We start from the raw sequence: 72,089 nt of genomic DNA, 5'->3' as shown, positions 1-72,089 counted from the left end.
AAGTCTCTCCAAGTCTTCGTACATGCTTGAATGGGAGAGGGACCTCTAGATTGACTGGGACCTCGAGAAGTGGCAGTCCTCATTTTCCAGAGCTTTCAAGGGGGTGAAAAACATCTCCTTGATGGAGTCCAACATCAAAGTCCTCACTAGGTGGCACCTCACCCCCTCGAAGTTGGCCTCCTTTTTCCCCACAGCGAATCCACTCTGCTTTCGGGGATGCCAGCTTCAAGGGTCCATGGTCCACATCTGGTGGGAGTGCCCAAGAATCAGGACGTTCTGGACCACAGTGTTCACCCTGATTCAAAAAGTAATTACACACCAACTCTCGAGGTCTACCTCAGTAGCCCTGCTCAACGCCAGTCTAACTAACATTCCTAAAGCAAGCCATAAATTAATCCACTTCATGTTATTAGGAGCCAAGATGACCATCACTAAAGCGTGGAAACAACCGTCAGTATCCCTCTCAGCAGTCAAACATAAGATCTCCTGTATTAACCGACACAGTTCCGAAGTTCGAAGCCATTTGAGAACCCTGGTCCCTATACGTGGGGGTTCCACTGCGTCCGGGCATCCAGTTTCGACCAGGAGATCAACACTAGGCTCCCTGGGGTCTCCCCCGGTAAGACCAGACTTCCCTGACTCTTTCTGGATCTCTTTCTTCTTTCTTTCCTTTTCTTCTTCTTTAGTAAGTACTAAGTATTCAATTACGATATTTCTGTCTGGGCTGCACTAGACAACTCAGTCTACCAACTAGCTTCTCCTGCCATGCAACCTGGCGACTTGTCCTCAGTGGCTTTTCCTGGCCAGGGAGTTAATCATATTAGTTGGGCTCAGGGGGGATGCCTCCAGGCATGCTCCCAATTGGGGTTCCGGGGGTCCTCTCTCTAGGATCCAGTACATAAGCACAAACAATGGCCAGGGGTTAATGACGTATCGGTACCATTACCATTTTGATTGTTTTACACCTGTAAGCTCACACACAGCTGCGGCCTGATTGAAATGTCTTAATTTTTTTTGCATTGACTGTACCTACTGTCTATGTTTCTTTTGTTTCTGTTCATATTCAATAAAAACTTTGAAAGTAAAAAAAAACATAAAAGTGAACCAGCATAAAAAAAAGATGAGAGGTGCTCCTGTTCAACTTATGCAAATGCATCTACGTGGCTTGACATTTACTAAGATTCTGGTGGCGCAGTGAACCAAAGCCCTCGAACGTGTGCAAATGCCGCTTGCACATACGCAGGGCATAAACTGACCTCGCGCAGTTCCAAGTGTATTTGCAGGCGCAGCAGGCTTGTTCACCGTAAGTATTTGTTACTTGGACAGTTATGACTATACTTCCTCACATCACCCCCATAATATTGGCACTTCCACCTTCTTTTAATTCTGAGTTGAAGAATGCATGCGCCATGTCTATAGCGGCACCAATCGCCGCCTCCCGTGCGCCGGCAACATGATAGTAAATGGAGAATTGCTCTGTGTTACAGGCGCAAATAATTTGTGAATATAAAAATGGCCATTGCGCATGAGGTGCCATGTTGAAATTCTAGTGACCAGTATGAGAGAGTGAGAGTGATTACAGCAAATTTAACACACCTGCTCCCCATTCACACCTGAGACCTTGTAACACTAATGAGTCACATGACACCGGGGAGGGGAAATGGCTAATTGGGCCCAATTTGGACATTTTCCCTTAGGGGTGTACTCACTTTAGTTGCCAGCGATTTAGACATTAATGGATGTGTGTTGAGCTAATTTGAGGGGACAGCAAATTTACATTGTTATACAAGTTGTACACTCACTACTTTACATTGTAGCAAAGTGTCATTTCTTCAGTGTTGTCACATCAAAAGATATAAAAAAAATATTTTCAAAAATGTGAGGGATGTACTTATTTTTGCGAGATACTGTACTTCGGCAGAATTGCACTCCTGCGCAAACTGACGTACCTGCACCTCAGTCTGTAAATGTAGGAAGTGGGTGGGTGCACGTGCATCAGCTGCTGCGTGTGCTCCCCGGTCCTGCGCACTCGATGTTCACCTGTGCCCCACAATCACAGCGAGGAGAGGGAGAATGGGGAAATTTAAAAAAAGGCATTTTCCTGTTATGCCTAGTGACATGACAGGGATATTTTGTTCCCTGTCATCAGGCACAGTGATTTCTGTCATGTCAGTGGTAGCCCATCCCCCCTACAGATAGAACAAGCTGCAACTTTTGCACAAACCAATCAATATACACTTATTGTGTTTTTTCTTTTACCAAAAATATGTAGAAAAATACATATCTGCCTAAACTGAGGAAGAATTTATATATATGTAGGAAGGCCAGTGTGGTGGCCTGAATTTATGGGAGGAGCCCGGAGGGTATTTAACCAGCCCGCTCGCCTGTGGTCTTTGTCGGTTTCCGGTGCGCGGCACTACGTCACTAGGCCGACTGCTCGTGTTTCGTTGCCGCTCGGACAAAACTTCTCTCTACTAGAATCTCGTGGTTTACGTTTCCCGTTCGTTTTTGTACAAACGTCGCCGGCTCGACTGCCGCAGGTAAGGGTCTCGATTGACCTTCCTGTACTATTTTTGAGTGTCGTTAAAACCTGAAATATCGAGTCGTTCGTTATGATACCGGGTTGTTATCACTCAAAACGCACTATTTTCGCAGCGCCCTTCATTTCACGGGCGTCATTTCGGTAGATATTGCTTGTAGGAAAAACTGCACTGTTTTAGTAACTTGTTATAGTCTCGTTGCCGTGTTCCACAGTCAAATCGTTGCCAGTCGTATCTCACGGCACAACAACTCGTACCTCTGCCATAGCTGGCTCACGTAGGTCATTTCATCATTTCACTCATTTCTGTCACGCACTGCGCTACGATTCGAATCCAGTCGCATCCCTAAATGCGGCGATTCGTTCCGGTGTGCCCCTAGTTGCTCGGCCTCATTTCGGTACATGCTCCAGAGCCCGCTCGTTGCTAATCGACCCGGGTCTCTGTCATGGGAGTCATTTCACCTCACCTATTACGTTTGAATCGAAACCAGTCGCTTTTCTCAAAACGCACAGGTTCGATCGACGTGTCCCAGTTGCGTTGGCCTCATTTCGGTACATGCTCTAGAGCCCGTTCGTTGGCGGTCGCAGGTTGCGTCCTCTCCGATTCGTAGCTCTATCATGGGAAACATTTCATTGTCACGTAGTACGTTCAGTTCGAATCCGGTCGCATCCCCATGCATCGATTCGTCCGGACGGCCCCAGGTATTTTCGGCCTCATTTCAGTACATGCTCCAGAGTCCCGTTCGTTGTCAGTCGCAGGTTGCGGCGCACCGATTCGTGCCTCTGTCATGGGAAATCATTTCACTGTCACGTATCACGTTCCGATACGAATCCAGTCGCATCTGCGATGCACCAATTCGTCCCGGCGTGCCCCAGGTATTTTTTCGGCCTCATTTCAGTACATGCTCCAGAGTCCCGTTCGTTGTCACTCGCAATCGCGGCACGACCGGTTCGGGCCTCTGTCATGGCAAACTTTGTCACTCATTTCACTGTCACTTACCGCGCTCCGATTCGAATCTAGTCGCATCCGTGATGCACCGATTCGTTTCGATGTGCCCCAGTTGGTCACGGCCTCATTTCAGTACATGCTCCAGAGTCAGGATTCATTATCGGTCGCAGGTTTCGGTTCTCTGATTCATGTCTCTGTCATGGGAAATCATTTCACTGTCACGTATCACGCTCCGATACGAATCCAGTCGCATCGTGCGCTAATTCGTCTCGGCGCGCCCCAGGTATTTCAGCCACATTTCAGTACATGCTTCAGAGCATGCACGATTAACGGATAGTCGCAACAGCGGCATGATCGATTCGTGCCTCTGTCATGGCAATCAAAATAATTTCACCACCACGTACCGCGCTCCGTTTCGAATCCAATTGCATACATGCACCGATTCGTTACGGCGTGCCCCAGTGCTTTAGCCTCATTTCAGTGCATGCTCCAGAGTCCGGTTCATCTTCAGTCACAGTCACGGCATGACCGGCTTATGCCTCTATCATAACAGGTTTTTTTTTTTTTCCCCATTAAATTGACCGTCATATACCATGCCCCGATTCGAGTCGGTCGCATCTGACATGCACCGATTCATTCCGGCGTGCTCCAGTTGTTTTCATTCGTACGACCGATTCATATCGGATTCATTCCATACACATCCTAGAAACAACGTCTTGCAAAATCGCTGCTAGCGCGCACCTAAGCATACACTCCCTGCAATCATTGCAAACACATTCCCAGGCACAGACTTCTCGCAATCGTTGCAAGCATGCATTCAAGCATAGACTTCTTGCAATCTTTGCAAACACGCATCCAAGCATAGACTTCTTGCAATCGTTGCAAGCATGCATCCAAGCATAGACTTCTTGCAAATCGTTGCAAGCACACATTCAAGCATGGACGTCTTGCAGTCGTTGCAAGTTCGCATTCATGTGTAGACTTCTGGCAACAGTTGCAAGCACGCATTCAAGCATAGACGCCTTGCAGTCGTTACAAGTACGCACACAAGCGTAGACTTCTTGCAATCATTGCAAACACGCATCCAAGCGTAGACTTCTTGCAATCGTTGCAAGCACGCATCCAAACATATACTTCTTGCAATCGTTGCAAGCAAGCAGTCAGGCATGGACATCTTGCAGTTGGTGCAAGTACGCATACAAGCGTACACTTCTTGCAATTGTTGCGAACACGCATCCAAGCGTAGACTTCTTGCAGTCATTGCAAGCACGCATCCAAGCGTAGGCTTCTTGTAATCATTGCAAGCACGCACCCAAACATAGACTTCTTGCAATCGTTGCAAGCACGCATTCAAGCATGGACGTCTTACAGTCGTTGCAAGTACGCATACAAGCGTAGACTTCTTGCAATCGTTGCAAGCACGAATCCAAGCATAGACTTCTTGCAAATCGTTGCAAGCACGCATTAAGCATTAACTTCTTGCAATCGTTGCAAGCACGCATTCAAGCATGGACGTCTTGCAGTCATTGCAAGTACGCATACAAGCATAGACTTCTTGCACTCATTGCAAACACGCATCCAAGTGTAGACTTCTTGCAATCATTGCAAACACGCGTCCAAGTGTAGACTTCTTGCAGTCATTGCAAGCACGCATCCAAGCGTAGACTTCTTGCAATCGTTGCAAGCACACATTCAGGCATAGACCTCTTGCAGTCATTGCAAACACGCATTGGAGCATAAGACCTCTTGCAATCATTGCAAGCAGATGTCCAGGCACAAACTTATTGCAATCATTGCTAGCAGTCAGTTCTGGCTGGCTCAATAGATTGCTTTAGGAAAAGCCTGGATACTTTCCTAAAGGTACATTATAACGGGGTACTTATATTTATAGGTAAAGTTGATCCAGGGTAAATCCGATTGCCTCTCGAGGGATCAGGAAGGAATTTTTCCCCTGTTGTAGCAAATTGGGCTATGCTCTGCTGGGGTTTTTGCCTTCCTCTGGATCAGCTGTGGGTGTAGAATTGGGTGTGTCGGGTTGTGCGGTATTTTATTTCTTTGATTCGTGGTTAGGACTGGATGCACTTCTGTCTTTTCCGACCTGGCTACCCATGTATCTTACCATAACTCCTTGCAATTGTTGCAGGCACGCATCCTGGCATAACTCCTTGCAATCATTGCAGGCACGCATCCTAGCATAACATCTTGCAATCATGGCAAGCACGCATCCTGGTGCGACTCCTTGCAATCGTTGCAGGCACGCATCCTAGCATATCATCTTGCAATCGTTGCAAGCACGTATCTTGGCATAACATCTTGCAATCGTTGCAAGCACGCATCCAAACACATGTTCAAGCACAACTCCTGCAGTCTTTGCAAAGCACATGCGGTAACACGAATTTCTCATAGTCACTACCAACACATCTCCAGTGACAAACTCCCGCGCAATTGTCGCAAGTACACGTTTAAACACTACTTTTGCAATTATGCAAAGGCTCGCGACTTAGCATAACTTCTTGCAATCATTCTTTTGCAAGCACATTCTCAGTGGCACACAAACTGGCTACACGTCGTTTTCAGCAGCACTTAATTGACCACTTGTCTCCTGTGGCTTTTCTTACAAGCCACTCACCGTTTCCTGTCTGTCTGTCTCTCCCTTAGGACAGTTGAGTGCAACTTCCGTCCTGCACCAGGATCATATTGACACACGCAACTGGCTTCTTCCTGTAACACGCTCAGGCTATACCTAGCCAGCGTTCAGCATTTCTTACAGGGCCCGGAGAGCCATCCGTCTTTACGGCCCATACAGCAAGATCCCCACTACGAGGCATCCAGAGGCATCGCCCATAGCCAACGGCAAACGACGCCCATCACAACTGCCATCTTTACGGACATATAAAAATCCTCGCATATTCCCCAGTCTAGTCATCCAAGCGGCCATCTACCTGGCCCTTTGTGGTTTTCCATGGCCTAGCCAATTTATTGTTGGTAGCACTGGCAGCCAGGTTCTACACAGACACTACCTGACGAACGTTCAAATCGGCAATACGGGCCATTCCCCAGGGTCGATCTTTATGTCACGCCTCCTGGTCCTCCTCTCACGGACACAGGACCCTTCTCAGATCCTTAATTTAGATGCCGTGGCAATAGCAGACCTATCTATGTCGGAAGGTTCCTTACTGCATGGATTGGTGTAGCGATGTTTAGACCATCTACGATGCCCCTGTCACCCCTGGTAGTGACGGATGCCACAGCCCCCACAGGCTCGCTGCAATTTTTGGCCACCACTGGTTACAGAACCATGACATCAGGGATACTCCTAAACCCCGGGTTTACCTTGACTTCCTCCCTCTTCAAGCTATACCCGGTCATGACAGCCTCTCGAATCTGGGGTTATGTCAGGACAGGACAGGCTGTGGTTTTCACCACCGACAACTGGGCCGAGGCTCACCTTGTTGATGAAGCCAGGTCTGGACCGCTCTCGGTTGGGTCCTTCCTGCACAGACTGCTGCAGTTATCTTGGGGGCACCAGTTTAAAGTCCATTGTATGGGCATTCTAGGCCTTCAGCAATCCCGCAGGCCAAGTCCGGCATAGTCGTCACTTGGCTCGCTACCAACACCATTTCATCCTCCACCTTGCAGTGTCTAAAACCCAGCAATCGGGCTCCAGGATAGACGTCCATTTCTATAGAATAGGCAGTGCTTGGTGTCAAGTAACCATACTCGACTACCTACTGTCACTCCTACCGGAACGCCTAAACTCCAGTTCCCTATTGCCTTTTCGTGCTAACACTTGTGTACCTGCCAGTTTCCCAAACACATGGGGTTCTTCTACGCAGCCTACACCTCAACCCCGGTCCATACCGTGGTCACTCTTTAGTATTTGAGCACCCTTGGCAGCATGTTGGCATGGGTCCCAAGTCACGTCATTGAGAGACTAAGCAGTTGGAACCCTGCCTACCTCGCCCGGTACATCCCCAATCCTCGGATGGAAATGGCACAAGCATTCACCAAACTTGCTCAACTAATTAAGCTAAAACTAATAAAACTACACCCCTACCTGAATGTTTTTGCCCCCTTATTTTGGTATACCGACCATGAGACCAGGGCACACTTCAGGTCCATTTCATGTTGTTAATCTTATGGTAAAGTCTATTTGTTTATATCCGTATCGGCCATAGGGCTTTGACCATAAGTAGGAAGGCCAGTGTGGTGGCCTGAATTTATGGGAGGAGCCCGGAGGGTATTTAACCAGCCCGCTCGCCTGTGGTCTTTGTCGGTTTCCGGTGCGCGGCACCCACCCTCCCATCCCCTTTTCAGGGCATTTCTCAAATTCATTTCTCTTCACAAATATTAATTTCTAATCTAGGGTATGCCCCCTTATTTTGGTATACCGACCATGAGACCAGGGCACACTTCAGGTCCATTTCATGTTGTTAATCTTATGGTAAAGTCTATTTGTTTATATCCGTATCGGCCATAGGGCTTTGACCATAAATATATATATATATATATATATATATATATATATATATATATATATATATTTTTTTTTTTTTTTTTTTTTGGGGGGGAATATTTATTTTAGCAAAAAGTAAAAAATATTGCTTTTTTTCAAAATTGCCAGGTTTTTTCTTGTTTATTGTGCAAAAAATAAAAACCACAGAGAGGATCAAATATCACCAAAAGAAAGCTCTATTTGTGGGGGAAAAAAGACATACATTTTGTTTGAGTACAGCGTTGCACGAGCGCGTAAATGTCAGGTAAATTTACACAATGGCGTATCACAAAAAATGCTCTGGTCATTAAGATGGTAAAATCTTCCGGGGGTGAAGTGGTTGAAGGGATAAGGTGACAACCCTATAGTGTGGTAGTGTTCAGCACATCAGACAGATTCTATTTTTTTTTTTGTTTTGTACAAACTTTACGTGAAATGTAAAAACGTACACATCATTCATGGCATGGTACAGCAGTGCATTTAACTGCAGTAGGCTGAGTTGCAGTGTGAATGGGACTCAAAGGAAACAATTGTTTTCTCTGCCCTTGAGGTGACAGGCATTTTAAAATGAAGTAAAACAGTTGTCACCGCACACAGTGTGCGTTTAGCCTTACTCTTAATCACACAAAATTATGTGCTGTACGTCTATAGAATATAGAAAGCCCCTTCCAGACAATTGGTTTAGTAGTTTGTGCTGAAATGAAGAAGAACATCCACTGTGCCAGTAAGGCTGTTTATTTACTAAATCACAGAAAGGTACCCGGCAGAAGACACCAAGAAAGGGTTACACATGGCAGCAGAAATCTGATCTTACTAGAGTTGTCTTAAATAATCGTAAATGTTTATTTATATAATGTAAAGGAATTGGCACAAATTCAGGCCAAGGTATCAAAAAGTACAGATTCACTAAGGCTGGCCTATTGGTAATCACAGTGATGAAATAGTCACCACACAAAAAACACACACAAACACAAGACAATAATAAAGACAATTAAAACAGAAACATCCGGACGCCGTGTCACAATACGCAAGCAGGCTGTCAGATGGAAAAGTCATCATTAAAAAAATCACTATAAAAGGAAAAAAAGCCAATCTGGTTATATCAGTAAATAACAGCCCAGCCATGTATGGCCCCAAGGAGGGTTTCAATAGAGGAAAGGAGAAAAGCTAGTAAATGCGGGTATGATATATCAAAATGTCAAAAAATCAAAAGGAGCCAATGCTGCTCAATATATCGTGGTAATTAGCAATTTGTGTCCTGATTAGTCCATCCTGAAACAGTTTATGACCACCTTATAATGAGCTAGAAAAAAGTGGATTGTTTTATCAAGAAGCAATCCATGTTTGTATACAGGCAATAGCTCAAATAAGTCCTGATATTACTAGTAAATAAACCTTTAATTAGATATGAATATTTAAGATAGGTTTTTAATTTGAAGACTGGCACTCACTGGCTCACCGGCCCCCCACCCTATGTGAATGAGTATGGGGTACAATGTAACCCTACCCATTCACCTGGTGAAAAAAATGTAAATAAAACACAACACAAGGTTTTAAAATAATTTATTGCACAGCTCCAGGGTCTTCTTCCATCTTGGGGGGGTCTTCTCGCCGGACTGCTTCGCTATCTTCTGCTAGCTCTTTTACTAGCGGAGGAGCCCGGCTGATAAAAGAAGTAGAAAGCCGGGCTCTTCCACTAATAAAATAGCTAGCAGAAGATAGCGGAGAAGTCCGGAAAGAAGACCCCCCAAGATAGAAGACCACCGGAGCTGTGCAGTAAATTATTTGAAAACCTTGTGTTGTGTTATATTTACACTTTTTTCACCAGGTGAATAGGTATGGGTACATTGTACCCCATACTCATTCACATAGGGTAGGGGGCCGGTATCTGGGGGCCCCCTTATTAAAGGGGCTCACAGATTCCAATAAGCCCCCCACCCACAGACCCCGACAACCAATGGCCAGGGTTGTCTGGAAGAGACCCTTGTCCTCATCAACACGGAGACAAGGCGCTTTGGGATGGGGGGCCGCAGGGCCCCAAAGCACCCCCCCATGTTGAGGGCACGTGGCCTGGTACGGCTGGGGGGGGGCGGTCGCTCGTCCCCATCCCCTTTTCTGCCCGGCCGGGCTGCGTGCTTGGATAAGGGTCTGATATGGACCTTTGGGGGACCCCCATGCCGTTTTTTCGGTGTAGGGCTTCCCCTTTAAGTCCATTCCAGGTGAAGGGGCCAGCAAGGTGTCAATTGACTTCCTGCACTAGTCCCGTCTACCTTCAAAATGAACGGACTTTCCTCCGTGTGTGGGCAAGTCCGTTCATTTGAAAAGTCCGGCCATAGTCCAGCGGTTTGTCCACCACACCTAGTCCGCCAGAAAAGTCAGGTTGTGTGTGGGCAGGTCCGCTCGTTCGGAAGTCTGGCGGAACTCCACTTCAAAGTCCGGAGGTTTGTCTGCCAGACTAAGTCCACCAGATAGTCCGATCATGTGTACACGGCATTAGTGTTAAAATCAATGATGAAGGACTTTCTTACTTTGAATAAATCCAGAGAATAGCCATTTACAACTGGATGTTCACTCAGGTTGGATAGTCCCTCTCTCACAAGGCCTAGCAGCCAACAAGGTGCTTTACTCAGGAACAAGTCTCTGCCACAGACGTTGTTGTAGAACATACAGGAATATGTCTCTGCCACAGACGGTGTTGTAGAACATTCAGGAAACTAAAACTTGTGGAATACTCATGTGATACCTGGATCTTTCAGCCAGCTTGGCGATACCCACGAGACTGGATTCACTTAGGTACTTCAGCCCCTCCAGGCTCTTGCTAAGAATCCAACCCGTATGTGGCCTTCTTCTGAAGAGTCCTCCCCTGCATAGCTACGAAGTTAATGGGCCTTTCCAACTACCGGAGATGGCACCGGACCACCTTGGAATCCTTCTTTAGTTTCCTTGCATCGGGCTAGCCAGCCCCGAGACCAAGTTTGGTAGATCCGCACCCCAGGCCATAGCTTTCCTTGGGGCTGGTCAGGAGGACCAGGTCCATGGAGTCAGAACGCACTTCTGGACCAGAACCCCGAACCATGTGACATCTGCATCTTAAGTACCCTCTCCCAGAAAGCACAGCAAAAGTGACACTCCCACTGGACGGGCTTCCGAGAGAAGGTAACCTTAAAGCGCCCAACCAGACTGTGGTGTCATGCCTGCCAGATGAGACAGTGCCCCTTGTGGCCAGGCTGAACATCCTGTAGTCCAGTCAGACTGATGCTGAGGTCCCAATTTAGAACAATTGTACCCAAACCAAACTGCAGTTCAGGTGTAACCTTAACTTTCAAAAACCTTGTGATCTTGTGTTAATAAATATGTAACTAGTATTATACCAGACAAACCAGTCTCTTCAGATCAATATACAGCCAAAAAAGCAAGGACAGCAAGACCACATTATTTATAGCTATGATTACAAAAAATATAAAACAATTTATCTAGCTATCCTAATATATAGTGATTTCATATTTATTATTGTTTTCCTTTGTTTTACTATTCATGCTTTTTGATGGTTGTACTGAAATGTTTTAACATATACTTTCTCATGGTATAGTAATAAAACAGAAAGCAATACACTTCCTCTTCCTCTGTGTGGGTTACCACATGGAAATGAAATGGGATATTGAGCGGCCTGTCAGTTACTTTCTGTTGCCGTTTATCTTGCACAGTAATATGTTCCAGAATCTTTAGTTTCTGCTGCATTCATTTGCAGGTAGACCTCTTTCTTTGCATTGTCTTTGGTGATTGAGATTCAGTTTTTTAGTGAATCAGCATAGACAGTGCTACCATCACCCCTTATAACTCCAATCCACTCCAATTTTGATTCAGACATTTGTCTAACCCAGCACATATGATAGCTTGATAACTCAAACCCGGACACTGTACAGGTGATTTTTATTTGTTGTGAAGGTTTTACAATTCCTGGGCCTGATTCTCGTAAGGTCTGGGAGAGGACACCTGAAAAACAAAATTACAATAGTCAATCATCCAAGGACAATTATTTATAGTAATATTATAATATAGAAAGATAATAATGATTATTTCTCATACTTAAGCGGAAAATTGCAATAAAGAGCACAACTGTATCCATTGTTTCTAAATTGATAGCTGTTGATATAAAATGTTACTTGCTTCCCTGCTCTCCTTATGTACCTGAGGACACACAATCAATTTGCATAACAGATATAGCTGGGATTTATAATAGGACATGTCTGTTGTCAGTGCTGACAGTACACTTACACTGTGGTCTGAAAAGTAAAGCCATCCCCTATACAAATACAGATCATCCTCTGGTAATACCTGACATATGATACAATGACATTGTCCATGATCCCAGCTAAAATATCTTCTCCCAGTCCTTGGTGATCAGTCAGTGTGTAGTTCTGCAGTCTTGTATTGTAAAAATCCCAGTTTGTGTTGAGTTACAAAAAGTAACCCTCACAAAAATCTCAGACAGTTTGCAACTAACTTTAAACTGTGAAGTGAGATGTTCTTTTATTACTGTACAATGCTGCCCTCCACTGTCTTCATCCACTGTTTAGAGTCAAGTTAAATATGTATAATAGTTTTTTAAATATAAACCCATGTATTATACTTGGGTATATATTTCCCACGTGAAATGGATTTCTTTAGTTCAGTTTTTTATTCTGAAAGTAAAGCGTTTGAAATGTATGCCACTGATAATGATTGGTAACCAGTCACACCCCATGTTTCCCAATGATCACCATTCATATGTGTGACTTCAAGTTGCAGCAACTTTGAAGTACTTCCTGCACTACTTTGGTCCAACTTTCATGCACCTTGAGGTTCATAGACCTCAATGTAAACCCTCAGAAGTTGCTGGAAAGTCACACCTGCTTCATACAGATGTGATTTGCGTTTGACTTGTGAATGCCGGGTGACCAGGCGTTCCTAAAGGAGACTTTGGGAGTAACAGCGGTAGCGTCGTATGCCGGATATGATGCACCAGAAGTGGGGAAATGGCGCTGCACCCCATTGGATTCTATTGGGAGACATAATGATACAGTTCCTGTATTAGATGGAAATGAGGCCTGGCTAACCAGGAAGTGCACACAGGTCAGACAATTGGATTGGATGGAGGAGTGAATGGGGGAATCTCCCAGGGGAATGAATGACCTATGCCTGTGTTTATTAATGAAAACGAGGCTTGGTTTTGGCGGGAAAAATAGCACACCCAGAGTGAGGCTTGGAGGGGTAGTGGCATTATAAAAGGAGGTATTTTGGCGTGCCGCTTGTGCCCCTGGATGATGCAGTTTTGTTGCGAAACGCGTAGGGATGAACGTCACACTAAACATCACCTCGTGTTCAGTGTCCAGGCAGGACGGGTTTGTCCGTGTGCATCCGGCCGGCGCGACGGACTTAAGGCTTTGAAACTTCAATGACATTGTAAGTGTTATTTTATATTCTTACATTTTTTAATAAAGGGTTTTTACACTATTGGAGCCCTATTCTCTTTTCCATGGTGTACGTTTTGAGCCTTCCAAATTTGTGAGAATTATCCCATGAAAAACACATATGCAAACCCAGCCATTCGTACATGGAAAGGGTGGTGTAAAGGCGAACAGGAAGGATTCCTTTGAAGTGGGGGACAACCTTATATTTATATGCTCACCGTGATCCTCTGTAGTGGGGGATCATGAAGTTCCGGTAAGAAGTAACTTCAGATACTTGGTGGTGGATTGAACACTTTTCGTATATGGAGGATTCTATTTGTATCTAATCCATTACAGCTGGACTTTTTTCTTCATTTATTCATTTGCTCATCATTTTGTGTGTATCTAGAGACTTTCAGTTCACTGGTGTTTTTAGATGTGATCACCTGATTCATATAATTTTTGTACACTAAGTTGTGACCTGCCCACTTAAGGGTGTGGCTGGGAATAACATTTATATTGTTTGTTCTCCCACTGGTTTGGGGCAGAACAATATTGTCTCCACATTGTCACTTTAATCTGTTATAGTGCACTTAGCGCGGCTTAATATTTTACCTACATTTTTTTTTCATTCAGCACATGTCTAGCGACTTTGTGGAGCACAAACAAAATGATCACATTAGTCAAAGCAAATGTTGTAACAAATTCACACTCATCCAAAGTGTACCAGTCGCATCAAGTTGTAGGGTAACAATTGAAATCGCACATTTTTTAGGTCACACAAGTGAGAATGGATTCTATATCCTCATCACTTTTTACCTTTTTACCTTTTACCTTCCTTTTTAAAATGTGGAAGCTGGGTATACAACCACTTTAAGAACCTTATGAAATCACAGTGAATGCAGGTGGGCCTACATTCCACTCTCCATAGCCATGCAAACTGTAATTGACTGTAAAGTATTGCTGGCAATATACAACATTGAATATAGTTCTGTAATAGCACTGTGTAGCACTATCACACTACACTGCAAACTCTCACTGGGGAATTCATAGAGGGTGGCATAGACCCTACAGTACAGGAATTTGTTGGTCCCAGGCCTCTCCAGTGTCATATTCCTCTCTCCCTGAGGCTTGATTCACACTAATGTGTTTGTTGATGCATTTTACATTTTGCATTTTGCAGAAACGCGGGGGACATTTTTTAACATGGGTTTCTATAGAACATGTTCACATGAATGCATTTTTGTGTCTCTGTGTTTTTGGAAAGGGTCGAGGACTTTTTTTTCCCCACAAAATGCAGCATTTTGCATGTAAAAGAATTCAATGGACCCACATCCACAGCAGAAGTACTGCACTTTTACCACGTTTTGTCGTTTTTGTCGTGTATTTTTTGCACTGTATATAACTGGTTGCTAAGGAGAGGGCCGGGATGCCGGCCGCTGCGTCCTTAGCAACCGATGAGTCAACAGATGTCAGCTGAATGTAAAAGAAAAAATGCTGGCTAAAAAAAAAAAATCGAGAAAAAAAACAGCATGGGGTCGCCCCCAGGTCCATACCAGGCCCTGGGTCTAGTATGGATTCGGAGGGGACCCCCAGGCTAAAATGTAAAAAGAAATTGGTGTGGGGGTACCCCCAAAATCCATACCAGACCCTTATCCGAGCATGCAGCCTGGCAGGTCAGGAAAGGGAGGGGACGAGAGAGCGCCCCCCGAACCATACCAGGCCGCATGCCCTTAACATGGGGGATGGGTGCTTTGGGGCAGGGGGCTCTGCGCCCCCCACCCCAAAGTACCTTGTCCCCATGTTGATGAGGATAAGGGCCTCTTCCCGACAACCCTGGCCGTAGGTTGTCGGGGTTCTGCGGGCAGGGGGCTTACCAAAATCCGGGAGCACCCTTTAATAAGGGGGCCCCCAGATCCTGGCCCCCCACCCTTTGTCAATGAGTATGGAGTATATCGTACCCCTACCCATTCACCTGGAAAAAAAGTAGTGTAGTGTAGTGTTAAAAAATACAGTAGATAGTTTTTGACAAGTCTTTTATTAAAAATCTTCTTTGCCACGTCTTCCTCCATCTTGTCCTGCATCTTCATCCTCCGTTTTTCTCCTCCTTCCACTCTTCTGTCTCCGGTGTTTTTCTTCCTTCTTCCTGCCGCTGCCGCCGTCACTGCTGCTCCCACCGTCGATCCTCTTCCGATGCTGCGTCCCGCTGATCTGTCAGCGCCGATGACCTGCATTCCATAAATAATGAGGGTGCGTGGCAATTGGATTACGTCACCTGGCGGCCATCCCCCTTGTGACGTCACTGGGTCTGTGACATCACAATAGGCATGGCCTCCGGGTGATGAAATTCAATTGCCGCGCCCCCTCATTATTTAAGGAATGCAGGACAGCGCCGACAGATCAGCGGGACGCATCATCTGAGGAGGAACGTCGGTGGGAGCTGCAGCGGCAGCAGAGGAAGAAGAACACTGGAGACAGAAGAGCAGAAGAAGGAGAAGACCGGAGAATGAAGATGCGGGAGAAGATGGAGGAAGACGTAGCGAAGAAGATTTTTAATAAAAGACTTGTCAAAAATTGTCTACTGTATTTTTTAACACTACACTACATTACTTTTTTCCAGGTGAATGAGTAGTGTTATAATTTACCCCATACTCATTCACATAGGGTGGGGGGCCGGGATCTTGGGGCCCCCTAATTAAAGGGGGCCCCCGGATTCCGATAAGCCCCCCCCGCCCGCAGACCCCGACAACCAACGGCCAGGGTTGTCGGAAAGAGGCCCTTGTCCTCATCAACATGGCTTGTCCCCTCCCTTTCCTGACCTGCAGGGCTGCATGCTCGGATAAGGTTGTGGTATGGATTTTGGGGGACCTCCTCACCATTTTTTTTTCATTTGGGCGTGGGGGTCCCCTCTGAATCCATACTAGACCCAAGGGCCTGGTATCGACCTGGGGGGATCCCAGGCCATTTTTTCTTCTCAATTTTTTCGGTTGCTAAAGACACATTGGCTGGCTTCCCGACCCTCTTATAAGCAACCAGCTAGATACAGTGTAAAAAAAACGCAAATCGCGGTAAAACCGCATTTCCAAAAATGTGGCAAGCACTGCAAAAAGCACTGCAGAAATGCTCAAAAGCAACATGCATAGATGTGAATCGAGCCTTAGGCCTGGTTCACGCTTAAGCATTTTTTAGAGCATTTTCAGTTTTGCAGAAATACACTACAGTCCATTTAACATGGTTTCCTATGGGTCATGTTCAAATGTGTGCATTTTATGGAAAGGGCCAGGGATTTTCTTCTGGTTTTTATTCCATAGACTTCAATGGATCAAAAACATGTATTGACAAATGCAAAATGCACCTGGAATATGCAAACTGCAACCTGCATAGATGTGAACTAAGCATTACACGGTCCATGGCCGAGGTGTTTTTTAGTAGGATGGGTAAGGCTGGATTCACACCTATGCAGTTTTAGTGCTTTTTGCATTTTGAATACTTGCACTACAGACCATATTCCATGGGAAACCATGGTGAATGCACTGTAGTGCAAATCTGCAAAATGCAAAAAGCACTAAAACTGCATTTTGCATTTTGCAGATTTGCACTACAGTGCATTCACCATGGTTTCCCATGGAATATGGTCTGTAGTGCAAGTCTGCAAAATGCAAAAAGCACTAAAAATGCATCGGTGTGAATCCAGCCTAAGCCCTTGTACACATGGTCGGACATTCTGATCACAAAATCCGTCAGATTTTTTCCGACGGATTTTGTCTGAAACTGGTGTTGCCTAAGCACGGTTGGACAAAGTTGTCAGAATTTCCGATCGTCAAGAATGCGGTGACATAAACCGCGTACGACGAGACTATAAAAGGGAAGTTCAGCACCATGTGTGGCACCCTTTGGGCTCCTTCTGCTCATCTCGTGTTTATCGCATGTTAGCAGAAGTTTGGTTAGAGATGATTCACGCGTTTCAGACTTTTGCTTCAGATCGTTACTGCTCTACAGTTTATTTTTTGTATTATGACACTTCTTACCTGTCCAGTGGGCTGCCAATAGTGTAAGTAAGGAGAGTCTGGCCAAAGTATCACACATTATTTATGCATTCATCTCTCAATGAAGTGGAGAGGGTTACCTGTCCAAAACAACCCCTCCCCTCTAATTTTTTGCAATGGGCCATCAGATGGGGTGAGGAATCTGATAAGTAGACCTTATAGTTTTGTATTTAAATACTAATTTTCAAAAATGTTATACTGATGTTGGCCAAAAATGTTTGTGTCTAATGTGCTTGCAATGTTGATGTGCAAACTGACAAAAAAAAAAAATGTCTTGTTTGACTCCACAGTTTCCTTGAATGGCAGACTGTGGCCTCCCACTTTGCCACTTGTTGGGACTTTCCCAATTGTGGAGGTGCAATTGATGGGAAACACGTCCGCATCATCTCACCCCCCAACTCAGGGTCCTACTATTATAATTACAAGGGGTATAATAATATTGTGATGTTGATGTCAGCGACATATGACTTCCTGTATGTGGACGTGGGGAAAAATGGCCGAATGTTGGATGGTGGAGTGATCGCGCAGACTGAGTTCTGCTGGCGTCTCCAGAGTGGCAGTCTGGGCTTGCCACCTCTAGAGGAGAATGTGGAAGGACTCCCCTTCGTCTTTGTCGTGGATGAAGCATTTGCTCTGCAAAACCATCTGATGTGGCCATTCCCGATGAAGACCCTCACCCCGGACCAGAGGGTTTTTAATTCCCATCTGGCCAGAGCCAGAAGAGTAATGGAGAACACTTTCGGGATAATGGCCAGCCAGTTCCGCCTATTTTTGACTCCAATCCACATGACGGAATATAAACTCAATCATATTGTGCTTTCCTGCTGCATTCTGCACAATTTTTTGAAAAAGTACTCACTGGACTATGTGGCCTCCGTTAGGCCTGACGCAGACTTACCTGAACATGCCAACCTGACGGCCCCTGAAGCTGGCCATCCTGGCTTGCCCAAAATGCCAATATATGGAGTACTTTGTGGGTAGGGGGGCCATTGATATGCCAGACGATGTCTGAGAGGCATTTTTTTAAATAAATTTCACTTTCAAACTGCAATAATATTTGTTTTCATTTACTGTTTGGGTTTGTCTTAGGTGTCTCCTAGATTTCTTTTTTTTGGGCCTTTTTCTTCCACAGTGCAAACCCAATTTCTGTGAGCGATGAGGTGACAGTCTCTTTTTCAGATAATATTATTATGTTGTGGGTCTGCTACACACACACCTTGTTTTTGTTGTTAATGTATGTAGTGCATTACTGACAAAAATATTCCTCATTTTCAGCACCATGACAGAAATGTGTGGAATCATGAAAATTGTGTGATTGGGGCAAATTACAAAGCACTGTGGGTGTTATTTACTAAAGGCAAATCCACTATGCACTGCAAGTACACTGCAAAAGTGCACCTGAAACTGCACTTGGAGTGCAAAGTGGATTTTCCTTTAGTAAATAACACCCATTGCCACAGAAAACAACAACTTTACTACAAATACTGCTTTTGCACATTCAAAAAGGAAGCCACACATTGTTCATAATTACACTTTTTACTCAAAGAACATTCACATGTGCGTTTATAAAAGGGTTTTATAACAAACCAACATATTTGGTGCATATAACATTATTTTTGGTAACATTAATATAACTTGTCGTTTTTGTGCAAACAGGCATGTATCAAAGCATAACATAAAGAACTCAGGAACTTACAAAGTTCAGCTTTGAAAAGTGAAGACAATATAAGACATTAGTATGTCCCAACTGTGTTGATATTGCCTTCATCACATGGGGTGTCACCCCTGTAAGGCTGGGTTCACACTGCTGCGGGGGGAGATCCGGATGTGATTCGCAACGCAAATCACATCCGATCTCCGTAGCGATGCGAGTTCAGCCATACAGATAGTATGGCTGAATTCGCATCGCTCCCGCAGCAAACTCGCACGGGACCCTTTTTTTGGTCCGCAACAGAATCGGATCGCATGGGGGTTCACACCATGCGATCCGATTCCTGTGCGATATGCGGACGGATCTGGGGGTGTCATTAACATATCATTGACACTCCCAGCCGTTCGCATAGGGCAGTGTGAACTGCCGGCGGGAGTAATGCGATGCAGGAAAACGCAGCGGATTTGCGGCGTTCCCGCATCGCAGCGGTGTGAACCCGGCCTAAAAGCCAAATTTGGAAGATGCACACAAATTGTGAATAAAACTGGGCATTTTCCTCCTGATCCCATTCCTAATGTCAACATGTGCTGTCTCCCATCATGGGGGATCAATGTACCTGTTTTGGGGGTGCAACCCCTTCATCTTAGCAACTTTAGTAGCAAGAAAGGGGTTGCACCCACAAAACACGTACATTGATCCCCCATGATTGGATATAGCACATGTTGACACACTGTGTACATCTTCCAAATTTGTCTTTTCCAAAAATATAAAACTTGTTTTTAAAAATGAAAATGGATGCTTGCTAGTTTTGGGTGTTTCAGATTCTCCCTAAAACATCAATGATGCTCTTCATTTTTTGTTGAACATCATTGATGTTTTTCTTGAGATTATCTAAATTGCGATTGCACCCCATTATTTCTCCGATGATGATCTGGGCACTTTCACTGGTAAGATGTGATTCTTCGACCACAATATCCACATCACCTAAAAATAAACCAAAAAAACCCTGTGTATTATAAATATGCAGGCATACATTGATTACTTTACCTGAAGCTGTGGTCTCAGACACTCACTTGTTGTGGTGCCAATTTTGCCAATTGCAACAATCTCTCCTTCTGTCATGTACCTTAAGGCAGAGGCCGCAGTGCAGGGAGCGGCCTCTCATAAACCTCTGACTCGGGAGGCCCTGGTAGAGATGACAGGGGCTCGGGAGCACAAAGGAGCACAAGCGCCTGACTGGGTGGCCGGTGTAGAAGGCAGGAAACCATTGGTGGTAGGGAGCTGTCCTGTAGTCGAGCAGCAGGATGCAGATGACAGCAAGATGCAGCAGGCAGCACTAGCCAGAAACAATGGACAGAAAGGAGGTGACTTGTGGTCGAGTGCAGACTGCAGGCAGAATACAGCAGACAGCGAGGAGGTGTCCTGTAGTCCAGCAGCAGGATGCGGATGGCAGCAGGATACAGCAGAAGGCACCGGCCGGATACAGCGGACAGCAGAGAGGTGTCTGGTCACCCAGTAGCAGGATGCTGACAGCAAGCAGGGTACAGCGGGCAACAAGGAGGTGTCCTGTAGTCCAGCAGCGGAAAGCAGGTAACTGGCAGGTTACAGAGTAGATTAGCAGTCCGGGTCAAACACAGGCGGGCAGATCAGGTACCAAAACGAAATCCAAGAGAATAGTCAGGTTCAGAAGCCAAGGTCGTAGCAGGCAACGAGCAGAGAAGTCAGGAACAGGCCAAGTCAAACATGGATCAAGTAAATGCAGATACAGGGTAGCAGAGTACATAGGAATGCTGCTGATTGGGCAGCAAGACAGCAAGGCATGGACACTCTTTAAATAGCACACATTGGCGCCAATTGCCGTCAAGACAGACATGCGCACGAGCGCGCGCACGGGCGCACCACTAATTGCGTGTGTGCATACGCAGAATGGTTTTCTTGCACACAGGTATTCTTCTGACCCTCACACTACTCTGACGTTTGCGGGAAAGGTTTTCATGACATTGCCCCCTCCAATGGGCAGCCTCAGGATGCCCAACTGGGTCATTTTGCTCGGGTGATATCTTTTGAAGGCCAGAATTAGGGATGAGCCGAACACCCCTCGGTTCGGTTCGCACCAGAACTTTCGAACGGACCCCAAATTCGTACGAGCGTTAGAACCCCATTGAAGTCTATGGGACTCGAATGTTCGAAATGAAAAGTGCTAATTTTAACGGCTAATATGCAAGATACTGTCCTAAAAAGGGTTTGGGGACCTGGCTCCTGCCCCAGGGGACATGGGTCAATGCCTAAAATGTTTTTAAAAATGGCCGTTTTGGCGGGAGCACTGATTTTAATGACGATTAAAGTGAAAAAAAAAAGTGAAATATTCCTTTAAATATGGTGCCTGGGGGGTGTCTGTAGTATGCCTGTGAAGTGCCACGTGTTTCCCGTGTTTAGAACAGTCCCTGCACAAAATGACATTAAACGGAAATAACACCATTTAAAACTGCTTGCGGTTTTAATGTTATATCTGGTTCCTGCAATATGGTTGAAAATCATTGAGAAAAATGGCATGGGTAGCCCTCCCTGCCCATTACCAGCCTATTTGGGTCTTGTACGCATATTAAGGGGAACCCTGTACCCATATTAAAAAAAGGAAATGCGTGTGGCCCCCAGGCCCTATATACTCAGAACAGCAGTATACAGGCGGTGCAAACAAGACAGGGACTGTGTAGGTTTGTTGTGTTAAGTTGAATCTGTTTGTAATTTTCAACTGGTACATTTTTAAAGTGTAGCTCCAGTCCAAAAAACTATTTTTAAGCTTTTTGGAAAACATAGGGAAGGGTTATCACCCCTGTATAATTTGTTTTGTCGTCCATCTTTTTTCATCTTACTTGCTGTTGTCTCCTTCCGTTTGCAAGTAGGAGATGTTTGTAAGTTGGATGTTTGAAAGTAGGGGCCTGCCCTATATGCTCTGCAGAAATGGCGGAACAAGGTGTTGGTTTTGCCACAACATTGTAAGCCCTCAAAGTGACTCTTGGTGGGTGCTGGAGCGCCCTGCTGTGAACGATTATATCAAGAATTGTAATTACATGCCATTGTTGAACAGTGGTAGAAAAATTGACCTTTGGTGGTTGTGGTGCTGGTGCCACAACACTATAAGTCCTCACCGTTACTCTGGGTGGGCACAGGAAGGGGCCCTCCTGTGAAATATTATATCAAGAATTGTAATTACATGTCCCTGTTAAACAGGGGCAGAAAAATTTGGCCTTAGGCACTGCTGCTGGTGCCACCACACTGCAACCTCTCCCATATACTCTAGTTTTAATGCAGGAATTAGCCCTGCTGCAAAACATTGCATCAAAAATTGTAATTAAATGCCCCTGTTAAACAGGGGCAGAAAAATTGGGCCTTAGGCACTGGTGCTGGTGCCACCACACTGCAACCTCTGCCATATACTCTAGTTTTAATGCAGGAATTAGCCCTGCTGCAAAACATTGCATCAAAAATTGTAATTAAACGCCCCTGTTAAACAGGGGCAGAAAAATTGGGCCTTAGGCACTGGTGCTGGTGCCACCACACTGCAACTTCTCCCATATACTCTTGTTTGATTGCAGGAATTAGCCCTGCTGCAAAGCATTGCATCAAAAATTGTACTTAAACGCCCCTGTTAAACAGGGGAAGAAAAATTGGGCTGATGGCATCAACCAGAACCAGAAATGTTCTTCCAACATATCAGCGGAGGAGGAAGAGGATAGACAATCAACATAACAGGACAGTCACTCAGCATCAGCAAAGGCAGTCTTGAAGGGATGTGATATTTCAAAAAAAATTATTCTGTTACATCAGCTTCAGGTGCTTGGTAGCTGTGGGTGATCCAAGACTGATTCATCTTGATGAAGGTCAGTCGATCAACTGATTCGGTGGACAGGCGCACCCTGTGATCGGTAACAAAGCCACCAGCAGCACTGAAGGTGCGTTCCGAAAGAACGCTGGATGCAGGACAGGCCAATAGCTCAATTGCATACTGTGCAAGCTCTGGCCAGTGATCCATCCTCAAGACCCAGTAAGCCAGAGGATTTTCGGTGGGAAAGGTGTCCAAGTCTGACCTTGCCCCTAGGTATTCCTGCACCATGTAAATAAGACGCTGGCGATGGGTGCTGGAACCGATCATACCTTGGGGCTGCAGACTAAAAAATTGTCTGAAAGCATCAGTCAGACGGCCACCTTCTCCACCGCTCCTTCTGACCGATGCCTCAGCAACACGTTGTCCAGGACCAGGAGTTTGTAACCTCCCAGTCTCTGGGAACACGTTGCACAGACCTTTCTGCAAGGCCTCCCGGAGATGTCTCATCCTCTGCTCCCTCTGCGATGGCAAGATAAGGTCGGCAACCTTACCCTTGTACCGTGGATCAAGGAGAGTGGCCAGCCAGTAATGGTCCCTCTCCTTGATCCGAAGAATACGAGGATCCTTCCGCAGGCTTTGCAGGATCAGGGAGGCCATGCAGTGTAGGTTAGCTGAGGCATTCAGTCCGGAGTCCTCTGGGTCACTAAGGACAACATGATCCGCAGCTACCTCCTCCCAGCCACGTACAAGTCCACGTGTTTCTTGGGACTGTATATCATCCCTACAAGACTGCTGCTGCTGCTGCTGATGCTGATGCTGAGTGCCAGCCTCCACCTCCATGCTGACACAATCATCCTCCTCCTCCTCTTCCTCCTCCTCATCCTCTTCCTGTGTGATGGGTGGCACAGCAGGAACACTGTCTGGATAAAGGGGGCCTTGAGAGGCAAGGAAGTCCTCCTCTTCCTGCCTCTGTTCTGCCTCAAGTGCCCTGTCCATTATTCCACGCAGCGTATGCTCCAAGAGGTGGACAAGAGGTACAGTGTCACTGATGCATGCACTGTCACAGCTCACCATCCTTGTGGCCTCCTCAAACGGTGACAGGACAGTGCATGCATCCCTGATCATGCCCCACTGGCGTGGTGAGAAAAAACCAAGCTCCCCTGACCCTGTCCTGGTGCCGTAGTCGCACAGGTACTCATTGATGGCCCTCTGCTGCATGTGCAGCCGCTGCAGCATGGCCAATGTTGAGTTCCATCTGGTGGGCATGTCACATATAAGGCGGTTCTTGGGCAGGTTCAATTCCTTTTGGAGCTCAGCCAGCCGAGCACAGGCATTAAATGATCGGCGGAAATGCACACAGACTTTCCTGGCCTGCTTCAGGACATCCTGTAAGCCGGGGTACCTGCCAAAGAACCGCTGCACCACCAGGTTAAGGACGTGAGCTACACAGGGCATATGGGTCAGTTGTCCCTGTCGGAGGGCGGAGAGGAGGTTGGTGCCATTGTCACCAACCACCATTCCTGGCTTAAGCTGGCGTGGCGTCAACCACCTCTCGGCCTGCCCCTGCAGAGCTGACAAAACATCCGCCCCAGTGTGGCTCCTGTCCCCCAAACAAACCAGCGCAAGCACGGCATGGCATCGTTTTGCCTGCGTAATTGCGTAGCCCCTGGAACGCCTACGAAGCACCGCTGGTTCTGAGGACAGAGCACTGGAAGAGGCCATGGAGGAAGAAGAAGAGGAGGGGGTGGAGGAGAGAGGTGTGTCACAACCAATAGTAGCATTTTGGAGGCGTGGCGGAACAACCTCCAACACTACTGCACCTTGTCCTGCATCCTTCCCAGCTGCCAGAAGAGTGACCCAATGGGCCGTGAAAGACAGGTAACGTCCCTGTCCATGCCTGCTGGACCATGAGTCAGCGGTAATATGCACCTTACCGCTGACCGCCCTGTCCAGCGAGGCAAGGACATTGCCTTCCACATGCCGGTAGAGAGCCGGAATCGCCTCCATGGCGTTTGGGGACCTGCCACTGAGGAACCGCACATTGTACAAACTCACGGAAGGGGGCCGAGTCTACCAACTGAAAAGGCAGCAGTTGAAGTGCTAGCAATTTAGCCAAGCTAGCATTCAACCGCTGGGCATGTGGATGGCTGGGAGTGAACTTCTTTCGCCGGTCCAGCAGCTGGGGCAGGGACATTTGCCTGCTATAATCGGACGTGGGTGTACCGCTAGCAGAGTTCCCGGAAGCACTTGGCTGTGACACACCTAATTCTACACCTTCATTCCTCTCAGAGCAGGTTTCAGAGAGGACTGAAGGTCTAGTGGGGTTGGAGATGCCAGCTGATGAGGAGCAAGGAGAGGTCCGCTTTGTTCTTTGGTGTGGGTCTTTGAGGTACGCTTGCCAACGAGCTGCATGGCAGGTCAACATATGTCTGGTCAAGCATGTGGTGCCCAAGGGGCTGATGTTTTGGCCACGTGAGATACGCTTGAGACATATGTTGCAAATAGCAGCGGTGCGATCTGATGCACTCGTCTCAAAAAAGGCCCACACCAAAGAACTTTTAGAATAACGTGCAGAGGCAGCGCTCTGCACAGGCGGAGCTCTGTGGTGTGATTCAGTCGGTGTGCTGCCCCTAAGCTGGCCCCCGGAGGGCATCCTGCCTCGTTGGACATGTGCCTCCTCCTCCTCCTCCTCCTCCTCCTCCCTCCTTCCAGGCACCCACGTGGAGTCAGTGCCCTCATCATCCCCTCCCTCTTCATCGCTGTAGCAAACCTGGCAGTATGCTGCAGCTTGTGGAACATGACTGCCAGATTGCTGTCCTTCTTGAGCATCCCCTCTCTCTGCGCTCACGCTACTGCCTTCCTCTAGCTGAGTGTCATCATCAGAGCCCACAAAACACTGGGCATCCTCCTGGAGCATGTACCCAACACTGTGCTCAAAGAGTTCAGGAGACTCCTCAGGAGGACGTGGTGGGTCTAGGGAAGGAGTCACTGATTATGACATTGAGAGGAGGGAAGACGATGCGTTGGCAGCTGCTTTGCTAGTACCCTGAGACTGGGTGAGAGAGGATGAGGAGGATGAAGAGGGCTTGGTCATCCACTCTACCAAGTCGTTGGCATGTTGCGGCTCAACATGTCCAGCTGCCGAAAAGAAGGACAAGCGTGTCCCATGGCCACGTGCTGATGACAATACACCGCGTCCACGACCAGCACTGTTGTCTCTAGACACAGAGCCTGCTTGCCCTCTTTTATCGGCTCACGCCTGTCTGCCTCTCCTTGCTGGCCTTCCAGACATGGTAATGGCCTGAAGGGAGTTGGGTAAAAAAGCAGTTGGGTAGTGTATATTGTGCTAGAGGCACACAACACCCACTAACTCCTGCAGATGCCTTTATTATAGAACACCAGAGATAAAGGGGTATATACAGATGTATACTGTGCTGTGCTGGAGGCACACACAACTTCCAATAACTCCTGCAGATGGCAAGTGGGCTCAAATAGAGAACAGCTATGTAGGTGGATATAGCGGTATGTACTGGGTACAGAGCACGCAGACAGCACGCACTATCTCCTAACACTACTGACTGCAAGCTCTATTATAAAAGATAGATCACTAGCTATATAGGTGAGGTGAATATAGTGGTGTATACTGCGGTCAGGGCACGCAGACAATAACCAGAGATAAAGGGGTATATACAGATGTATACTGTGCTGTGCTGGAGGCACACACAACTTCCAATAACTCCTGCAGATGGCAAGTGGGCTCAAATAGAGAACAGCTATGTAGGTGGATATAGCGGTATGTACTGGGTACAGAGCACGCACTATCTCCTAACACTACTGACTGCAAGCTCTATTATAACAGATAGATCACTAGCTATATAGGTGAGGTGAATATAGCGGTGTATACTGCGGTCAGGGCACGCAGACAATAACCACTACACAACAGCAAGATCGAAAATCGGCCGAAAACGATCGGTGTGTACTGTGTTGAAGGTACACAGAACACCCACTGCTTCAGACGTCAACACACTACACAAGGCCGCCGCGCTGGCGGCCTTATATAGTGTGGGGCGTGCACTACACAGCCTGAGCTATGATTGGCCACAGGCATCCTGCCTGTGGCCAATCATGGCTCTCCTCGCTGCTGGCGCTGCGATTGGCCAAGCATGCGGGGTCACAGTGCATTGTGGGCCGTGAGCGCCACACAAATTTGGCGCGAACGGACCAAAATGTTTGGACTTCGCCGAACGGACGAACAGCCAATGTTCGAGTCGAACGTACGTTCGACTCGAACACGAAGCTCATCCCTAGCCAGAATCAGTCTCTTGGCGTAGATATTAGTCTCTGGTTCCCAAGAGTTCTCTTCTGGCCCATACCCCTTCCACTTCACCAGATACTGGACTTGGTTGCGTCTCCTTCTGCAGTCTAAATTCACTTCAACCTCAAAATTCCTCCTCACCATTGATGAGCACAGGTTCAGGGGGACTGATGTTTCCGATTGGTGAAGGGATCCTGGACTGAGGGTTTTAGGAGGGCCACATGGAACACTGGGTGGATAAGGAACGATTCCGGTAGTTTTCGTTCATAGGCCACGTTATTAATTTTCCTTGTCATTGGGAAGGGACCCACAAACTTCTGGCCCAATTTCTTGGATGGGCATGCCAGTCTCAGATTCAGAGTAGACAGCCAGACTAGATCCCAGGGTTTTAAATCAAGCTCCCCTCTCCTCTTCTTGTCAAATGTCACCTTATTACGTTCCTGGGTCTTTGCCATTGTCTCTTGAAGTAACTTGTTATTTGTGCTAAAAAAGTTAAAGGTTTCCTGGGCCGCCAGCACTGTGCATTCTTGAATTTGTTTGACAGGAAAAGAGGATGAAAGCGATAATTCACAAAAAATGGAGACTGATTAGTTGAAGAATGGACGGAGTTATTGTAGGCAAACTCGGCGAGGGGTAAAAGGGGTACCCAATCATCTTGAAAGAAGGAAGAATAACATCACAAATATTGCTCGAGGGTCTGATTTGTTTGTTCAGTTTGGCCGTTAGTCTGGGGATGGTAGGCAGAGGAGAATGAAAGGTCAATTTTCAGGGAATCACACAAAGCTCTCCAAAATCTAGATGTAAATTGCACCCCCCGATCGGATACAATGTTTGCAGGTATACCGAGAAGTCTTACTACTTCTTTAATGAAGATCCTTGCGGTCTTAGGGGCAGGGGGTGTACGCTTCATAGGCAGGAAATGAGCCATTTTGGAGAATCTGTCAACTACCACGAAGATGGTGGTGCAGTCTTCTGATGGTGGTAATGCGACAATAAAGTCCATGGAGATCAAGCCTTGCTCTTGCTACCCTTGTTCTGGGTACAGGTGATGCATGACTGAACATATAGCTTGCAATCTCTCAGTAGCTGGGGCCACCAGAAGGTGCAATGGAGAAGTTCGGCAGTCTTGTGTATGCCAAAATGGCCGGCCAATTAGTGGTCGTGGCAGGATTTAAGGACGGCAACCTGAAGTTGTTGAGGTACGAAAATCCGGTCCTCATGCCATAATAAGTCATCTCTGGAATTTAAGATAGTGTTTGATGGATGAGGAGCCAACAATGAGGCCTGCTTGATTTGGGACAATAGGTCTCCCTGTAGCATGAGGAAGTTTCCGGGCCTAAGAATGGTATCTGGTGGTAAAGAGACTTCGGTTCACTGAACATCAGAGACAGCATGTCTGGTTTGGTATTTTTTGATCTGGGCCTATTTGTAATATGAAATTAAAATATTATAAAAAAGAGTATCCATCTGGCCTGGCGCGGTTTCAAACTCTTAGCAGCCTTCAAGTATTCTAAATCCTTATGGTCTGTGTAGACCAGAATGGGATGAGCCGCTCCCTCCAGGAGGTAGTGCCACTCTTCAAGTGCGGCCTTGATTGCGAGCAGCTCCCTGTCTCCGACATCATAGTTCTTCTCCGCTTCGGACAATTTACGTGAGAAGAAAGCAACCGGATGCAATAGGGCCTTAGGGCCTTGTCTCTGGGAGAGTACTGCTCCCACTGCTATCTCTGATGCATCAACCTCTAAGATATAGGGCAGGATGCTTCAGGACAGAGGCTGACACAAATTGCTTCTTTAGAGAGGCGAAGGCAGCTTGAGCTTCCGGAGACAACTGGATCCTGGTGCCTTGTCTGGTCAATCTTGTGATGGGGGCAATGATGGTAGAAAAACCCTTGATAAATTTGTGATAGAAATTCGCAAACCCCACAAAATGCTGAATTCCTTTCTTATCTGTGGGAGCTGGCCAGTCCAGGATGGCGGAAACCTTCTGTGGGTCCATCTTGATTCCATCCACTGAGATAATCAGCCCCAGAAACTGAATGCTGCAATGTTCAAACTCGCACTTCTCAGGTTTTGCGTAAAGGCCGTGTTGTCAAAGCCGAGTTAGAACTTTTCTGACATGTTCACTGTGAATAGGCAGAGAGGGGGAGAAGATCAAAATATCGTCCAAATACACTATGATAAACAGATCAGGACAGTCTCTGAAAATATCATTCACAAAATGCTGGAAAGTCGCAGGAGCATTGCATAGCCCGAAGGGCATTACAAGATACTCGAAGTGTCCGAAGCGGGTGTGGAAGGCAGTCTTCCATTCGTCTCCACTTCGGATACGGACCAAATTGTAGGCTCCGCGAAGATCCAGTTGGGTGAAAATAACAGCTGTTCCGAGTCTCTGAAATAGTTTGGGTACCAAAGGCAGTGGATACCGGTTTTTGATTGTAATTTCTGATAATCTACGCAAGGGCATAGGGAATGATCTTTTTTTTTCTGCAAAGAAAATCCCTGCTCCTGCTGGGGAGGCAGAAGGGCGTATAAACCCTTTTCTCAGATAATCATCGATGTAGGTCTTAAGAGTCTCTAGTTCCAATTCCGTTAAGGGTAAGATTCTCCCAAAAGGGATCTCAGCTCTAGGGAGGAGTTCAATCGGACAGGTATAGGGTCTATGGGGATGAAGCGTTTCTGTCCCCTTTTTGCTGAACACGTCAAAGAAACTGTGGTAAACCTCTGGAACAGACTGGCAAGCCTCAACATTGGTCTCCAGACAGATTAAGGGGGGAGAGACATAAATTGCTTCCTGCAGGCAGTGCTGATGGCAATAGGGAGAAGAGAAGGTAATACTTCCAGTAGACCAGTAGATTTGCGGGTTGTGAGCCCTGAGCCAGGGCATGCCCAGTATAATGGGGAAAAGGGGAGATTCAATAATGTCCAGGCAGAGTAGTTCCTGATGAATAACAATATAAGGCTGTGGATGGTGTGGGGTGGGGGGATCCAAAGGCTCTTAAGAAAGTTATGTCCTCGGGCCGCTTGGCACTGTATTACATTGTTTTGTATTTTTTCTTTTTGAATATGGATATTTGGACTGTATGCTTGAACCACTGAATAAAGTCCCTTTTCTGGATAAAAAAAAAAAAAAAAGAGTAGTTCCCGATGGTTGCTGGCAATGGTGGTGGTCAAAGAAACTGTCTCTTGTGTTACAGGCCCAGATTTAATAGCTGATCCATCGGCAAGATGTACTGACAGTCCCTTCGCTCTGGGCCATAGAGGAACTAGGAATTTATAGGCAAAAGACAAGTCCATGAACCCGCTGCAAGCTCCAGAGTCAATTATTGCGGTGACTTGAGTATTCCCTCCTGGAAGCTGAAGAGAAATGGGGATAGCCAAGTGAGAAACATTATTAAGCACAGCAGGTAAGACAGCAGAAGACAAAGTAGAGTGCTTACGGAGCTTTGCGGGACAAGTCCTCACATAGTGTCCAGACTCTCCTCCTCTGCTTCTGGTGTTGGTATTTCCCCTTCTTTGGGAGGTGTGGGGTCCCTGGTGTCCTCAGACATCCAGAGTCTTCTCTCCCCTATGAGAATGTAAAAAAGGAATACTTTTAGCACACTGATATTTGAGGGCAGAAATAGTAATATGAAACATTGCTTGGAAGTCTCGTCCAATTGTGTGTTTTGGCAGAGTTCAAAGCTGAAAACATTATTTTTGACACTTTCTAAAGCTGGAATACTTACCTGTTTTGTGCAAGTTTGACAGATGGAGACACCGCTATAGTATCCACTGGAGCACGTGTGTGGGACACCCGAATAAAAAGGATGTTCTGGTGTCCCACACTAGTGCTCTTGAGTCCAGATGTGTAAACAGCTACTGAGCATCCTCTCCTTTACAATGAATCAAGTTTGCATTTCATTCTAGTTATAAAGCCCTCTAGACAACAAACTTCCTTTGACTAGAAATAGGCCTGAACAAATGTAGTTAACTGCAACTTTCCAAAACATCAAACATCATACTTTCATAAGGACCTAAGAAAGACAAAGGCGGAAACTGCTTGCTTTGGTGAAGACCTATGGCAGACATGACCTATATGAAGGCCAAAATTGGGGCCCTGAGGAGTACATATCTGAGGGTGAGCAAAAAGGTCTGGGAGTCCATGAGATCAGGAGATCCAGATGACATTTATGTCCCCAGGATGTTGTACTATGACAGGCTGCATTTTCTGGCAGACCCGAGGGATCCGAGGCCACCACTCTACCGTCTTCCTTCAATTCTTCCTCCCCCCAGCTGAGGCTTCCAAAGTCCAACCTGGGCCTTCCAGGCAGCAACATGTGGAGGGGCCCAGCTTGAGACAGGTATAGCATTGTTCAACATATTTATTGTTGTACATTTAATGATGTTTACTAGCTGTTATTATTGATCAGTACGTTCTGATTTAACAAAGTGGTTTACATATCAATAGACAGTAGTGACCGAAAATGATTGGGACAAGAATGAAAAATGCTGGACTTAGAATGGTAGTCTGTTCTATTTATTAACATTCAATTTGCAACAGTCATGAAAATTGTGTAATTGATGACCAAAAAACGAAAACTAGGTCCCATTTTCATACACAGGAAGACCTCAGCTCGGAGGGGGCTGTGGCAAGTGGCAGCCGGGAGGTCGAACATCGCCCTCCTCCTCCACCTACTGCCACAACTACAAGAGCCGAGCCACAGCCTGGAAGGAAGCCTGGAGGGAAGTGCCTAAGGAAGACCAGAGAGTGATGGCCTGGGATCAGTCTGGTCTGACAGAAGATGCAGGCTCTTGTATAACCACAGCCTGGGGACATAGCTGTGATCTGCTCTTCCTGATCTCTTGGACTTCTGGACCAGACTGTTCTCCCTTTAGATATGGACTACTCAGGCCACCAATTTTGCATTTAAATAATTGATGTGTGCCTTGGGGGCCAAAGGCTTCACCAAATTGACCAGTTTCTCCAGCGTTGCCTTCCTGTTTATTTGATTATGACACCTAATAAGGTTTTTTTTTGGTTAAAGAAATACTTGCCTATGTGTTTTACTTCAAAAAGGACAGTTTATTTGTGAGTAGGCAGGTACGTTTCAAAAATACAAAGTCAAATTAACAAGGGGCACCAACACTAAACAACCTCATTGAGATTAAAAAATAAAGCAATAAAATAAAAAGATAATAATGGTGGTGTGGAAAGTTGACACAAAAAACACACCAAAATAATTACGAAGATGACCAACATTTAAAAAAAGGAGATCTTAATTAAAAAAAACAACCACAAAATAAAAATTAAAAGATAAAAATCCAAAATGATTCGGGAGATCTGACAAATAAAAATATTCTATTCATGAAATCAGGAAAAAGAATAAAGAAATAAGTTTTGGAGAAGTCTGTGTGAATATGAGCAACGAAACAACTTCATTCTTCTAGCATTATAAAGAAAAAGAGAATGCGCTGCATTAAACAATTTTTAACATTGCTGCGTGACAAATGTGCTATATCGATTACGAACGCTAGTTTTACCTGACCGTTCGCTTCCGTCTCAGAATTCATTCTGAGCATGCATGGCACTTTGTCCATTGGACTGGCTACACACGATCGTAATTGACGCAATCGGATCATGTTGTCGGAAAATTTGAGATCCAGCTCTCAAACTTTGTTGGTCGGAAATTCAGACAGAAAAAGTCAGATGGAGCCCACACACGGTCAGATTTTCCGACAACATGGTCCGATTGGACCTTTTCCAGCAGAAAATCCGACCGTGTGTACAAGGCATAAGGCTGGATTCACACCTATGCATTTTTAGTGTTTTTTGCATTTTGCAGATTTGCACTACAGAACGTGTTCCATAGAAAACCATGTTAAATGGACTGTAGTGCAATTCTGCAAAAAGCACTAAAAATGCATAGGTGTGAATCCAGCCTTAGGCTTGATTCACACTAATGCGTTTTTTGATGCATTTTGCATTTTGCAGAAATGCAGGGAATTTTTTTAACATGGGTTCCTATGGAACATGTTTACATCAATGCATTTTTGTGCCTCTGAGCGTTTTGCATGTGTAGCACTAACCCCCGAAGGAGCTGCTGGTTATTTTTGAGCTTACCGTTACCTTATTTTCTCCTTGTGGCACGTCTAGGGGATGTCCTGTGGTAAATAGCCCAGTAACTAGAGACTGACAACAGATCCACTTGAATGGAGTTTATTTGCAAAACTCGGTCAATTAAACAGTCTTTCATCTTGGGATCAGAGGGTTGGAAAGGAAGTTCGGGTACTCTTATGTCAAAGTCCAAAAGCTTTAAAAAACTTGCTTACTTTGACTGCATCCAGAGAATAGCCATTCCCAGCTGGATGAACACTCAGGTTGGACAGTCCCTCTCTCAAGGCCTAGCAGCCAACAAGGTGCTTACTCAGGAACAAAGTCTTTGTCACAGACGTTGTTGCAGATCATGTAGGGACATTAAGCTTTAGAACACTTGTTGGATACCTGGATCTTTCAGCCTGCTTGGCAACATCCACAAGACCGGATTCTCTCGGTTAATTCAGCCCTTCCAAGCTCTTGTTAAGAAAACCAACCCGTACATGGTGTTCTTCTAAAGAGTCCTCCCCTGGAATGTTTGAAGTACTCTGGGTCTCTCCTGAACTGGAGACGGCACCCAACCACCTCAGAATCCTCCTTTAGTTTCCTTGCCTCGGGCTAGCCAGCCCCGAGATATTAAAGTCGGGTGGATCCGCACCTAAGGCCATAGCCTTCCTGGGGGGTGGTCAGGAGGACCAGGACCATGTAATCAGCACTTTATACTGGGCCGGAACCCCTGAACCACGTGACGTCCGCATCTTAAATACCCTCTCCCAGAGGGCACAGCGAGAGGGCCACTCCCACTCACCTGGCTCAGAAAGAGAGTAACTTGAGCGCCTGACCAGACCCTAGTTGTACGCCTGCCACAAGAGACAGTGCCCCCTGTGGCCAGGCTGAACATCTCACAGTCCAGTCAGACTGATGCAGAGGTCCAATTTAGACAAATAAAATCCAAATAAAACTGCAGTTTAGGTAAAGTTTAACTTTGAAAGATGCCTAGCGCATGCTCTTCAGGAGCCGCCGCTACACACGTAATAGAATTCAATGGACCCACATCCAAAACGCAAGTACCGCATTTTTACCTCAATTTTGCAGAGATTTGCTTTTTATTTTTTATTTTTTTATACTGTATCTAGCTGGTTGCTAAGGAGGGGGCCCCTTCCTTAGCAACCAGCTATATACAGTGTAAAAAAAAATGCAAAACACAAATCGCAGCAAAATCATGGTAATATTGTGGTAAAAACGCGTGTCCAAAAATGCAGTAAGCACCGCAAAAAGCACTACAGAAACGCTCAAAAGCAACATACATAGATATGAATCGAGCCTAAGACCCCTTTCACACTGAGGCATTTTTTAGGCTCTAAAGGGCTAAAAATAACGCCTGTAAAGTGCATGAAAAATGCTTTCCCTGCCACGCCAATGTGAAAGCCCCGAGTGCTTTCATACTGGAGTGCTGCTCTGGCAGGACGTTAAAAGTCCTGCAGGCAGGATCTTTGGGGCGGTGGAGGAGCTGTGTATACACCACTCCTCCACTGCCCCTGTCCATTGAAATGAATGGGCACTGTTGTGGCAGCAGCACTACACGGGCGCTATGAACCCTTTCTTTGGCTGCTAGCAGGGGATAAAAGTGCCCTGTTAGCGCCCAAAAAGCACTGCTAAAATGACAGTAAAGCACCGCTAAAACTAGTGACACTTTATCGCTAATGCGGCTGTGCGAAAGGGCTCTTGTAGCCATGAGGATCACCTGGCAGTTGACTGACAGTGCACAGTAGTGGGTAGAGCTATCATTTCTATTTAGTCCAATAGTAGTTTTAATCGGTCAATTGCCATGTGCTGTCAACAGCCAGGTGGACCTGATGGGAAACTACTCTTTCAATTTCCTATTAGGCTCACACAATGTCACCATGATCTGCATCTGACAGACACCTCTATTGACATTTCCTGGCTTGGCAGCTGAATCTAAACAAAGGGCCGGTGACATAATTGATCAAGTAAAGCCTCGTACACATGATGAGATTTTCAGCAGGGAATTGTGTGATGACAGACTGCCTAAAATCCGACCGTTAGTACTCTTCATCAGACAATTGTTGTCCAACTTTCTGCCAACAAATGTTGGATAGCAGGCTAGTCAATTTTCAGCGGACAACGGTCTGTTGTCAAATTTTAATATCAAGTGTACACAAGTTCAAACACGCATGCTCAGAATCAATGCTCACCAAACACAATATTAGCAGAAAGTGTCCAAAGGGTGGCACCCAAGAGCTGAAATTCCACGTAGTACATCACTACGTTTGTGTATGTTGGCCGACAATTGTGTGCCGCTAGTATGTAATGTGATATTTAGGGGTTCTTTAGCGTCTGTATAGAGCACACTAGTGAGCAGAGTCCATGCCAGTCATGCCATTTAAGGGCTTGTTGGCCCACTTTTATTAAATGAGAATGAAAACAAGTCTAATAACAGGTGGGTTGCCCACACAGGGGATTCAGCTTTCCATAGCAACAATGTAATAATAAACTGAAAAATACCAAGCCACTCTCTTCAGCAGTACTGATGTTTAGGCTTTATACTTCAGCCCTCTTGGCCATATAGCAGAGATCCTGTACAACTACTGTACCTCTTTTCAGCTTCCTTGCTGCTCAGCCCACAGCTTTGTGCCCTCTGACTATACCATGCAGACATGCATGCTTCTCCCTTGCTTGCCTGGACTCCTTGGGAGGGTGGAGCCCAGAACCCTGGTCTTGGCTCTGCTTTAAGCCCAGGACCCACCTGCTCAATCAACCATCCAGACTCCTGGCTGTTCCAAAACCCGATCCCGGGATTGGAGATTGCGTTCCACCCATAATGCTATGGAATCTCCAGGCTCCAGGTCCCCAACTGGATTTTAGTAAACAATGAGAAAACTGAAAAGCCAGTTTCCTCCCAAATAAACAACTCCCATGGAGCCTCTCAACCTGCCTGGGTGTAGAATCCTGCATCCTTCTGCTGGTGGGGTACCACACTACCACAGCAAGTTCCTGGCACACGCCCTTCGGACAAAAGTCTGACGCTCTGTTGGCCAACAATCAGATCTTTTGTATGAGGCTTTAGACAATGTAATTGATGATGGATTTGCACCGCTTCCTAAACCACATCCATCTGGCCAGGAATGTGGGAAAGGGAGCCTTTATCCTTTTGAACATTGGTATAAGGTTCTTTGCCTGGGGTCCTTCTGAGCAAGGGGTCTCCCTATTGTTGAGGACATGTGGTCTAGTAAGGCTCAGGAGAGGAGGCAAGCCCATTGCCCCTTTATTAGTAAGTCTGGCTACATGATGTGGTGAGACATCATGCACAAAAACAAGAAAAAAAATGGAGTCCCACATTAATTTTGGGGAGGACCCCACATTTTTTGTGGCATTCCTATGAACATTCATACCAGAACCTAATCAGGAATAAGAGTCTGATATGAATGTTAAGGGGGATCCTAGGCAATTTGTTTAAAAGAAGAAGAAAGCATCCAGGAAATGTAATTTTGTGGCAATTTAAATAGGAAACATTAACATATGTGTAGCACTGACCCCCGAAGGAGCTGCTGAATTTGTTTGGGCCTGTACTCCGCTAGTGAACCCCAACCGACTTGGCTTAGTCCCCTTGACATAGTTGTGGTGCAATGTTGGTGTGAAGCTAATACTGAAGGATAACCCCACAATATGTAATATAATAACAGTATACCTTTATTATCACCTGTAGGGATGAGCCGAACACCCCCCGGTTTGGTTCACACCAGAACTTTCAAATGGACCAAAAATTTGTGTGAACTTTAGAACCCCATTGAAGTCTATGGGACTCGAACGTTCGAAATAAAATGTGCTAATTTTAATGGCTAATATGCAAGATATTGTCCTAAAAAGGGTTTGGGGACCTGGCTCCTGCCCCAGGGGACATGGGTCAATGCCAAAATTGTTTTTAAAAACGGCAATTTTTTCGGGAGCACTGATTTAAATGATGATTAAAGTGAAAAAAAAGTGGAATATTCCTTTAAACATCATGTCTGGGGAGTTTCTATAGTATGCCTGTGAAGTGGCACGTGTTTCCCGTGTTTAAAACAGTCCCTGCACAAATTGACATTTAACGGAAAAAAAGTCATTTAAAACTTGCGGTTTTAATGTAATATCTGGCCAATATGGATGAAAATCATTGAGAAAAATGTCATGGGTAGCCCCCCCTGCCCATTACCAGCCCCTTTGGGTCTTGTATGGATATTAAGGGGAACCCCATACCCATATTAAAAAAAAGGAAATACGTGGAGCCCCTAGGCCCTATATACTCAGAACAGCAGTATACAGGCGGTGCAAACAAGACAGGGACTGTGTAGGTTTGTTGCGTTAAGTAGAATCTATTTGTAATTTTGAACTGGTACAATAAAGGGTAGATACAGGTGTATACTGTGCTGGAGGCACACAACACCCACTATCTCCTGCAGATGCCTTTATTATAGAACATTAGCAATAAAGGGTAGATACAGGTGTATACTGTGCTGGAGGCACACAACACCCAATAAATCCTGCAAATGCGTGTATTAGAGAACAACAGCAATAAAGGGTAGATACAAGTGTATATTGTGCTGTGCTGGAGGCACACAGCACCCACTAACTCCTGCAGATGCCTTTATTATAGAACACCAGCAATAAAGGGTAGATATGGGAGTTTACTGTGCTGTGCTGGAGGCACACAACACCCACTAACTCCTGCAGATGGCTGTATTAGAGAACAACAGCAATAAAGGGTAGATACAGGTGTATACTGCGCTGGAGGCACACAACACCCACTAACTCCTGCAGATGGCGGTATTAGAGAACAACAGCAATAAAGGGTGGATGCAGGTGTATACTGCACTGGAGGTACACAACACCCACTAACTCCTGCAGATGGCGGTATTAGAGAACAACAGCAATAAAGGGTAGATGCAGGTGTATACTGTGCTGGAGGCACACAACACCCACTAACTCCTGCAGATGGCTGTATTAGAGAACAACAGCAATAAAGGGTAGATACAGGTGTATACTGCACTGGAGGCACACAACACCCACTAACTCCTGCAGATGCCTGAGAAAAGAACAAACTGTCCCTGCCTATCCTTCTCTCCCTGCACACCGGAACACACTACACAAGGCCGCCGCGCTGGCGGCCTTATATATTGTGGGGCATGTACTAAACCCCCTGAGCTATAATTGGCCATAGGCAGCCTGCCTGTGGCCAATTATGGCTGTTCTCGCTGCCGGCGCTGTGATTGGCCAAGCATGCGGGGTCACAGTGCATGCTTGACCAATCGTGAGCCAGCAATGCACTGCGATGGCGCAGTGCATTGTGGGCTGTGAGCACCGCGAGAATTTGGAGCGAATGGCCCATAACGTTCGGTGTTCACCGAACGTGCAAACAGCCGATATTCGAGTTGAACATACGTTCAACTCGAACACCAAGCTCATCCCTAATCACCTGCTGGAAAAAGAACAACACTCCACACCAATAATACTTAACCAGAAACTTATTTTTACTAAGGATAGTATAAAATAGTAATTTGCACGGTCACACCAACATAATGTAACAGCACAATATGAATACACAACCATTTGTACATATCAATTTGTCTCAGATTATCCCAGAGAGAGGAGTGTCTCCAATTGGAACTTAGTGCTCAGAGTGACTACGACTTACTCTGGCTATCTTCCCAATTCCAGCACACTCTGGTGAATACAAAATGCAAAGTGATAAATATGGTACAACACAATCACTAGAGAGCTCCCTCTACTTTAACCCTTTCCCGCCGAGCGTACGCAGATGTGCGTACTCGGCTTCCGGGGGGTATACCGGGATGATGCCCGCACCTGCAGGCATCATCCCGGTACCGTTTTGTTCAGCGGGCGATTGGCTATCCAGCCATAACAACCGATGTGGCTAAAAGCCGCGGGAGGGGACGTCCCCCCCTCCCGCCGCCTCCCGCCGCCTCCCGCCGCCTCCCGCCGCTGTTACCGGTGCTCCCGCTCGATCGGGAGCACCGATTCCTGCTGCGATGCCTCCGGCCGCTGGGGAGGAACTGGAACGAAGCCGGCTTCGTTCCAGTCTCCTCATAGTAAACACGGAAGCGACGTCATGACGTCACTTCCCGTTTACTCGGCTGCCAATGGCGCCGGTTTAAAAAAATATCCGGTATTCAGAATCGCAGTTTTCGGCGATCTGAATACACTGAAGTGTAAAGGAGGGGTGGAGGGTCTTTTAGACCCCCGATCCCTCCATAAAGAGTACCTGTCACCGCCTATTACTGTCACAAGGGATGTTTACATTCCTTGTGACAGCAATAAAAGTGATCAAATTTTTATTTTTATTTTTTAAACAATTTAGTCATTTTAAAATAAATAAAATAAATAAAAAAATAAATATTTTTTTTAAATAATTGAAGTCAATTTCCTGTATTTACCCGCTAGATGGCGCCAAATACTAAGCTATAACATTGTCCATAGAATTACATTGCATTACATTAATAGGCAAAAATGCCAGCGCTACATACTCCCCTGCTTTGACTCTTTGGTCCCCAAAGATATTCAAAATCTTAGCTCTATTCTGTCTTTTTGCCTCTATGTGGTTGCATAACACAGACAGAGGAGCTTCCTACCAATTGTCATGTGATGGGGAGTTGTCCTGTGCACTCACAGCTGACACTATAGTGTCTGGTACAGAAGTGTCAAGGGATGAGCTGGGGTCATTCCTTCCTGAATTAACAGTGGAGAGACCAGGCGCTTCAGCATTTCTCTTACTGGTTATTTGAGTTACTTCAGAACATTCGCCCAATGTATCATACATTAGTTTCTCTGGTGTCCTAATGTCTCTCCTGCTTGTTTTTTCTTTTTCTTTTTGTATCTCTTCTCAAGGTCTCTTCTGCCGTCTGCCTTCAGCATGCTGCCTCTTGCCTTGTGCTAGCAATTTTAAATACATCAAGAGTTATAATTGAACACTGACCAATTGCTGCCATTAACAGTACCCCATCTGTGTACATTTTTTAATCCCCTCCGTCCTATTATTATTTTTTAAACATATCTATGCATTAAGTTGTTGTCTTTAGCGCACCAAAAAATGTTGTCCTTGATGTCTCTCCTGGCTCTCTGTTTTTTTGGTGTCTCAGGTAGGCTGACATCTTCTTTGATTTCCTCATTGCCCTGTTCACTTAATTCTGTATCCTGTATTCCAGTTTCAGCACCAGCAGGGGAATCCTCAGGATTTGTTCACAACATGGAGGTTTTAGACTCCTCTGAACTTTCTGTTGACTTGTCTTGAGGTACGAACTCAGGTGCTTCAAGCCTGGGTCCCATTGTCTCCTCCTCTTGTCTGAGGTGAAACACTGGCTTTGGCTCCTGATGTATCAGATGGCCACAGCCAACTCATCTCCATTTCCTCTCCCCTTCATCCTCAGTTGCTGAGGGTCCAGGCTGAGACCTAGTCGGTGTACGACAGTGGATGTGGAAGGTAGTTCCTCCTCTGAGTTTATCCTGACTGCTTCTGTGAGAGGTAGAAGGTGGTTTCGATGCAAGGTCTTTACTGGCCCAGTGTTCCATTTCGGCCTGATCTCATACACTGGGAGTCCTGGAAGTTTCCTGCACACAACATATGACTGTGACCTCTAGTGGTCAGCCAACTTATGTTTGCCTGGGATGCCCAGATTTATCAGTAGGACTCGGTCACCGGGTTGTAGGTCCTGAATTCGTACTCTCAAGTCAAAATTTCTCTTGTTCCACTTCCGGTTCCGGCGCCGCATGGAGTAGCTGTCCTAACACACAGCTCCCGCAAACCGGCCTTCAAATCAGCTTCTAATCCGGCGTTTTCGCCCGTTCCACTGGCCAGCTACCTTCCCCACGCTACCAGCTCCAGGATGGACCGGTTCGTGGAAAAAACCGGGCCGCGTTCGTACGCGGCCGCCACCGCGCGGCAGGCCGCGCCGCAAATCGAGGCCCCGGCTTCGGCCTACACCGCTCCAGCCACCGCTCCGGCCTGCGCGGCCTATCCGGAGGAGCAAGCACCAGCAATGGAGGTAGGAGACCCAGCACAAGGCCAGATGACCTCCAAGGCACCCCCTTCCATACAATCACCTACCTCCACACCAGTACCTGGGCCTGTAGTACCTGTGACCATGCTGCATGCTCTGCCATCCCCACCGCTGCAGGACCCTCAGACAGAGCTTCTGGCACAAGCTGTTGCTGCTCTCCTCTCCCCTATGATAGCTGCCTCTGTTGAAAAAGCTGTCACCCAGGGCATGCATAAATTTCAAGCCCAACTCGGGGAACATGCATCCAGACTCAATGAGGCTGAAAGTCGCATCTCCACGTTAGAGGAAGAATTATACCAAACGCAGTCCCTGGAACAAGCCCAGGACAGAACCAACAAATTTATTTTGGAAAAGCTCGATGACCTCGAGAATAGGTCCAGGAGGAGCAACCTGCGTTTTGTAGGTATCCCCGAGTCGCTTCACCATTCTGCCTTATCAGACCTGTGCGCAAGCCGCATCCCGGAGGCTCTGGGCCTGGGGGGACCCTTCGTCGTGGAACGAGCACATCGTGTGGGGGCGCCCAACTCAGATCGCAAGTCCCCGCGCCCGATAATTGCTAAATACCTAAATTACGCAGACAAAGCCTCCATTTTGCAGCAGTATCGTCAGTCCAGATCGCTTCAGATCGACGGGGTCAAAATCCTGATCTTTGCTGACTATTCAGTGGATGTCTCTAAGAAACGGAAGGCCTTTCAACATATCTGTACGGAACTATTCCAACGGCAGTTGAAATTCACTTTGGCATTTCCGGCAATCCTACGGATCAAAGCACCCAACGGAGAACAACTCTCCTTTCAAGACCCAGATGATGCATCGCGTTTTCTGAAATCGCTACGCTCGGGCCCTCCACTAAGCCCGGCTCCCAAGGCGGCCCCAGTCAATAGGGCTCTTGACCAGAGGAGCCCACGGAAGGACTCTCCCAAGCGCTTCAGGGCCTCAGGTCCTGCTCCCCATGCTCTCAACCCACGCTGATGAACACCAGGACCGTGTTACCTTTTTTGTCTTCCCTTCTTTGTAGGGACAAAGCTTTACCTACCACCCGTTTTCACATGGTAGAAGTGGCTTCTGTTTGACTCACTCCCCTCCTGGGCCACCCGCGCAATGCGCGCGCTCCTCAGGTATTATTTGCCCAGGGCCGTGACTGGCCCCGTGCGCTACATTGACTACACATATGTCTTTTACCATGCCCCATACGCCCTCGGCTTATGGATGTTCTTTTATTGTCCTATTATAACTGTTTTTTTTCGTTCATCAATGTATGTATTTCTCCTTTTCTGTCTCCTCTCTCAGGTTATACCCACTTGTTCCCCCTGTGGAGTCTTCTGTGCAGATCATCTCATTTCGTTTTGATCCCTGCCTGGGTTGACGGCATGTCATGCTCCTTTTTCTAGGGCAGCCGTGTATATGTCAGTTCGATGGCCTGGTTTTGGGAGCTGGTCTACACAGTGACCCCCATGCGGAAAAAAGTGAAGTTCACAGTGAGTTGTTTTGCTTGGCACGTTTGCCACTCCCTTCCCCGTCCCTTCCTTCTACCTCTTCCTATAGCTGCACTCTTACTCAATTTATTCTCCCTTGATGTCATTTTACCTAGGTCCGTCCTGGCCTTGTCTGGAGCAAAGCTGCTGCTGTTATATGCCCCGGGTCCTCCCGAACACATGGTATTGTTAGTTCCCGCCATCACTGCACTTAACGCTCCACCATGCTACAAGTAGTCTCGTGGAACGTTAAAGGGCTTCGTTCCCCCAACAAACGTATGAAGGTACTGCGACACCTCAAGAGACTCAAGACGGACGTAGCGCTGCTACAGGAAACCCATCTCTCCTCATCGGACTTTGTTCGGATGAGGAAGCTCTGGGTAGGTGAGGTGGTAGGCTCTGAGGCTGTAGGCCGGAAAGCAGGGGTTCTTATTCTTGTCAATAAGAATCTCCCTTGTAAGATCCTATCTACGGACACAGACCAACAGGGCAGACTCCTCACAATCAGGGCCCTCATAGGGACCAAGGAACTTGCTATTACAAATGTATATGCCCCTAATAGCCCCACAAAACTCTTTTTTGGCACGCTGACTAGTTGGCTTCTGCGCTTCCCACACCTCCCGCATCTGGTGGGGGGCGACTTTAATTCTGTTGCCCACCCGGCAGACGACAAGTCCTCATCCCCACGCCCCATACTCTGTACAGCTGTTACCACACCCACGAGCCTGGCGATGGCTATGGAATCCCTCCACCTACATGACGTTTGGCGACTACACCACCCGACCGACCGGGAATTTTCCTTTTATTCTTATCCCCACAATGTCTTTTCTAGGATTGACTATTTTTTTAGCTCCAATGATTTAATCCCTTTCCTTCCGACGGCGGAAATTCATGACATAGCCATATCAGATCATGCTCCGATATCAGTGACCCTAGAGACCCCCGACATACACCCCAATCCCAAGATATGGCGTTTCCCCTCCTACTTGCAGCACAATGCAGACTTTCAAGCTTACATGACGAAAGAATGGGCTTCATATTCTCAAACGAACGCAATACATGCTGACAACCCGCACCTGTTTTGGGACGCAGGTAAGGCGTTTCTTAGGGGACGCATTATCTCGTATGCCTCCTCTTTCAAGAAACACGCCCAGTCTCATTACAAAGCTTCCAGTTCCAGATTACATCTGGCCCAGCGAGCACTCTCTGCCTTAAACTCCCCCGAAAATCGCGAGGCCTGGCATACAGCCAAGCAGTCATTTGACACTTGGGCTGAAACCTTGGAAACCACTAAACGAGCTCATTTCGACGCCACGCTACATAAATTTGGCAACAAGGCTGGCAAGCTTCTTGCCAGATTATGCAAGGGAACTTACCGCCCCATGGTCATATCGTCGTTACGCGACCCCGATGGCACAGTCATGTCCACTCCGAAGGGCATTAATGCGGCGATGCTCCGCTTTTATTCCTCCCTATATGCGGCGGACCCCATTGACCGACCCACTGCTCGCGATTTTCTCGACGAAATACAATTGACTCAAGTATCTCCCTCCCAACTCGACTCGTTAAACGCCCCCATTTCCCCATCGGAGATATCCGACACGATTCGTCAGCTAGCCTCCTCCAAAGCCCCAGGCCCGGATGGCCTATCAGGCGAGTTCTATAAATCCTTAAGCACACTTCTAACTCCGACTCTGGCTGCTGTCTACCAACATATATGGTCTGGTGGCCCCTATCTCCCGTCTGGTAACCAAGCGATTATTAAGTTGTTAGAAAAAAAGGGTAAAGACCCACAAGAGCCTGGGTCATATAGACCCATCTCGCTCCTTAATCTTGACGTCAAAATTCTTTCCAAAATAATAGCTAATAGACTGGCTGACATCATCCCCTCCCTGATTCACTCCGCCCAGTCCGGCTTTGTCAAGGGCAGAACGGCAACTATCAATATCAGGAAGGTGATGATGGCATTAGAACATGCTAGATGTCATCCAACCAGCGATCTAGCCATTATTACTCTAGACGCCGAAAAGGCATTTGACAATGTCAATTTTGAATGGCTTTCCATGGTACTGGGGGATATGGGCTTCACCGGACCTTTTCTACACCTGATCTGCTCCATGTACACCTCCCCTGCAGCCAGACTGGTGGCCGCTGGCCTCCTTTCGGATGAGTTCCGGCTACATAAGGGAACCCGACAAGGCTGCCCCTTGTCCCCACTTCTCTTTAATCTGGCTTTAGAGCCGCTATCCAGATACTTGACATATAAAGCCCCGCTTCACGGGATCAGAATCGGGTCGCACGAATTAAGAACCTCCCTCTTCGCTGACGACGTCCTGATATTCTCCGCCAACCCCTCCACAGACATGCCCACGATCAAATCCTTATTTGACCGTTTCAGGCAGTGCTCGGGACTGCGTATTAATTACTCCAAGAGCGAAATACTCCCTTTGGGATCCCTTCCACCTCCGACATGGGCAAACCACTCCATTTTCAAGGTAGCTAGCACCCATATCACATACTTGGGCATTAAGATAGGGAAGCTCCCCTCATCTCTTTATCACCTGAATTACCCCCCCCTCTTTACTAAACTTATGCAGGAATTAGACAACTGGATGGATCTGCCTCTTTCGCTCTTGGGAAGGTGCCACCTGGTAAAAATGGTCAGCTTTGCGCGCCTTCTGTATCCTCTTCAGACGATACCCTTACTCCTTAGACATAAGGATATAAAACTTTTAAACTCAGCAATTTCTAAATTCTTGTGGCGAGGTAAGAGACCCCGCATAGCCTTCTCTAAACTTCCCCTTCCCAGGAGCGAAGGGGGTATTAACCTTCCCAATCTCAGAATGTATAACTTAGCATGCCTTTTGAGGGTAGGTCTAGACTGGATATCCCAAAAATCCCGCTGCTCCAATTACCCACTGGAAGCTGCAATGACCCATCCTTACTCCCTAGCTGCACTTCTCCACTGCAAATGGAAACAATTAGATCCGTCATTGCAACACAACCTTCTACTGAGAGACACGGCTATTGCCTGGAGAGAAACACGGAAGAGCCTTAAGTTGTCTCCCTTCATATCTAGACACCTCCCGATACAGGGCAACCCGACTTTTACCCCAGGGCTGGACCGCCAACCCTATGAAACATGGCGTCAAAAGGGCCTTGACACTTTCTTCTCTTTATGTGACCCGGACTCTGGTCGAACACTTCCCTTCCGTCGGCTAGCTATCAAGTTCTCCTTGCCGGATTCATCCGCCTTCCACCATGGTCAATGCCTCAGCTTCATGCAGAAAACTTGCAGAGCAGAACATGCAAGATTCCAATTCTCGTTCATTGATGTACTTCTCCACACGGACTCTTATGGCATCTCAGATATCTACAAACCTCTACTACTGAACACTACACCCTCTTTGGAATTTTCTTCGGTTTCTAACTGGGCTAAAGACTTCCCAAGTGCTGATACTGTGGATAAGATCCTACAAGGACTAAAATCAGTCTACAACTTGGTCCCGAATGAAACTTGGAGGGAAACCCAACTGAAAATTGTACATCGAGCGCACATACCTTTTCTACACGCCTCTCCTTCATGTCAACCTGCGGCCTCTCTGTGCCCTCTATGCCAGCATCCGAGACCTTCCCTTATCCACCGCTATTGGTCCTGCCTGGCTATCTCCTCATTCTGGGATGAAATTTTGGCATTTATCTTCAAGATAACACTCCTGAAACTCCCCAAGGAACCGCTACTCCTTATCTTTGGGTATTGGGACCCCAAACTGCTCCCTTGGTCGGCTACCCCCACACCTCTGGGCAAGGAGTGGGCCTTGCTCTGCTTGTTACTCGCCAGGAGAACCATCCTGGCCAACTGGACTTCCACGAATAAACCATCTATTCCACAAGTAGACAGAGAACTTATGCGCCTCCTCTTTCGGGACAAGCTAAACACCAGCTCTCTGCACGCCAAAGCCAAACTACGTTTTCACAACAGATGGGACTTATATGTGACATCTAAACTCACCCCTCAGGAACGAGCCCACCTTGAGGACCACTCCTTCATTTATAAGGGACACGCACTAACGGCGACAATCGCTGCAACCTGCAATCATACCATGCGGGTTTCTGTGCTCCTAACTCTCTCCCCCTTCACACGGGGTCTCATTCATTCACCACCTTTCATGGACGGCCGGGAACTGTGCAGCACCTCTCCCCCTCCCCCCCCCCCCCTATGTAATGAACTGCACCTGTACTTTATGTTGCCCTGTAGATTGATCTTATATTGCATACCAGGTTACCTTCTAACCTCCAGATCCATCCAGGGGAGGCTTCCCCTTCTCCCTTCTTTGGGGGAATGGTGAGTCTTCCCTTAAGCTATGTACGCAATGTTTAGTTACTACCAAACCCTAAGCTGCCTGATTGTTTTCATCCGATTTTCTGTTTCAATGAGAAAAGTTTTAGTCTTCATTTTTTGTACAATTTGTTCTATATCTTTTTCAATAAAATTTTATATAAAAAAAAAAAAAAAAATTTCTCTTGTTCCTACTTCTGCTGGTGTTTGACGTGGCTTGGGCCTGTTCATAGGCAATCTTCAAATTCCTCTGCAACCTATTCCCATACCCTCGGTGAGAGGTCTCAGATGTGTGATCCAGAGAGGTTTCAAAGGCTAAGTCTATAGGCAGTCTGGCTTCACGCCCAAACATTAGCATGTAGGGTGAATATCCAGTAGCATCACTCTTGGTGTTGTTGTAGGCATGTACCAAAGCAGTGATGTGCTTGATCCAATGTGTTTTTTGTTCGGAAGTCAAAGTCCCCAGCATGGTGAGGAGGGTTCTGTTAAACCTCTCTGGTTGAGGGCCCCCTTGTGGGTGATAGGGAGTAGTTCTAGACATCTGGATGCCTAGTAGATATACAGTGCCTTGCGAAAGTATTCGGCCCCCTTGAACTTTTCAACCTTTTGCCACATTTCAGGCTTCAAACATAAAGATATAAAATTTGTATGTTTTGTGAAGAATTACCAACAAGTGGGACACAATTGTGAAGTGGAACTAAATCTATTGGATTTTTGAAACATTTTTAACTAATAAAAAAAATGAAAAGTGGGGAGTGCAAAATTATTTGGCCCCCTTGCGTTAATACTTTGTAGAGCCACCTTTTGCTGTGATTACAGCTGCAAGTCACTTGGGGTATGTCTCTATCAGTTTTGCACATCGAGAGATTGAAATTCTTGCCCATTCTTCGTTGCAAAACAGCTCGAACTCAGTGAGGTTGGATGGAGAGCGTTTGTGAACAGCAGTTTTCAGCTCTTTCCACAGATTCTCGATTGGATTCAGGTCTGGACTTTGACTTGGCCATTCTAACACCTGGATACGTTTATTTGTGAACCATTCCTTTGTAGATTTTGCTGTATGTTTGGGATCATTGTCTTGTTGGAAGATAAATCTCCGTCTTTTGCAGACTCCAACAGGTTTTCATCCAGAATGGTCCTGTATTTGGCTGCATCCATCTTCCCCTCAATTTTAACCATCTTCCCTGTCCCTGCTGAAGAAAAGCAGGCCCAAACCATGATGCTGCAAACACCATGTTTGACAGTGGGGATGGTGTGTTGAGGGTGATGAGCTGTGTTGCTTTTACGCCAAACATATCGTTTTGCATTGTGGGCAAAAAGTTCGATTTTGGTTTCATCTGACCAGAGCACCTTCTTCCACATGTTTGGTGTGTCTCCCAGGTGGCTTGTGGCAAACTTTAGATGAGACTTTTTATGGATATCTTTGAGAAATGGCTTTCTTCTTGCCACTCTTCCATAAAGGCCAGATTTGTGCAGTGTACGACTGATTGTTGTCCTATGGACAGACTCTCCCACCTCAGCTGTAGTTCTCTGCAGTTCATCCAGAGTGATCATGGGCCTCTTGGCTGCATCTCTGTTCAGTCTGCTCCTTGTCTGAGCTGAAAGTTTCGAGGGACGGCCAGGTCTTGGTAGATTTGGAGTGGTCTGATACTCCTTCCATTTCAAAATGATCGCTTGCACAGTGCTCCTTGGGATGTTTAAAGCTTGGGAAATCTTTTTGTATCCAAATCAGGCTTTAAACTTCTCCACAACAGTATTACGGACCTGCCTGGTGTGTTCCTTGGTCTTCATGATGCTCTCTGCGCTTTCAACAGAACCCTGAGACAATCACAGAGCAGGTGCATTTATACAGAGACTTGATTACACACAGGTGGATTCTATTTATCACCATCAGTCATTTAGGACAACATTGGATCATTCAGAGATCCTCGCTGAACTTCTGGAGTGAGTTTGCTGCACTGAAAGTAAAGGGGCCGAATAATTTTGCACGCACCACTTTTCAGTTTTTTATTTGCTAAAAAAGTTTAAAATTTCCAATAGATTTCGTTCCACTTCACAATTGTGTCCCACTTGTTGATGATTCTTCACAAAAAATTTAAATTTTATATCTTTATGTTTGAAGCCTGAAATGTGGCAAAAGGTTGAAAAGTTCAAGGGGGCCGAATACTTTTGCAAGGCACTGTAATAGCCTTTTTATCAGAGTGCTCTCAAAGTCTCTTCCCTGGTGGACGAAGAACTTCTCCACAAGAGTCTTTGCTACTGTGGCTGCTTGCTGATCTTTAGTAGGGAACGCCTGAGCGTGACCACTAAGATGTTTCCTTGTCCACTCAGGTCAGATTCCAAACATAGGAAGTCTATACAGACTAGATCCATCAGCCCATGGCTCTCTAAGTGGCCCACTGGGGCAGCTCGCTGGGGCAAGGTCTTCCGCTGTATGCACCTGAGACAGGAATGACATTAGCTCTCCACTTCAGTCCTCATGTAAGGCCAGTAGAACCTGTCCCTTACAAGTTGAAGAGTCCTTTCTGATCCCAGGTGACCATGGTGATCATGCAAGGCGATCAGTACTCTCTCCCTATGTTTCTCTGGCATAAACAGTTGCCACTTCTCTTCGGGATCTTCAGAGGGGCCTCTTGGTTAGACCACCCCTTGTTGTAACTGCAACCGATTCCACTCTTTGTGGAGCAGGCGAGCTTCTCTCTGGGTGCTCTTGAGCAGCAGATCAGGCTGTTGACTCTCCAAAGCCTTCAGTACTAGTCCACAAAGTGAGTCTTCTGCTGATCACTCCTGAGATCCTTTTTAGATAGTTTGGGTAGACCCTCCTGTACAATCTGAGTGGCGTTACTGTAATATTTAGGCACCCCTACTGTGGATACTCCAACTTCTTCAACTCTGGCTACACCTTTTCCTTGTTGTTCTGTCCCTTCACAGAGGGCTCTTACTCCTTCAGGGGTAAGTTGGGTCCATTCTTCTGAGCGGTCCTGGGAGTAGTGAGGCCTTCTCGACAAAGTGCCTGCATCTCGGTTACCAACTCCTAGTCTGTACTTCAGGCTGAAGGTAAAAGCCGAGAGAGCAGCCAACCACCTGTGACCAGTGGCGTCCAGCTTTGCGGTGGTGAGCAAGTATGTGAGGGCGTTGTTGTCCATCTTTACCACAAACTCTGCTCCATACAGGTAATCCTTTAGCTTGTCCACCATAGCCCACTTCAAGGCCAGAAATTAAAGTTTGTGAGTAGGGTAGCTCCTCTCAGCAGGGATTAGACTTCTGCTCACATAGGCAATGGGCCTCAGATGCCCGTCGTATTATTGGTAGAGCACTCTGCCCAGCCCCTCTTGGCTGGCATCCACGTGCAGTTGGTAGGGTTTGACAGGGTCTGCATAGGCCAAGACCGGAGCAGTGGTAAGGCTCCACTTTAGCTGTCTGAAGGCTTCTTCGCACTGTGGAGTCCACTAGTCTTGGATAGACTCCTTCTACTTCCTGGGCCCCTCTTTTGGTCTGCACGAGCCACCTCCTGGTTCTTTAGAAGCTCAGTAAGTGGGTGGGCTATCTTTGCAAACCCTTCTACGAACCTCCTGTAATATGAACAGAAACTCAGGAATGATCTGAGTTCAGTCACATTTGTGGGTTTGGGCCAAGAAGTGACAGCTTCTAGCTTCTTAGGATCTGTTGCCACTCCTTCTTCAGACACAATGTGCCCTAAGTAGTTTACTGAGGGTTGGTAGAATTGGCAATGAAAGCAGTCTTCTCCCTATCTTCAGGGCACATGGGGATCTGGTAATATCCACTTTTCAGATCCAGCACGCTGACCCACTTTGCCCCTGACAGGCTCTGGAAGGCATCCTCTATCCGAGGCGTGGTGTAGTGGTCGGCAATGGTCCTTCGGTTCAGTGTCCTGTAGTCAATACACAACCGTAATGACCCATTCTTCTTTCTGACTACCACTATTGGAGAGGCATATGGACTCCGGGCCTCTCTGATAATCCCTGTTTTCTTCAGCTCAGCAAGCTGTTCTCTCAGGTCTTCAAGATCTCCCAGTGAAATCCATCTGACTCTCTCCCAGAAGGGTTTTTCTTCTTCCATCCAAATTTTATGTTTGGCACTCTTTGCAAGCCCCACATCGAACTCACCTTTTGAGAAAGCAGTTCTCCATCTCAGGAGCTGGGTCTTGGCTCTTTCCATCTCTCAGGTCTTCAAGATCTCCCAGTGGAATCCGTCTGACTCTCTCCCGGAATGGTTTTTCTTCTTCCAACCAAATTTTATGTTCGGTACTCTTTGCAAACCCCACATCAAACTCACTTTTTGAGAAAGCAGTTCTCCATCTCAGGAGCTGGGTCTTGGCTCTTTCCATACAATCAGGCATAAGAGGTGTGCTCTTTGGGTAGAACTCTTCCAGGGGGATCTCTCCGTCTTGGTTTCCCATGATACCACACGGTGAGACACTGGTGGCTTGACTGACCTGTCCCAGCATCACTCTGGCAGGCACCTTCACAAGCAGGGCTGTTGTGTTGCGAAGACTGAGACTGTGACTGAGATTCTTCCCTTGCTTCTCTTCAGCGCCTTCATTGATAACACTTTGGGGATAACTTCCAGGCCCTTATCTTCCTTTTTCCTGTCCGTCTCAAGGACAATGAAGGGACCAGGCCTTTTCCAACTCAGCTTGATGGAGACTTTTAGGCAAACTACTTCACCCGGTTGCACCAGCTTTTCACTCTTGTCCAGACGCCAAATCTTTCCCACTCCTTATGGTGGGGCCTTCTGCTCCTGCACCAGATCCTGGTACACCTGTGTTAGCATGGGGTGCACATTCGTGGAAGGGGTACTCTTCCCCTGTACAAGCGGTGTGGGTAATCTTTGGACCAGATCAGTGTTGGTCCCAATGATGAAGGAACTTCTATCAGCCCCTGGGGGACAAGGACACACTATGGCCAAGGTATCAAAGGTTTCAGCCTTTCCTGCCATACCTGGGTCAAAGGTGAGCTTGATAGGTAGGTAGCCATCATAGAGGAAGCTCTGGGTCCCTAGGCCCCATATCTCTAGTTCCTCCAACTTCTGTAGTGGCAGGTGTTTGAGATATTTCTTGTAAAAGTCCCTGTATAACAAAGTCACTTGGGCTCCAGTGTCCAGCAGGACTTTGGTGTATATCCATTCTATCTGGCTAGGGACAATTGGGAAGGACCCCACTAGCTTGGGAGGAAGTCCATGGGAAGTGGTACTTTTGGCCTGCTTGGTGGCTTGTATCCTCACGCTTGGCTTCCGTGGACTCTTTTTCTCCCTTTTTGCTTTAGCTGTGGTCCCAGGGGTGTGGTGCATAAGGGTTGGTTTGGAGTTGGCTATGGTAGTAGGGCACCCAGTTAACTCCTTCACTGGGGCCCTCTGAAGTGTTTCGTCGACTTTTGGGGTTTTGTTTCTGTTTTTGGGCTTGGGCATACTCGCCTATAATGTCCAACCCCTCCACAGTTGAAACAGGTCTTGTGTTTTTCCGCAACTGTGGGACTTAATGGTTCTTTGGGTACTTGAATTCCTCCATCGGGTGGAATGGTGTGCCTGGTGGTCAACAGAGTCATCATTTCCATCAATTGTGCCACCTGTGCCAGGAGAAGTTCGATCTGAGGGTCAGATCCGGGTACTTCAGCATACCGCCATCTTGACGGGTCCTTAATTGGAGCATGATTGGGTCCAATGGTTGGGCACCCTTCAGGACTTGCTTTGCTCTAGTTTCATCCACTTCCCGGGGGTATAATCCTTGTTTTAACAAAATCTGATGTATGATCTTGTCCAAATGCCTCATGTAATCTTTTCTCCCGCACTTTGATAGGTGTGTTCCAATTGGTAGATTAGGTCGGGATATGTTTGGGTCGAGATATGTTCGCCCAAACACATACTGCAGGATGTCTAAGTAGTCCTGAGCTATGCAGTTTCGCTTGCTGAGCTTCAAATTTCGGATAGCTTCTGAAGCAGGCCCTCTTAAGCTCTCTGCGATCCTTTGCTTCTTATGCATTTCAGGGATGTCCCACTCATGCAGGGATTGTGTGGTCTGCTCCAACCATTCTTCAAAGTTGCCTTCCTCCGGGGGTGTGGTCTGCCTTCCGGAGAAAATGCTGAGTTTCTGGTATGAATTTCTAGGATATATGGGGTTTCCCTTCTGGCACTTCGCCACAAAGTCCCCTAAGGCTGTAAGAAGCTCTGGTTCAATTGTGGTCGGACATGACCGGGAGGAAACTTGCTTTGACTGACTTCACCTGTGTGGAACTGACAGGGCCTTCACCTGGTCTCTCTGGGTGTGTCAGGCAAAATTTGGTTCTGTCAGATAGCTTCACGCTGGTACCTTGGAAATTCTTAGGGACACCTTTCCTCCACTCTAGTAGTGCATAAGTGTGAGAGGTTCCATAGTCTGGTCTCACTGCAATCACATAGGCCTTCCTGTCTGGAGACAATGTCTGTACAATTTCTTTAACCTGTTTTTCTTGCCAGTCTTACCCTGGGAGTTCAATTGCCACGCTCACTTCTGAGTGTGCGCCTTCCACTTCACACCACTGAATCACTGTGATGGGGTTCATACTGGCACCAAGGGGGTGGGCTTGCTTGCAGAGTGACAGGATCCTGGACGAGCCCCCACATGTAGCACTGACCCCCCGAAGGAGCTGCTGAATTTGTTTGGGCCTGTACTCCGCTAGTGAACCCCCACTGACTTGGCTCAGTCCCCTTGACACAGCTTTGGTGCAATGTTGGTGTGAAGCTAATAGTGAAGGATAACCCCACAATATAAAAGAAAATTAAATGGGTAGCGCTATGACCAAAAAAATATAAGATTATATCTGTCACCAAATAAATCTCAAAATGAATATGAAAAAAATATATTCAGTAGTGATACTAAAACGTGAAGCCAGGTTCTAGCTATTTAAATAGAATACAAATATAAATGAATATAAGTGACACAATACTAAAAATGAATAGTCCTTCGAGGAATATTCACGAAAAAGTGTCCCCTAGTGATCTTTATGCCACGTACACACGTAGCCAACTATCCGGGGGACTTAGTCTGACGGACTTCCCGCCGGACTGTCCGCCGGACTTTCCGAATGAGCTACTTGCCCACACACGGCACTTTTTCAGCGGACTAATACAGCGTACTAAGTCTGCCGGACTATCCGCCGTACTTTTGAAATGAACGGACTGGCCCACACACGCGGAGGAAAGACTGCTCATTTTGAGTGTGTCTCTGGGTAGCAGGGGCCAGCGAAGAAGGCTTTGCTGGCCCCGCCACCTGGTATGGACTTAAAGGGGAATCCCTACGCCGAAAAATCGGCGTGGGGGTCCCTCCTAGGTCCACATCAGACCCTTATCCGAGCATGCTACCCAGCCAGCCAGGAAAGGGGGTGGGGACGAGCGAGCGCCCCCCCCTGAGCCGTGCCAGGCCACGTGCCCTCAACATGGGGGGTGCCTTGGGGAAGGGGGGGCCTCACGACCCCCCCACCCCAAAGCACCTTGCCCCCATGTTGATGAGGACAAGGGCCTCTTCCCGACAACCCTGGCCGTTGGTTGTCGGGGTCTGCGGGCGGGGGGCCCCCGGATTCCGGCCCCCCACCCTATGTGAATGAGTATGGGGTACAATGTACCCCTAGCCATTCACCTGTGGAAAAAAGTAAAAATAAAACACAACACACAAGGGTTAAAATAGTTTATTGCACAGCTCCGGAGGTCTTCCGTCTTCGGGGGTCTTCTCGCCGAACTCCTCCTCTATCTTCTGCTAGCTCTTTTGCTAGCGGAGGAGCCCGGCTTTCTACTTCGCCACCGCCGCCCTCTTCTTCTGACTTCGGGGGTCTTGTCCCCCTCTTCGGTTCTTCTTGCCGGGCCACCGCACCTTCTTCTAGCTCTTTTACAGGCGGTGGCACGGTCTTCTGTTGCCGCTGTCACCGTCTTCTGTTCTTCTCTTCAGATGTTGCCTCGTCGCATCCTCCGCTCACAATGGCAGGGACGCTGCGCGCGGCGACTTATATAGGGACATCGCCGGATGATGTCCCCGCCTATTATGATGTCGCAGTCCCAGAGGATGCTGGGACTGTGACATCATAATAGGCGGGGACATCACCCGGTGATGTCCCTTCGCTGGCCCCGGCTACCTCGAGACGCGCGGGAAAAGTCAGTTAATTTTAAAAGTACAGCGGACTGGCACACTCACGGCCGGATTGTCTACCAAAATGCGAGTCCGGCGGTAAGATTGGAGTGCAAAACTACTTTCTAAGTCTGCCGTACTTTTGGATAAAAAAAAGTCAGCCGAAGACTACACACGGGCGGATTGTCCGGCGGACTTGAGTTTGCCGGACTTTTCCACCGGATTGTTTGATCGTGTGTTAGACATGGAACCAAGTACAAACTATTAATTACAAAATAAAGAAAAAATTCAGATTAAATTAAATGCAAATAGAACCTGGCTTCACGTTTTAGTATCACTAGTGAATATGTTTTTTTCATATTCAGTTTGAGATTTAAGTGGTGACACATATAATCTTATATTTTTTTTGGTCATAGCACTACTCATTTAATTTTCTATTGTTTATGCTTTTTTGTCTAGAAGCTGGGTTGGCAGCTTGACCAAAAAGTTTTCTATCACAGCGCAGTATACTTTTCAATATTATTAACCCCACAATATGCAATATAATAACAGTATACCTTTATTATTACCTGGGTATCCGATGTTCCACCTGCTGGAAAAGGAACAACACTCCACACCAATAATACTTAGCCAGAAACTTATTTTTTACTGAGGTTAGTTTAACCACTTCAATACCGGGCACTTATACACCTTCCTGCCCAGAGTGTCTCCAATTGGGACAGTGAATACAGTGAAAGGCAGGCTTGAGGTCTGCTTAAACTCAGTCTCTTATTAGGCTCTCTTCTGTGGGACTACAGGTCCCAACAACACTGTGTTAAAGTACTAGGTGTATGAAAGTGCGTTAGGAAAACTGTGGGCAGCAGCCCTCTCACCAAACTGGGTCTGAAGGAAGGGAACTGCACCGCTCCGCTGGTCACAGTCTTGCGTCTCACCGGCCGACTCCGTCACACCGCTCTAAAAGATGAACCGGACCCTCTGGATCCTTCCTGATCCAGTCACTCCATCTCTCCAGCAATCAGATGAATAGCAGAGTCTTTGGATGTTCTGGTCCACAGTGGCTGTAGGCCATGCTCTCTGGAGACCTCCTCACAGTTCCTTACAGGCAGGCCATGCGTCCAGAAGAGAAAATGGCTGTGTGTGTCCTTTTATAGCCTACCCAGCATGCAGTTCAGTACAGAGTAATCATGGGTAGGTCACTTGGAATTCTGGGTAGGTAGGTCACAGTAAGGTGTAGACAGAACAGTCACTTCCCGTTACTTTTCTAGTGCTTGGAAAAGGAAAATAATTGAAGTCCATTTCCTGTATTTAGCCGCTAGATGGCGCCAAATACTAAGCTATAACATTGTCCATAGAATTACACTGCATAACATTAATAGGCAAAAATGCCAGTGCTACATATTTTTTTTTAAATTATATATGACAAGGCATTAGCAGAGCACTATGGGATGTCTAAAGAAATTATAGCAAAAGTTATCTAACTTCAGACACACCGAAACCTTGAATAATGCCATATGCAGGGTGGATTTGGGTGGGGAGCAATGCTTAGATACATTCACTTTTGTGTGTAAATTCCAGTTTATGCTACTGAAGTCTGTAAGCAGCAGGCATTTGGCAACAATCTTTTTATTTACCTGAAAACAAGAACACATTGCATTTAAAGAAAACACACTTCCTCCTGTCTCTCCAGGGGAGAATACACTAGGCTTTCTCTTCAGATAATTGGGTCTTAGACCTTGTACACACGGCCAGACTTTCCCACCACAAAATCCGTGGGATTTGTCTGAAACTGGTGTTGCATACACATGGTCGGACAAAGTTGTCGGAAAATCCGATCGTTCAGAACGTGATGACGTCCTTTCGTTACAACGGGACTACGTTCAGGCTTGTAGCCAATAGCTTTGGTCTCATAATTTGATCTGAGCATGCGTGGCACTTTGTCCAATCGGAATTCTCTACAAATGATCGTACAAAGTCCGATCGGATCATGTTGTTGGAAAATTTTAGATCCAGCTCTCAAACTTTGTTGGTCGGACATTCCGATGGAAAAAGTCCGATGGAGCCCACACACGGTCGGATTATCCGACAACACAGTCCAATCGGACATTTTCCTTCGGAATGTCCGACCGTGTGTACAAGGGCTTACAGAATGCTGGAGCTGTTTTTCAAAACCCAATAATTGGGAGCTTTTATTAGTGTCAATGGGAGGATCACTGCTTGTATCTCTGGACAATTTAATGACACTTTGAGGCTTCCCTTCCCCCATGACTTCCGATCCCATGTACATAACCTCCATCTTAGTCCTCTTAGTGTGAATTCGCACAGGGACAGAGAGCTTCCAGAGGGTTTTCTCACTACGGCAGATGTCCGTTCCTGGCTGTGGTAGGGGGTAGTGTTCTAGGGTTGGCACCTCATCCCTCTAAAACCAAACACATATGAATTTCACAGGTTCAGAGGCTAAGTTAATGCAGATAAGGCACCAAGTGAGTTTAATTACCAACTTAATCTTTCACAGAACCTGTGTAGTTCATAACTGTTTAACCACGTCAACCAGCTCACGTCGATATATGTCGGCAGAATGGCACTCCTGCACAAACTAAGGTACCTGTACGTCAGTTCCCAAAAGCAGGACAGTGGGTGGGCGCACATGTGTCGGCGTGTGCCCCCAGTCCCGCAAACTCAACAGCGACCCGCAATCACAGCGAGGAGAGGCAGAAAGGGGAAATGCCTATGTAAAAATTCCTAGTGAAATGACAGGGATCTTCTGTTCTCTGTCACCGGGAACAGTGATCTCTGTTATGTCAGTGGTAGCCCATCCCCTCTACAGGTAGAACAAGCTGAGGGAACACACTTAACCCCTTGATCGCCCCTTCGTGTTTAACCCTTTCCCTGCCAGTGACATATATACAGTAATCAGTGGCTATTTTTATATCTTATTGCTGTATAAATGTCAATGGTCCCAAAATAGTGTCAAAAGTGTCCGACCTGTCTACTGCAATGTCGCAGTCCCGATAAAAATAACAGATCACCGCCATTACTAATAAAAATAAAAATGCCATAAATCGATCCCCTATTTTGTAGATGCTAAAACTTTTGCACAAACCAATCAATATACACGTATTGCACTTTTTAATTATTTATTTTACCAGAAATATGTAGAAAAATACATATTGGCCTAAACTGAGGAAGAAGGATGCGCAAGATAAATCAGATCGGGAAGCAGAAGAATGGATTGCAACCTGTAAAGGCACTAGAGATAAACACACGGCCCGATGGGCTCTCTGGACGGACTATTTCTCTGTCCACAAGCGCTGCGTAAATTGCTGGCGCTATATAAATCCTAAATAATAATAATAATAATAATATCCCCTCTAGCTTGGATGAATCCCTACTATGACTAACAGACCCAACTCTAGGCCACAATAGGGCACTAGATAGTAACTGATACCAACCCTCCAAGGGATGGGGCCTGAGCCACGGCGTTGTTCCATTGTGTTGGGGTTTTTGCTTCCTTTAACCACTTGCTTACTGGGCACTTAAACCCCCCTCAGTCCCAGGCCAATTTTCAGCTTTCAGCGCTGATGCACTTTGAGTGACAATTGCGCGGGCATACAACACTGTACCCAAATGAAATTTTTATCATTTTTTTCCCACAAATAGAGCTTTCTTTTGGTGGTATTTAGTTACAGCTCGGAGTTTTATTTTTTGCTAAACAAACAAAAAAAATGCAAAAAAAAAAAAAAAAAAAATCATGTTTTAATAGTTTGTTATAAAATTTTGCAAACGGGTCATTTTTCTCCTTCATTGAAGTGCGCTGATTAGGCGGCACTGATAGGCTGCATTGGTGGGCACTGATGGGCTGCATTGGTGGGCACTGATGGGCTGCATTGGTGGGCACTGATGGGCTGCACTGGTGGGCACTGATAGGCATAGTTAAGGCGGCACTAATAGGCACAGATAAGGCGGCACCGATGGGCACAGATAAGGCGGCACTGATGGGCAAAGATGGGCACAGATAAGATGGCACGGATGGGTGGCACGGATAAGTGGCACGGATGGGTGGCACGGATGGGCACTGATAGGTACCACAGATAGATGGGACTGATGGGCACTGATAGGTGGCACTGATAGGTGGCTCTGATAGGTGGCACTGCTGGGCACTGATGGGCGGCACTGCTGGGCACTGATGGGCGGCACTGCTGGGCACTGATGGGCGGCACTGGGGTGCAGCACCTTTGAGGCAGATTGGGTGGCACTGTGGGTGGCACTGTGGGGTGGCACTGTGGGTGGCACTGTGGGTGGCACTGTGGGTGGCACTGTGGGTGGCACTGTGGGCACTATGGGCACTGACAGGGGGCACTGACGGGGGGCACTTACTTTTTCTTTTATTTTACTTCAGGATGGCACTGCGGGAGGCAGGTGGGCACAGGCAGGTGGCAGGTGGTCCCTTGTATTGATGGCCGTGATCGGGACTGATGTCCCGATCACGGCCGCCGGTGATCGGCTTTTTTTTTCTCTCCTCGCGCTGTCAGCGCGAGGAGGAATAATAGCCGATTACCGGCTCCGTTCTATCACATGATCAGCTGTCATTGGCTGACAGCTGATCACGTGATAAGGGGTCGGGATCGACCCCTTACACGGATCGGTGATCAGGCGAGTCTCACGGACTCGCCGATCACAGAGCGCGCCGCGCGCGCCCCTCAGGGGGCGCGCAGGCCGCTCGTAACCAGGACGACGTCAATAGACGTAGTCCTGAAAATGTAGGTCCGCGCTAATGCCGTCATTTGGCAATAGCGCGGATCTGAAGTGGTTAATACATTACAACTGGGCGGCTGGCGGTCCGGTATGGACAAGGTGAGTCCTCTGGGTGCAAAAGGTGAGATTCTGATCTTCCCCCCTCACTATTCCTAAGTCCATTCTAGAGACTGCACTCAATGTCTCTCTCCCCTCATTTCTTTCTACTCTTATTTTCTTCCCCCCTTTAACTTTTATACCTCTTCCTAATGGTTATTTATTACAAATTATTATTGTTGACAAAATTGATGGTAGCTGTCTGCAAAATGTTAAGATGGCTGCTCATGTTAAGGCCACCTGCATGAATACCAGGGCCTTGAACAATGGCACTGGTGTTGTGAATTTCAACGATGAGAGCAGGGGTGACAAAGAGGGGGCATAGGCCTGAGCACAGGGCAGAGAGATGAAAGATGGAGGCCCTAAAGGGCACCCCTTAGGGGGAGCCACCCTCGGAACTGCTTATAGAGGCTCCCTCCCCAAGTAGATAAGCCGACACGGGCCGAGCCATGAGCAGATAATATATATTTAGGAAAGACATGTGAGCCACCCATTCTAACTCCAAGAGTAACCTTTTTTTATGCTATATTTGCTATGGTTAACATAGGCTACCCTTTTGTTGCCTTGTTGTACAGATAAAAGTTGTTATTGATATGAACAAATACCACCTGATTGTTAAGTTATGCTTGAAACTAATAAAAATTGTTTTACAAAACAAAACTGAGGAAGAAATTCATTTTTTTAGATATTTTTGGGGGATATTTATTTAAGGAAAAGGTAAAAAATATTGCTTTTTTTTCTAAATTAGTCTTTTTTTGTTTATAGCGTAAAACATAAAAACCGCAGAGGGGATCAAATATCACCAAAAGAAAGCTCTATTTGTGGGGGAAAAAAAGGACTACATTTTGTTTGGGTACAGCGTCGCACGACCACATAAATGTCAGGTAGAATGACGCTGTGCTGTATCACAAAAAATGCTCTGGTCATTAAGGGGGTAAAATCTTCCTGGGGCTGAAGTGGTTAAAAAGATGAGGCAACCGTATAGTGTGGTAGTGTTCAGCACATCACACAGATCCTATTTTTTTTGTTTTGTGCAAAATTTACAAGAAATGTAAAAACATACATTTCATTCATGGCATGGTACAGCAGTGGATTTAATTGCAGCATGCTCCGTCGCAGTGTAAATGAATTGTTTTTCTCTGTGCCCTTGAGGTGACAGGCATTTTAAAATGCAGTAAAACACCTGTCACCGCACACAGTGTGCGTTCAGTCTTACTTTTAATCACAGAAAATCATTTACTGTACGTCTATAGAATATGGAAGGCCCCTTCCAGACCCTTAGTTTAGTAGTTTGTGATGAAATGAAGGAGAACATCCACTGTGTCAGTAAGGCTGTTTATTTACCAAATCACAGAAAGGTACCCGGCAGAAGACACCAAGAAAGGGTTACATATGACAGCAGAAATCTGATCATACTAGAGTTGTCTTAAATAATCGTAAAAAAAATTTTTTAATGGATTTTTTTATGATTCATTTTTTCATCTGACAGCCTGCTTGCATGTTGTCACATGGCGTCCGGATGTTTCTGTTTTAATTGCCTTTATTGTTGTTTTGTGTCCGTGTGTGTTTTTTATGTGGTGACTATTTCATCACAGCTTTGGTGAAGCTGTACTTTTTGATATCTTGGCCTGAATTTTAGCCAATTCCTTTTCATTATATAAATAAATATTTGCGATTTTTTTTTTTAAGACCACTCTAGTATGAACAGATTTCTGCTGTCATATGTAACCCTTTCTCTGTGTCTTCCACCGGGTACCTTTCTGTGATAGATGCCTTTTTTTGGTTAAGTCAGCAGCACCCCACACAGTGAATGATCTATGAGTGACCACTCTACATGAGTGGATAATTATGTGCTAAGCCTGCATCTCACTTTTTTCTGTTTGTTTATTCGCTAAAACAAGATTTCAGTATTTTCATATGAATGTGATTTGATCTTGTGTTAATAAATAGGTAAGTAGTATTATACCAGACAAGCCAGTCTCTTCAGATCACCATACAGCCAAAAAAGCAAGGACAGCAAGACCACATTATTTATAGCTACGATCACAAAAAATATAAAACAATTTATCTAGCTATCCTAAATTATACTACCCTGTTTCCCCCCCGAAAATAAACCCTACCCTGAAAATAAGACCTACAAGGACTTTAACTAGGGATTATTTGGGGGGTAGTGCTTATATTGCAGCCATCACTGACAATCAAGCTAGGTCTTATTTTGGGGGAAACAGGGTAGGTATTTTTTTTTAAATATAGTGATTTCATATTTATTATTGTTTTCCTAACTATTCATGCTTTTTTGATGGTTGTACTGAAATGTTTTAACATATACTTTCTCGTGGTATAGTAATAAAACAGAAAGCAATATACTTCCTCTTCCTCTGTCTGGGTTACCACATAGATATGAAATGGGATATTGAGCAGCCTGTCGGTTACTTTCTGTTGCTGTGTCTCTTGCACAGTAATATGTTCCAGAATCTTTAGTTTCTGCTGCATTCATTTGCAGGTAGACCTCTTTCTTTGCCGTGTCTCTGGTGATTGAGATTCTGTTTTTTAGTGAATCAGCATAGGTAGTGCTACCACCACTCCATATAGCTCCAATCCACTCCAATTTCGATTCAGACATTTGTCTAATCCAGTGTAGATGATAGCTGGATAACTCAAACCCGGACACTGTACAGGTGATTTCTATTTGTTGTGAAGGTTTTATAATTCCTGGGCCTGATTCTCGTAACGTCTGGGAGAGAACACCTGAAAAACAAAATCACAATAGTCAATCAGCCAAGGACAATTATTTATAGTAATATTATAATATAGAAAAATAATAATGATTATTATTTCTCATACTTAAAGGGAAAATTGCAATAAAGAGCACAACTGTATCCAGGGCAGGACTTACCATTGGGCTTGACTGGGCTCAAGCCCATGGGCCCCGCCCAATAGGGGGCCCCGCTGAGATACATAGACGAGTTTACTCGGCTCAGCTCCGCTCACAGTCACACCCAGTCCCGACCTATGATGGACATAACACAGGGAATGGGCGTGACTGTGAGCCGAGTACACTACTCTCGGCTCCGCTCGGGACTGCGAGAGGACCCGAGAGCTGGCGAGAGGACCCGAGAGCCGCCGAGAGGACCCGAGAGGACTCTGTATCTCGCCGGCACCATTTTTATACTTCAAAACTGCAATGACAAGGCTGCAAATGGCACTGGGGCAAGGCTGTAACTGACAAGGTTGCAAATGACACTGCCAGGCTGCATTGATTGGCATTTAAATGTAATTTTTTTTCCTTAAAATTCCCTGCTAAACTTGGGGTGCGAGTTATACGCCAATAAATACGGTAATGTATAGAAGGTAGGGCCCGAAAGTGACTCAAGCCCAGGGGCCCCCACCACCCTAAGTCCTGCCCTGACTGTATCCATTGTTTCTAAATTGATAGCTGTTGATGTAAAATGTTACTTGCTCCCCTGCTCTCCTTATGTACCTGAGGACACACAATCAATTTGCATAACAGATATAGCTGGGATTTATAATAGGACATGTCTGTTGTCAGTGCTGACAGTACACTTACACTGTGGTCTGAAAAGTAAAGCCAAATACAGATCATCCTCTGGTAATACCTGACATATGATTCAATGATATTGTCCATGATCCCAGATAAAATTGCTTCTCCCAGTCCTTGGTGATCAGTCAGTGTGTAGTTCTGCAGTCTTGTATTGTAAAAATCCCAGTTTGTGTTGAGTTACAAAAAGTAACCCTCACAAAAATCTCTGACAGTTTGCAACTAACTGTGAAGAGAGATGTTCTTTTGTTACTGTACAATGCTGTCATCCACTGTTTAGAGTCAAGTTAAATATGTATAATAGTTTTTTAAATATAAACCCATGCATTATACTTGGGTATATATTTCCCAAGTGAAATTGATGTTTTTAATTCAGTTTTTTATTCTGAAATTAAAGCGTTTGAAATGTATGCCACTGATAATGATTGGTAACAAGTCACACCCCATGTTTCCCAATGATAACCTTTCATATGTAGAGAAGGAAGTTGGTTAATAAGGACCATAGACCTTAATGTAAACCCTCAGAAGTTGCTGAAAAGTCACACCTGCTTCATACAGATGTGATATGAGTTCTACTTGTGAATGCCGGCAATGAAAAAAAATTAAGAAAAAAAAACAGCATCCCCCCCCCAATCCATACCAGATCCTTATCCGAGCATGCAGCTTGGCAGGTCATGAAAGGGGGGAACAAGTGAGCGCCCCCCTCCTAAATCATGTCGGGCCACATGCCCTCAACATGGAGGGGTTCTTTGGGTGCTTTGCTAATGGGGAAAAGGTGCTTTGGGGGAGGCAGATTCCCCTTGCCCCAAAGCACCCCCCCATGTTGAGGACATGTGGCCTGATATGGTTCAGGGGGGTGCTTACTCACCCCGCTTTCCTAGCTTGTTGGGCTGCATGCTCGTATAAGGGCCTAGTATGGATATTGGGGGATCCCATGCTGTTTTTTTATTTTGGCATGGGGTTCCCCCTAAAATCCACACCAGACCCATAGGGCCTGGTATGCATTGGGGGGGACCCCACACCATTTTTACATTTATTTTTCATTGCCAGCATTCTTTTTTTTTACATCACAGCTGACAATGGGGAAACCCGCTGTCAACTGATGAGTCATCAGTTGTTAAGCTTTCTGGCCTTCTCCTTAACAACCAGCTATTCTTTAAATTGGTTGATACATTTTCTACCAATTTCAATTTGAATCATTCAGAAAATGTGGAATTTGTATATAATAAATAAATAATAAATAAATAAAGTAACCAAACAAAACTAAATACATGTTTTTCATTCTGCACATGTCTAGCGACTTTGTGGAGCACAAACTAAATCATCACATTGGTCAAAGCCAAAGTCGTAACAAATTCACACTCATCCAAAGGGTTACTTCACAATTGAAATCACACAATTTTTAGGTCACACAAGTGTAAATGGATTCTATATGCTCATCACGTTTTACCTATCACAGTCCCTTCTCCCTCTGCTTTGAAGCCTGATCCGTTTTCGGGTCATGCATCAGAGGCTACTGACAGGTGGTGAGGAAGCAATGTGATATACCACCAGCTGTATGGCCATGTGGTGGCAAAACCTGCTTCAGCACGGAGCCCTGTCCTGCATCCTTCAAAGTTGCAAGCAGAGTTACCCAGTGTGCTGTGAACTAAATATATCGCCCCTGACCATGCTTGCTGGACCACATGTCAGCAGTAACATGGAACTTGTGGCTCACTGCCTTGCCCAATGATCCCACATCATTGCCTTCCACATGTTGGTACAGAGCTGGAATGGCTTTATGTGCAAAGAACTAGGGACTGGGGACTGGGAACCTGCCATTGTGGTACAGCACATTCTGCAAAACCCCTTAAGGGGGCAGAATTCACCAGGTGGAGTTGTAAAGTCAGCAGCTTCGACAAGCTTGAATTTAGATGCTGGGTGGCAGTGACTGTATTTTTTTCTTCTTTTTCCCCCTCTCATATGCATCCCCCTGTACTCCCTGTCATATGCATCCCCCTGTATGCCCCTGTCATATGCTTTCCTCGGTCATCATCACCCCCCTGTCCCCTCTGCCATATACATCCTCCTGTCATCATCATCTCCCCCCTGCACCCCCCTGCCATATGCATCCCCCTGTCGTCATCACCCCCCCTTGCCATATGCATCCCCCCATTATCATCATCCCCCTGTACCCCCTGCTATATGCATCCCCCTGTCATCATACCCCCCATCATATGCTTTCCTCAGTCATCATCCCCCCTGTACCCCCCTGCCATATGCTTCCCCCTGTCATCATCACCTCCCTGCCATATGTTTCCCCCTATACCCTCCTGTCATATGCTTCCCTCAGTCATCATCCCCCCTGTACCCCCCTGCCATATACTTCCCCCTATCATCAGCATCCCCCCTGTACCCCCTTGCCATATGCATCCCCCTGTCACCATCACTCCCCTGCAATATGCATCCTCCTGTTATCATCATCCCCCCTGTACCACCCCACCATATGCATCCCCATCATCATCATCACCCCCCCGACATATGCATCCCTCTGTCATCATCATCCCCCTTTTTACTCCCCCGACATATGCATCCCCCTGTACCCCCTGCCATATGCACCCCCTGTCATCATTACCCCACCTGTACCCCACTGTCAACTTCTTACCACCCTATTCCCTGTCATCTTCATCCCCCCATACTCTGCTGTCAGCTTCCTACCATCCCACCCCTTGTCATCTTCACCCCCCCTGTACATCACTGTCAGCTTCCTAAAACCCCACCCCCTTAAATGTATTGATGCACGTCACATTTGATGGACGCAGGGACAATTTTTTTCATCCAGTCACCATCAATGGGCAGGAACTTTTTTTTTGCTCACTCATAGTGCAGTGACCCATTTTTTTGTAGCGAGGGTGCGCATGTAGCTGGTCTTGCCTAGGGTGCAAAATAGCCTAGCATCGGCCCTGCTTACCGCTCTTATGCCGAGTACACACGACCAAACTTTCCAGCAGACTAGGTCCGTCGGACTATCAGATTGTGCGTGGGCTAATTTTATATTTTAAATATAATTTTAGTGAATGGTCACGTGTCTGATTAAATTTGCGGAAAAGGTTTATCCAAATTGTGGGGTCACTAGTACAGTATTTGTACATTGTACCCTCTCAAACGTCTCTTCTCCAGAGAGAATAAGTTCAATGCTCATAACCTTTCCTCATAACTAGGGTGGCAACCTCATCCATTTAAACCCAAACAGTGGAGGCCCCCCCCATGTAATAAAAAAAAAACATGGCACTGCTCTGTTCTCAGACTTGCACTTTGAGTGAGCAGTGGGCGGTGCTTCCAACATCACTTAAGGAAGTGACGTTGGCACGGCACTGCTCTGTTCTCTGTGAGAGGATGAGGTAAGGCTGCCGCATGGCTGCTTACCACTTCTTCATTATTTATTCAGCACCGCCACCGGTACCCCCTCCACATCCATAGGGTTACTATTGGTAGTCGGCACTCGGCAGCATAACCCAACCCCCCCCCACCCCCTGCTAATCAAGATTTAAAAAAAAAGTGTTATTATCGGTGGTCGGCAGCATACCCCCCCCCCCAAAGAAGCTTTAAAAAAAAGGGTTATTAATAATAAATCTTATCCAAGGAGGGTATGCTGCCGACCACCGATAATAACCCTTTTTTTAAATCTTGTCTAGCGTTTTATCTTGTTTGGGGGGTATGCTGCCGACCACCGTTAATAACTTATTATCGGTGTTTGGCAGCATACCATACACCCCATCCCCCCCTTAACAAGATTTAAAAGAAATTGTTATTATCGGTGGTCGGCAGCATACCCCCCCAAACAAGATTTACAGGTTGTAGATATGTGCGATTTACATAATGCAGATATGTGCGATTTACAGGTTGTAGTTTTGTGCGATTTACAGAATGCAGATATGTGTGATTTACAGGTTGTAGATATGTGCGATTTACAGGTTGTAGATATGTGCAGTTTACAGGTTGTAGATATGTGCGATTTGCAGGTTGTAGATATGTGCAGTTTACAGGTTGTAGATATGTGCGATTTGCAGGTTGTAGATATGTGCGATTTACAGGTTGTAGATATGTGCGATTTACAGGTTGTAGATATGTGCGATTTGCAGAATGCAGATATGTGCGATTTACAGGTTGTAGATATGTGCAATTTGCATGTTGTAGATATGTGCGATTTACAGGTTGTAGATATGTGCGATTTGCATGTTGTAGATATGTGCAATTTACAGGTTGTAGATATATGCGATTTACAGGTTGTAGATATGTGCGATTTACAGGTTGTAGATATGTGTGATTTGCAGAATGCAGATATGTGCAATTTACAGGTTGTAGATATGTGCGATTTACAGAATGCAGATATGTGCGATTTACAGAATGTGATTTACAGAATGCAGATATGTGCATTTTACAGAATGCAGATGTGTGATTTACAGAAAGCAGATATGTGCGATTTACAGAATGCAGATGTGTGATTTACAGAATGCAGATATGTGCGATTTACAGAATGCGATTTACAGAATGCAGATTTGTGCAATTTACAGAATGCAGATATGTGCTATTTACGGAATGCAGATATGTGTGCGATTTACAGAATGCAATTTACAGAATGCAAATATGTGCGATTTACATGTTGCAGATATGTGCGATTTACAGGTTGCAGATATGTGCGATTTGCAGAATACAAATATGTGAAATTTACAGGTTGCAGAATGCAGATATGTGCGATTTACAGAATGCAGATATGTGCAATTTACAGTTTGCAGAATGCAGATATGTGCAATTTACAGAATGCGATTTACAGGTTGTAGATATGTGCTATTTACAGAATGCAGATATGTACGATTTACAGAATGCAGATATGTGAGATTTACAGGTTGTAGATATGTGCGATTTACAAAATGCACATATGTGCGAATTACAGAATGCAGAATGCAGTTATGTGTGAATTACAGAATGCAGAATGCAGATATGTGAGATTTACAGAATGCAGATATGTGAGATTTACAGGCTGCTGTATGCAGTTATGTGCAATTTACAGTTTGCAGAATGTAGTTATGTGCGATTTACAGAATGCAGATATGTGCAATTTACAGGTTGCAGAAAAGGTGCCTGATGCAGTTATACATAAGATAGGCATGATTCATCTGCTTTAGTAGAGCCCTGTGTATAATGTGCAGCCTGGTATATGATGTTGATTCGACAAGGGGTGTGGCTTGAGGGAAGTGGGAGGGGCCACATCTGAAGGGGTGGGGTCTTGTGCCCCCCCATCCTAAAATTTCACCAGCCGCCACTGAATCCAAACACATATTAATTACATTCTGTGGCTGATTAAGGTGGTAATTAAACTCACTTGGTGCCTTATCTGCATTAAATTAGCCTCAGAACCTGTGTAATTAATATGTGTTTAAAGGGATGAGGTGGCAACTCTACTCATAACTAATGTCCTCCTGTCCCTTTATTGGTTTTGTTGCCCTTCTCTGGACTCTCTCCAGTTCCAGCACATCCCCCCTGAGGACTGGTGCCCAGAACTAGCAAACAGCAACCCTAAAATACTACATGCAAATAAAACTCTTTTTTTAACATTAAAAGTAAATACTAATGACAAGTGTAGCGCCCTGGGGTTTAGTCAGGGAGCTCCTCGCCAAATTACTTGTCAGGAGTGGCTGCTGTAGTTAATTACAAGGGGATCTATTGACTTCTCCCTAAGTTTGCCTGGTTGCACTTTCCTCTTCTACCACAAGTTGGCCGGGCACTTGGAGATATTAGAATGAGAAGGACAACTCAAGGCCAGGTTATGGGTATATGGGGTATCTCAGCCAATGGGCAGGGATTTTGTTGAATCCCTTGGCCTGTTGGGAGAGCTTATATATTCGGGTGAGGTCAGGTGATCCAGGTTCTTTTGTGCCACCCAGACCGCCGTCTGGGTGGATGTGTGTCATGTGCCTTGGGCAGCTAGGTCGGGGGTTGAGCCTATGCCAGGGGCCAGGCTGTGTGAGAGCCTATCTAGAAGTAAGAGGGCAGCTTAGGGTTGGGACTGTGGCTTGCAGTATAAAGCCAAAAGTGACGGTTCTGCCGGCTGGAAAATCTGTTGTGGTCCGAGGTAGAAGGGAAGCTGTCGCCACTAAGGGACCAGACAACTTTACCAGGGACCACAGTGAGTAACTAAAGCAAGTACCAGAGCAGTATTCTCACTAAATGGCCATGATGGAGAATCTGGAAACTTCAGGCAGTGATCAAGTCAGGGACCCAACCAGCGGAGGTGACGCTTGCAGAGTAGTCTTGTGTGTCAAGCTAGGGACCAAGACGGTGAGCAGGGGTGAAGCTTGAAGGTATCCGAAGTGCCAAGCTGGGGACCCAGCAGGGAAGCATGGGTGATGCTTGAAGGAAATACCACGCAAAAGCCTTTAGGAGCTAATGGGATTCAGAGTTAGTGGATCAGAGGGTACAATGAGAGACCAGGAGCTCAAGGGGCTGAAGAACTACAAGGAGAAGTTGTACTACAGCTGAGAGAAGTGTTACATTGAGTTAGGAACTGTTTAAGTACTGTTACCATAGGAGGCAGCAATCTGGCACGTGCAGAAGTGGCACCTTGCTGGGGCCTTTCCCGGTTCAGATGTTCTCCTACTGAAGTCTCAGAGTCTGCCATTTGAAATTGCAACTACTTAAGGGTGTCCTGGCCTTGACCCTCTTTCACCTACAAAATATAAAAAGGACTGTCAAAGAAATAAAACCTCTTTTACAGCCAAGAAGTGTCTGGCGCCCAATGACATTTACCACCTTTACACCCACTATGCCTCACAACCCACCACTTATTGAAAGTGGTTGTAAACCCTTACAACCAACTTTGACCTACAGGTAAGCCTAGATTAAGGCTTACCTGTAGGTCCAAGAAATATCTCCTAAACCTACACGATTTAGGAGATATTTGCCGAAAGACAGGCACCGCTGTCTACGGTGCATGCGCCGTAGACCGCGGCGCGCAGGCGCACTGAGCGCGCCGCGGTCAACGGCGATATGCCGCGAGTGGAGGCTATGCGATGCATAGTAGTCCATTATGCTTTACCTTTGCAGGGAATGTAAGAGGAAGTAAACCCATCAGGAAATCACAGAGAATGCAGGTGGTAGGCCCACTCTCCATAGCCATCCAAACTTTAATTGACTGTAAAGTATCGCTGGCAATATAAAACGCTGAATATAGTTCTGTAAAGCACTGTGTATCTGTACTATCACACTACACTGCAAACTCTCACTGGGGAATTCATAGAGGGTGGCATAGACACTCCAGTACAGGAATGTGTTGGTCCTAGGCCTCTCCCATGTTAGTTTCATCCCTCCCCAAGGCTGGATTCACACCTATGCAGTTTTAGTGCATTTTGCAGATTTGCACTACAGTCTATTTACCATGGTTTCCTATGGAACATGTTCTGTAGCGCAAATCTGCAAAATGCAAAAAGCACAAAAAATGCATAGGTGTGAATCCAGCCTTAGGCCTGGGTTCACACTTAAACATTTTTTAGTGCATTTTCAGTTTTGCAGAAACACACTACATTAACATGGTTTCCTATGGTTCATGTTCACATCTGTGCATTTTATGGAAAGGGCCAGGGATTTTCTTCTGGTTTAAAGGCTGGATTCACACCTATGCAATTTTAGTGCTTTTTGCATTTTGCAGATTTGCACTACAGAACGTGTTCCATAGGAAACCAGGTTAAATGGACTTTAGTGCAAATCTGCAAAATGCAAAAAACACTAAAAATGCATAGGTGTGAATCCAGCCTTATTCCAATGGATCAAAAACTTGTATTGACAAATGCAAAATGCACCTGGAATATGCAAACTGAAACCTGCATAGATGTGAAACAGGCCTAAGGCTCGATTCACACTAGCGCGTTTTTTTATGCATTTTGCATTTTGCAGAAATGCAAGGAAATTTTTTAACATGGGTTCCTATGGAACATGTTCACATCAATGCATTTTTGTGCCTCAGCATTTTTGGAAAGGGTTGGGGACTTTTTTCATGCAAAACGCAGCGTTTTGCATGTAATAGAAGTCAATGGACCTGCATCAAAAATGCAAGTACTACGTTTTTGCCGCGATTTTGGCGCAATTTTTTACTGTATATATCTGGTTGCTGAGCAACCACAGTGTAAAAAAAAAAAGAAAAAAAAACGCAAAACGCAAAATGTGGCAAAAACGCGCCAAAATTGCGGTAAAAACGTGTGTCCAAAAATGCGACAAGCACCGCAAAAAGCACTGTAAAAACGCTCAAAAGCAACATGCATAGATGTGAATCAAGCCTTAGTGCTAGAATGAACACACTTAGGCTTGATTCACCTAACACATTTTTTG

Source organism: Lithobates pipiens, unplaced genomic scaffold (assembly GCF_037356315.1).
Source record: "Lithobates pipiens isolate NorthernLeopardFrog02 unplaced genomic scaffold, aLitPip1_a1.2 Scaffold_11, whole genome shotgun sequence".
NCBI classification, from domain to species: domain Eukaryota; kingdom Metazoa; phylum Chordata; class Amphibia; order Anura; family Ranidae; genus Lithobates; species Lithobates pipiens.
Note: the sequence above shows the minus strand (reverse complement) of the source record.